The following is a 72,089-nucleotide window of genomic DNA, read 5'->3' as shown; positions in this document are numbered from 1 at the left end:
TAGCATTTTTCTATTAAATGATAAAGGTTCATATTTGCATTTTAAGCTTCTCGTTCTTCTTCAGTATCAATGTAGCTGCAATTCAAACATTCAAGCCTCGGTTTGTCTCAGATGCACGGCCGTTTGCTTGGAGGGAGGTGCAGGAGACATTTTAAGATATGTCAAGATAATAAAAGTGTTAGTTTGAAAAATATGCTTTTTTTTCACTGCAGAGATGCCATCTGTCATAAAAAATGATTCCAGTCCTTGAGGCATCAAATATCAAAGCTGAGATTTGAGCTTTGGGAGTCTCTGGTACTTCTCTTGCCAGGTGCTCTGAAACTGCATGTGCTATTTTTTAATGAAGATTCAACCGCAAGGACAAAGTATTTTTATTGGAAAGTACTGTCTCACACAGTATGCACAAAAGCGACGTTCAGATAAAAGTAACGGAGATGACAAACAGAGGCAAGTGTGTTGTATGTGTGTTGTGTTTGATGGATGGAGGGGTTTCTTATGTGACTATCATGAGGCACAGATCTCCAGCATGATAAAACCCTAAAAATAACCCTGAAGCCGGCTACAGTCAACGTCCACTGTGTCTCACATGAAAAAAAAACCTGCTTAGTAATTGACTTTGAATAATTGATGCTCTCCCCAGAATTCATTTTCATGAAGGACGAGGTGAATGTCCAGGGAGTGAAGAGATATAAGGAGGATAGTGTGGATTTTATCACTGTTCATTCGGAGGGAATAGCAAGACAGTGATTATGATGATTTAGCGACAGTGGCCTATAAAATGTCCCAGCGAATGGTGGGAAAAGGTTACAGAGAACATACCTTATCATTTATTTGAAAACTGGCAGTCATTGTTCTCTAGTTTCAAGGAGCAAATGTGGATTGTAAGTAGGAGTAGAGGACGTCATCAAAATAACCTTTTGTCATCTGTCACTGAGTCAACTGCGACAGAAAACATGTGACCAATCCAAAACACCTAACACCATCTGGTTACTGCCTCATGTGCTGCAGGACAAACTCATGAGATACAGATAGGAAGTAAAGGGTCAGGTGAAAAAAAGAATACAGTACTTCAGTAGACACAGTGTTCCACAGAAGATGATTTGGTCACATCATTCAAACTCTTAAAAAGAGAAATGTGTGAAAGAGCAGAGGCAGAGTGCTGTCTCTGGTGTCGCATTAGTTTGCTGGGTCTGTTGTAAGATGGTTCACAAGGTCTCGGTCTGCCTGGGTTATGAATCATGGACAAGTAGGCACAAGTAAACAAGTCAGCTTTCACAAATGGTGAAAGAGGTATTCAGAGCCTTTATTCAAGTCACAGGAGCAATACCACTGTTCTAAAATGCTGCACCAAGTACTTCCATCAAAATCTTGATTGAATGTAGGTATTATCTATAAGATGAGCGAAAGACGAGATGGTACCATCATTACAAATTAACTGTGACTCTATCAACACGCAGAATTGTTAACGGACAAAATCGCTCCACCTACTAAAGCTAATGGCAGTGGTGTACCATTAGCTATTAGCATCTCACATCAACAGGATATTGCTGCATTGCTTGCAAATGAAGATTTAGTGGCAGCTGCCCAGTCAGCTACGTTGTATGCCAAATATGCTTGAGACATTTCCCTTTTGGTTTTTTTCAGTGTATTAAATATGCTTTCATGTGAAAGCACACAAAACTGAAGTGCCACATGCATTTCACGTCATGAGAGTTTCGAATGGGATTTGATGATTTTTGTTACATCTGGTTGTTGTTACAAGTGGCTCTGCAGTATGGGACTCAAATGCAGCACTCAGGCAAAGGTATGCTCAGAGGTAAGGTCATTTACTAGAAAAAGGTAAGTACACAAAAAGGCAGTCAAAAACAGGCAATGGTATCAAAAAGGGTTAACACTAAGACTAGAACTGTTAGCAGATAAAGGTACGGTACAAGAAAGGCTAACACTTGGAAAATGATAGCTGAAAGTAGTAACGGAGTTGGCTACGTTCTGGTAACTGCACGAGGGAAAGAGGGAAACACAGAGACGAATTACACATGAAGACGGGGAAGGAGATGACACACAGGTGAAGAACATTAGGGCGGGGCAAGTAATCACACAGGAGGGAAACTTGACAGGACGTAGGGGCTGAAACAAGAAGAGACAGAGGTTACCAAAATAAAACAGGAAACAAGGAATTAAATGATAATAAGTAACTTAATAACTTAGGTAGACAGGCTAGGCATAACCACATAATACAATTATTTTCGGTTTCCAAATATTTTCGACACATTTCTTTAAATTGGTAGCGTACAACTTATTATAAACACTTTGTGTTACACAACATAAAATAACACCACAGTCCTGGAGAAGCTGAACATCATAAGAGGAGGACATTTTGCAGGGCTGTTTTACAGGGTTCCTTTTGATTGTAAAGGTTTTCCTTTTTTCTGGTTACCCTATATGGGCTTATATTGAAAGTCTTATGTTTTGTATCTTACCAGGAATAATTCTCAAAATCTCTTCGATGAAATATTCACTCATCATTGTTCGTCTGGCCTAGAACTAAACTGAAAACATTATTTTTTTTTTTTTTCCACTGGATGAATGTTCTATAAGTCCAATATTCATTCTTAATTAATTTTCATCTTTGATTTCTTCGATATAAGAATAGCTGAGGATTCATTAATATCCATTATTTGACTCAAGACACAATAATAGTAAGAGCTTATCAATTAGATGCGTCACCTGTTTTCAGCCAATGATTTATCAACAGATGGAACTTTAAGACAGTGATGTGCAAGGGAACGGCACCTCGAGGCCGAGGTCAAGGACCAAATGATGTTCAATGTGTCAAAGGAATCAAACAGCGGATGCACTCTCAGTCTGACAGGATTGACAGGGCATGTCAGAAGTTATAACTGAGCCAGATGTAGGCTGTCATCACTCCAACTCTACACATTTTACTGTCACAGTTCCTGCACAACTAAACAATCATACCAGGGCTTAAATTCACTGCCAAGTCTGCCTTTTCACAACAGAAATGTTAATTATTCTTCAAACACGATCAATAAGATTAATGAGTTACATAAGTGTTGGGTAGGTAATGTTGGTCTGCTAGTTCGTTCACCTCTTTGGTGACATTGAAATATCTGAGCAACGTTAGATGGACTTCCTTGTTCACAGGGGCCTCAGGGGATAAATCCTACTGACATTGGTGACGATCCCCTGACAATTCTCTTGGCACGATAACATTTTTAGTTTTTTTGTGAAATATCTTACAAACTATTTGTTGCATTTCCTTCATTTTCAGCACAGATAATAATAATACATATAAAGGCAATCCAAATTTGGATTGGTGATCTAATCATATTTTCTTTAGCATCACTATCAGGTTAAATATTACCTCTGCAATATCTACTCAACATGTCTCCACAAATATTGTGTGGGATTACATTCTTTTGTCTAATTTACTGTTTCATGACAATATCTGTAAAAAGATGAGCTATTCCCTCTAACATCAACTTACTTTGTGTTTCTCATCTGCACCACATGAGGAAAACACATTCAGGTAACTACACTGCTCAAAAAAACCTACGGAACACTAAATTGTCAACAACAAGTCAGTTAAACTTCAGGGATATAAATCCGTTCATTTGGCAAGCACAAGTGATTGTGAATCAGTGTCACCTGCTTTGGTGCAAATGAAAGTGAACACAGGTGTAATGGAGGAAAAAGCAAGACAACACCAAAAAGGGAATGGTTTTACATGTGGTGGACACAGACAGTTGTCCTCTCCTCATCCTTCCTGACTGATTCTTCTCTAGGTTTGTGTTCTGCTAGTGTCCTTGTCCCTACTGGTAGCATGAGGCGGTACCTGCAGCCCAATCAGGTTGCACAGGTAGTCCAGCTCCTCCAGGATGGCACATCCATAAATGCTTTCGCAAGAAGGTTTGCTGTGTCTCCCACCAAACTGTTTAGTTTGTCCAGTCTGGGCTACTGTAAAAAACATTGCAGCCCCCATAGAGGACCTGCTACTAATGTAAATATAAAATATTTATATATAAGGGGCCCATTCTAGGGTAAAGAAAACAACAATTCGTACAATTTAGATGAAACAAACTAGTACAATTATCACTAGGATTATTTTATATTCAGTTTCTGCGAATAGATTAATTTCACCTAAATCGTACACACTGAACCTTTAACCCGTAGCCTTCATTTGGTGAACATGGGCTATACAAATACAATTTATTTGATTGATTGATTGATAACACTGTTCCATGTTCCATTTTAACATGTGCAAGCTATAGAAGGTGTAATGTGTGGTTATTGAATAACTATTTATTGACTAAAAAACATGTCTTGCTGTGTTTTATCTAAACTTGAATTATTGTCATTCAAAAACAGAAGGTCAAAATACTAGGAACAGTGAGGGTTGTCGCTATATGCTGCCTGGGAGGAATGAATGGGAGGGAGGCAGGTGGCAATGTTGGTTCAGGCCGGTCGAGTGTGGCAGGTGCACACCTTACTCTATGCTGGCATGCAGGGAAGACAAGAGGACAGGAGACCTGGTTCACTTAAGGCTGTTTTCTGAGTTTTGTGCTGTTGACATATTGTTTTCATGTATTTCAGCCCCGCTTCCCTGCTGGGTTGAAAGTGGTTGGTAGGCGTTAAGACCTACCAGGTATTTTTAACTTTTGTCATGTAGTTTTTTAAGTGAACTAATATTTGTTTCCCTGCAGAGAATCAGTGGTTCATTGGCTGTGGGACTATTCCATTTGTTTTGTTTTTAAGGGGGTTATTGTTTTGTCTAGTCTGCCCTAGCAAGTGAGCCAGTAGGGGGCCAAAGGATCTGGGTATTGCCCTTAAGGCGGACTAGTTTTCTTTTTTTTATTTGTGTTTGTTTGCTTATCTCTTGTTTGCTTCAGCCACCACCAAATAACGTTACTCTTGTAAATCAGACAGTTGGGACAGACAGTGAAAGAATCATGCATGTAAACATTTGATGTGTGATAGTGGAACTTAACAACAGCATACTGGGGAGGTTAAAGTGTCTGAATATGAATTGCAACAATGAATTTCTGTAAATAAAATCATTACTTTTTCAGTTACCTCTTCCTTGTAATTCCTTAGGCTAGTGACTTGCAGTGGGTGTTACAAATCATTTAGCCCCTTTTAATGATTCTTTAACAGTGATTAGCATTGTGACCACTTTAGATTTGCAATTATAAATGCAGTGAAACATTTTAGCAGCATAACTTGAACATGAAACGAAACAGAATAGAATCAAATCTATTAATTTATCAGGTGAGAAAGAACAGATTGATCTACAACACAACTGATACATAGAAAAGTATTTCTGATACATACAGGAAACTCCACAACAAACACTTCTAATAAAAAACGGAACATTTAGTCTTGTGTGGTGGATCCATATATAATATTCTTATTTTGGTTAATAATTGATATCTTCAGGCAGTCAGAATATACAGTTAGACTGTGCAGGTCCCAAGTATGGATTTGGATTATCCAAATATAGACCTAAAATACGAAGTGTAGAAACATTGGGTCTCAACTGGCAGTTTGGAAGCCGGTACACTTCATTCCCTAAGTTAAATTGCAGATGACATTTCCATTCAGGAAATTTTCCCAAAACCATTATGTAAAACTGACTATGGACTATGACTTGCAAATTGGATTTGGCAGCAAACAGTGATTTATACTGTCAACCATCAATATGTTTAATTCCGGGAGTAGAGTAATGTACAAACTTACAAGATTAATAAGATTGAAATATGCACACAGAAGTGCATTTCCATTATGTTATTGAAAGGCCATGATTTTCCAAGCAGCGTATTGACTTGTAGAGGATAGAGAAAGGTCCTGTATATTAAATCTGAAACTTTCATACTGAATTTTTAACTTGAAATATTGGCTTTGGAGGTCAGTGCAATAGATTTGTAAAGTAAAGGAGTTAAACAGTAAATGGTTTGCATTTATATAGAGCTTTTCTAGTATTGATGACCACTCAGAGTTCTTTACTGTACAGTTTTACCAATTCACACACACACATTCATACACAGTGCATATGAGCAGCCCCTTCTCTATCTCACATCACTCATACACTGTCAGCACAGCCCTCAGAGGCAATATGGGGTCCAGTATCTTGTCCAAGGACACTCCGGGCCTTGCGGAATAGGGGAGACTGGAATAGCACCACTGGTAGATGGACGACCCACTTTTACTCTACTCTGTCTTAAGCTCCTGCCAGTAAACATGCCAGTATTATGGCAAAGGCAGTGCTGCACTTGGTTTAACAGCAAACTGTGGGTTCGTAGGGTTGTTGAGGGGGTGGTGACACACACACACACACACACACACACACACACACACACACACACACACACACACACACACACACACACACACACACACACACACACACACACACACACGGCTGTTGAACATTTTCTGAACAGGTAGGCAGAGTGAGTCACTGTTGACCATATGGACCTGTGATCCTTCAAGTCAACATGGTGTGCATCAAAACAGTATTGGTCTGTTCTACAGCAAAATTGACCAATTACTACTAATTGGAACACTCGATTTATTCAACGTTGGCTTAATAAAGTGATGTGAAGAGTCTTGAATCCACCATGCTCTAAGAGCAGGAAGCTCCCAGACCTCAGTGAAAACATTTGCATCACTCCACAGAATGCATTGCCTGTCAACACCTCCATTTTTATAATACTGCGCATTCTTATTCTAAAGTTTAGGTAAGTAAAACACGTATGATTTTCTTGCAGACATGTTTGTAAACTTCTTCATCTAATAAAAGCTAATTGCACTACATTGATATATATTATTTCATATTTGTAATAGAAATGTGAGCTTCTAATTAGTTTATCATTATGCCATATTGGCAATTTTGGAAATATTAATGTAGTTGATACTGAAGCCTACATCATGGTAAAAAATAGGACTGAAATTACATAGCCTTTTAGTGCCCCAGGGCAGACCTAATTTTATGATCCAATTACTTTGTCATATATTTGATAATGGCCCTGAAAATGTCAGATTGTCACACAGATTTCAGTGTTATGACTAATCCTGGTATCGGCCATATTCTAGGATTTTGGATGGAAATCATATGGACATAAGAAACCTGCTTATTTAGCTCTGCGTACGTTTTTTAGAATTAGAATTAGAATATATATTAAAACATGGTATTTTTTTAAATATTTAATTTAGGTAGTTTGATGTGATGATGGAACTGGATTAAAAGTCAGCAAAATGAACTCATCCTGAAAAAGGTTTGAATATGAGGAGAAAATGTCCTCACAGTCCGTCCAACCAGACCCGGGTGGTTGACTGACCAACAGGCCAACATTCTATCCTGAGAAGAGTGGAGAGAGAAATAATCTCTATAATGCAGCATTGATAACATGAGTGGTCACTTTTAATCAACATGTCCTTTATTTGGATTATTAACTGATGTTAGAAGTATAAGGCTGGTCAATATGATGAAACGTCCTCTTCTAAATTTAAACTTTTCAATCACACCACTATGATGACGCTTGTCCCTGTAACAATTTACTGCTTTTAAAAAGATGGAACTCACAACCAGCCATTTATTAACAGTATTTGACAGGCAATTACACTCGCAGACTTTTAACAGCTAACGGCATGAACCACATAAATTAAAGAGTATGTTTTGTCTAAGATATTAAGAACATTGAAATAAAAATTTGAATAGTGTGGACATTACAAATAATGTACCATGCATTTATCACCATTAAGTTTTCACAATAATGGAGCCTATTGTGGCCGGAAAGTGTTGAGTTGAAAATAAACAAATAAATAAATAAATGACTCAATAATAGATCAATAAAGATATAAATAAAACAAACAAATTATTATTTAATTCAGTTTACATTCATTTATTAATTCTCTATTTGTACATATATATTTATTTCTGTGTCTGTATGTCAATCTAACATCAATGGGACAAATGTGTTCAAAGACAGATAGACGGATCAACAAATCAACCAACTGTGTCCAACCACACACACACACTCTCACAGACACACAGACACGGACGCGCACACACACACACACACACACTCACTTTCTCAAGATGCACTCCATGAAGGATAGAAGCTTGATGCTTTGATTGCTGTTACACATAATTCAATGATTTCTCTTTGTACTATCACATTATTGTCTGTCCTCAGCAGTGTCTGTTCTCCACGACTCTTATTTCACACTTATAACACAGTGTTTGCAGTAATAATTGATTCATCAGTAGCTCCTGGCTGTGGATCTGGCCCTCTTAAGATTACCCTGCTGTTGAACTTCCACTATCTGTGTGACTCATACAGTATAATGGGCCATACACATGATCTTAAAACATCATTTCACAGTGTTTTATTAACATCTTTATTTCATTAGTCATTTCGGGATAAAAAAAGTTGCTTAATAAGCTAAAACTTTCCCATGTCTATTTTAAGAGAGCAGCAGTTCTTATGTTTTGGGAACACCATTGCTTGCAACTATAAAAACAAAGTAGATGCTGCTGATGGGGAAATTTCAACTGCAAAGATAACCACAACAATGGTGGGACAATTTCAATTGTTATCACTACACCTGGCATTCTATTGGTTGGGGGAATATTGACATACAAGCGCTTAAAGAAAAAATCGAAGATTGGAGGAGAAATCCGAAACCAGACATTTCACATGTGCACAGAAGCAACATGAGAAGAAGAGCTGAAGCTTGAACACATGCAAAAAAAATTTATGCAAGCGCACAGTTTGAGCACAAACGGGGGCTATTTGAGTGCGAGCGCAGGGTTTTGAGTGAAAACATTACAAAATATGATTGTAAAATCAGTCCTGCTCTCAAAGTGGAAGACTGCGCTCTTGAATAAAGATAGGACAACAAAGAAATGACTCCAGAGTTCCTGGAGACTCTCTGCTGCTGGCCCCCTGGTATAAAGTCCACAGGAAGTCCAGGGAACCGATGTGAGTGCACAGCAGGACATCCTCTGCAAGATTCACAGCGAGTGAGTGGGTGTGTTGATGAAGCTTCTGACGCGTGACAGACGCAAAAATGAAAAAATAACAGAAACAATACAAATATCTCAGGAGGAAAAAGGCGTGCCATACACGTAGAAGACACAGACAAAGATGATGAAGAGAGTTTGTGGTGATAGGAGCAGACACCGGTGTCCATGTGCTGTAAACAAAATCACGTTATCTCCGCAGCAGAATGAATATGTTTCATCCTGCCTCTGAGGGCTGAATCTTCCAGAGGATTCAGGTGAGGGGTGGGGAGGGGGGGTGCTGTTGTGAACATGTGTGAGTGGAGAATGTCCTGCTGTGAACAACACAGGAGGTCATGTCTGAAAGCGGCTATAGTGAATGCAGTTTAGCAGCTTAAGAGCCCGATTTCTTTTTCAGGGGTTGGTAAACCAAAACATAGCGAGAAGGAACTTCACTTACAAATACCGCACTCCATGTCAGGGATTCCATCTTTAAAACATTCTGGAGATTCTGCTCCATGTTCACATCACTGCATCAAATTATATCTGCAGATTTGTCAGCTGCAGATTCTCATTCATCTCCTGCTCTACCACATCTGAGAGGATCTGGTGACTGGGGGGGGTCACTGACAGACCTTAGTGATTTTATGCACTGCACTGCTGCCATAGGATTGGCTGATTGGAAAACTGAACAACAGAGATGGAGTACAGGTGTCCCTTGTTAGATACAGTTGTTTGACCGATGGCCAAAAGCATGAATCTAAATGAACACTGATTGTTCTGTGTCTGCTGTGCAAGTGAAGAGCCAACTGTCTGCAAGCACAGGCAATACACACATATAGCAAACTCAACATTTGTAGCAATACCAATGACTAAAACTTCAGCATTGAACATGGTCACTCAGACATGCTATCAGATCATTGACGTTGTCAAAATCTCAAGGTTTTTAAATTTACATTGAGAGCAGGTGCTATTGTACATTTATAAGAATATGGATAGTAAAGTCCAGGTAAGCCAATTTTGAAATATTTAAGGGGAGTTGTATGTTCCACATTGGTCGGCACAGTTACCATTTGACAAAATTGCCCAATTTAGCTAAAAAGGCAATGTTGATTGGAATAGATGCGAGATGTAAAAATATGTTCTTGTTACAAACCTGCAGGTTTTTTTTTGGGCTGATCTCACAATGAGCTGATTGTATGTGGTAGAAAAGTGATTATATGTACTGATACTGATTATATGTGGTAGAAAAACCAGTAAGTTCCTTGTCCGTCTTTCTGTTGTTCATGAGTAAGAAGCTGAGCCCACCTCAATCATGCTGCATTCAGCAAGTCTGACACAGAGTGGTTTGCATCCAACTTTAAAAATAAAAACAGCAGTGGGTTGCAGCAGCTAATCAAATCATTATTTTATACTGCTTCTTCTCTACTCTAAGTGCTAAAATAACATTTATGCTTGCATGTTATGACTGCTGGCAGTGTGGCTCTACGGCTATGGTTGGTCCATAATAAAACCAAACAACTAGTTGATACAGTGCCTTGAAATCCACTTTTAACATTTTCTACTCGTGATGTACACTGTTTATTTGTTGTAATTATAGGATAAAATACTTTGTCTTGGTACTTAAATAGTTACATAGGAAGAAAACAAGATGGTGGGAGTAACACCTTGGTTTTAGAGGAAAGGAGTAAAAAGCAGAGAGAATTCAGCAATTAATGTTACAGCAGTGAAGAATTTTAAATTACATAATCTTTAAAATGTAAGTAAAACAATCCAAATGATAATAACTGAGCCTATTCAAACACTATATTTGACCATGATCAACTCTACATAACAACTACATCTCTCAGCAGTTTTGATATAAGCAAAGGGCAGAAGCATTTGGTTTTATTTTGGTACTTCATTCATTACGGAAAGGCTGTGACTCAGCGGCAGATTGTCCACTACTCGGAAGGTCAGTGGTTTGATTCCTGGCTCCAGATCAGCAAAGCTCTATGTTAATGCAGTCCCCTTACAATCCCAAACACTGTAGTAAATCTAAAAATAAGCAGATTAGCTTCATATCCTTTGCAGTGGATGTTTAACCTTGTAAATCCACCACTAGTTATATTTTCCGAAATGTGTACCCCTCCAAGCTTCCTACCACATTTGTTCAATCCAACCAACTCCCCATTTCACTTTTGAGAGATTTACCCAATTATGCGTGATTGTAATCCTGTTTTTGAAGCCTATCATTTTGTAGCATATCTATCATCATCATCATCATCATCATCATCATCATCATCATCATCATCATCATCATCATCATCATCATCATCATCATCATCATCATTCTATGACAAGTTCAGTTTTGTTTCCCAGTGTGTAAGCCAATATTTAAAAAAACTACTGAGGGTCCTTCTTATAAAACACCCAACTCTGTTTCCTGAGGTCATGCTTTCATTCTACTCACTGCAGATACCAGTATCGGTAAGAAGTAAGTATTTTATTTGCATTGGTTCACACAACCACGCTGATTTTCCCCATCTGCATAGTATCAGTTTGAACAAACTCAATGTTACTTGTGTCTGAGAAGGTTCAAACAAAAGGCACCTCACCATATATGTGAGATATCTCCAGATATCTATATTAAAGCAGTCCCCTAACAATGCATAACATAACAATCCACAAGCCTTTGTGTACAATTTGTGGAAACTTCCATAACTTCCATATCCAGGTAGGGATATATGAATATATAATATGTATTAATTCCTGTTTTGCTAAAAGATATTAAACAATCAGCAGTCTGGTATACTGACTACGCAGTAAGATATCTTCTTCCCTTGGTGAACTGATTCGTTTTTTGGAATGCTACATTATTTAAAGACATGGATGATCGTCCAGGGGATAGTTTCCCTGTTTATTTGATTTGAAGGAAACTGCTCCTCTACTTTAAAGTTCCACTTCCTCCACCACATCCTTGCAGCCATGTTGAGTCATCCAACTCAATATGACCTGAAACAGCCCAGGTTCCCTGCATTTCTGCCTCAGCACTACCACTGTTTGTTCCCCACTGCTGTCAAGACCTATATTTCTCCAAATTGATTCCAATTGATTAGCAGGTTAACACTTAGGGAATTATTCCTCCATGTGTATTCAGCTCACATGATGCTGCAAATGAAGCTGTTGCGGGGTATTGATTTAGTTCCTCTCACACCACGCACATTGCCAGACACAACCCAGGTTTATGGTGAAGGAGTAGTATGGGTAATTGACCAGTCCGGAGAACAGAGACTCAGCATGTCCCAGTGGAAATCATTTGACACTCACTTGGGTGATAGCCTTTGTATGGATGTGTATCGACCCACTTGTGTGTTGTTACATCTCCTTTAAGAGCAATGCGCTCCCAAGCTGTGCTTTGACTCATGTGGAGGGGATCTGATCACAGGCTGTGACAGCTGTCACCTCTCAAGCACAGATGAGACCAATAGACAAGAATTGTGGTGTTTCATATTAAAAACTATTTCAATTGAATGCAACGAACGTTTTAATTTCGTTGTTTTTGGAATCATTCTAACGAGTACTAACACTGTACTCACCAATGTAAGCACACACTGACAAGGCTATAAAAACAAACCTTGCAATAAATTGAAATTTGAAGATTTTTCTATATTTGTAATAAAAAAAACAAGATTCATTTAGAATTTTTAGTTTAGATTTGTTTACAAATATTTTTCTGTAGTATCACAAGATAAGTGCCAGATACCTTTAGGGTTAGTTGTTGTTAATTAGTCAGACTGTACTCGTGTATTATCCACATGATTACACTGATTTAAAACAGAATAAAAGCAGGGGTTATGTGTGACTGCTTGAGTGACTGTGGACTTTATTAGAAAAAAGTTTTCTCCACAGAAGTTTATTTGCTGATAGTTTTTCAATACACTCTCCTGTTTCCATGATTCATTTCTACAGGTTGTATATGACAGAACCCTGCTTGGCTTTCTACACGACCTCATCACTAATGTGAAGGTTTGTAGATGAGCCTCTCTTGGCGACTGTACAACAGCACAATTGGCAGTTCAGCTGCTGTTCACCTACTAAAGATTTCAATAGGGCATCTGGCACTCTGTTGTATTTCCCCTCACGATATTCAGAGAATTCATGGTGACAATCATCCAAGCACAAGGCTTTTTGAGTTTTAAAAATCCAGACAAGAGATAAAGGATTGATTGTCACTTAAGTGTCTTTCCTCTAAGGAATTTACTCAGAAAAAATCTGTGAAAGGCAAAGGCAAAAGACAAGGAGCTATTCTGCACCTTGTGCCAAAACGTCCCGAAAGCCCCATCAGTGGCATCGGTATAGACAATGAATGGGAGGATGAGGTCAGGCGGACCTGGGATTGCTTGAGAGGGGTGTTTTGGTTCCCCCTGAGCTGCCTGACACTGGAGAGTCCACTGGAGTTTTCTTTTACCGACTGTTTTGTAGCTTTATGTCATGTCAGATGAGAGAAACTGGGACACAATTATGATTCCATCCAGCCAGTTCTGTGATGTTCTGATGGACGGGGAAATCTTTTGTTTTCTTAGCACCAAACCTAAACTGATGAAGTTGACCCCCAAAAAAACCCACCAATAAAATAAAAAAAGTCAGTCCGATCAGTCCAGTCCAGTCCAGTCAGTGAGTCCAGTCAGGGTTTTTCTGCTGCCAGGAGCTGACGAAAGATTTTGTCTCAGTGACGTGTATTTGTGCACTGATCTGGATAAATCAAAGGAGCTACCTCTTGCTGGGAGAAGGGATGCTGGTGGCAGATGAAAAGGTGATAACGAAAGGGATTCAGAAGCATCTCTTTTTAAAATCATTGTGCCAGTGAGAGTTGAGCTCTGCCTGAGGCCCGTCCTCTGCACTTCCTCTGACACAGTCTAATGACTGATCATCATATGAAGTGGTTTGAATGGTGGCACCTCATCGGGAACAAATGAGTCAGCTAAGTAAAGTACGGTTGTCACAAACTTAAGTGTGAGCATTTTTTATTTTGGTCCAGAAAAACAAACGTCAGCAATGAGTGTCCATATTGTACAAAAAAAGAAGAAAATTCAGTATGTCATGGTCATCATTGTCCTAAAATCACACTGATCCAACATATAACTTTGTCTAGTGCCACCTTCAGGCCAACCTAAATACACTTTGCTCCACTAGTCCGATGACTATGACACAAACAATAATTTGAAAAATCATCAGTGTGTTATCTATTCTTTGCAACTCTCTATACCGAGAGCTGCAATGAACACTGCAGCCCCAGGCAGGGGTTTCAGTGCCTTCCAATAGTCTTTTAATAAGCCCTTGTTAACTTTCTCCTTGAGGGAAATCCCGACCCCAGTATATGCACCGCTCAATTACCCCAGTGGATATTATGAGATTGATTCTTAAAGGGCCATGGGAGGCTGGTGAACAGCAATCAACAACCAGAAGTTTAAGCAACAAAGAGAAAAAGTTCACTTTGTTCTGCATTTTAGTCTCTGCCCTCTTTGTTGTTGCTTGAAAGTCAAGTTTTTGCTCCGCTGCCCCCTGCAGACGATGGCCCCACCCCCTTATCAGCAGCCACTGACAGTGACATACGGTGCTGCTCATTTCCAAGTGCGATAGGAAGTGATGGAGGCCATGTTAAACAATTACTGAAAGCATCATCTCGCTTATTATCCCTCCATCAATTACAGCCACAGCCTTTAATAGCTGATATTAATCACAGGTTTAATTAAGAGATTGGACTGGATGGACTGAACGGGATTTACACATCATACTATGGCATGCAGTATATCACAAACAGTAATTCAAATTGGCCCTTCTTTAACTTATGCACTTAAACGGAAACTTCATTTTTAGAAAATGTGTAGTTTTTATTTGCTATGTAAGACCTATTGATGCACGGTTCAATCTGTACAGAGTAGGAAGTAGAGTATATTTCTCCCGAAGCCCAAAGCCAAGCAGATTGAGTGTCTGTTTTCATCCTGTTGGATTAGCAGCCCTGACATCCAGAGCACAGGTGTCTGTTACTAAATCACTCATTCAGACATGAAGAGAGTCAAAGCTCTCAAACATATATATATAAAAATGTCTCCTCTTTCAAGTCACTGCTAAAAGTCCACTTTTAAAAATCGCTTTTTGGTTTGACTTGGCTTTTTGGTTTGTTTTACTCTATTTGTGTTTTATAATGTCATTAGCTTTTATTGCTCTTGTTTTTTTTTTATTTTCTTCTTTAATGAGTTCTTTTTTATTGTAAAGCACTTTGCAACTGTTTTAAAAAGTGCTCTATAAAGAGAACACACGTACATATTTATATATATATATACAGTATATACACTGAGCATAAAGCAATGGTATCAAGTATTTGCAGGCAGAGAGCAGAAAGAACAAAAACTGCGTACTTATCCAAATGTACACGGCTTTTCTTCAGTCAAAAGTAACTACGTTCATCTAATCAACTTCAGAAAGGTAAATGTCCGTATATGTGTGTGTTTGTTGTTGTGGAAACAAGGAACTGCAGTGTCAACTGAGGTTTTTATGAATGACTAATTCTTGAGACATTACATTTTGGTCATCTGGTGGTTGTTGTCATATTAGTTACATTTTTCAAAGTGGCCCACTGAAATTCACAATTCTTAGTGCGACCTGCTTACTTTAGTAGACAATTCATTTTCAAACCTTTTAACTACAACACAAATGTGTGTGAAAACTGTCCACTAAATTCTTAAAAGGGTCTGGACTTAAAGTATTTGGTCACATAACTTTATGTGGTACTTTTCCAAAAAAATGGCGTAGTTAAAAAAAGTGCTTTACAATAAAAACAAAACCCATTAAAAACGAAAAGAGAATAAAACAAACTAAGAGTGATAAAAACAAATGACATTATAAAACACAAATAGAGTAAAATAAAGTAAAACGCTATAAAATCAAATCACCGAAAAGGACAAAAAGTGGATTTATGCAAAAGATTTTGTTGCCCTGATCTCAGTGTGTGTGTAGTGGAATAGCAGACATGAGGTATTTGATAAAAAACATCTACAGAACAGAAACTGATCAGTAGTTAGTAGGAGGCAGGCGTACAGAGAAGCCGATTTATTTTGAACAGATGCAGGACTTCTGATTTGTACAGTGCATGACTGATTACTGTTCATTTCAGCAGAAGTCAATGTGATGTCTGAAGCCCGTGGGAGGGAAATGGCACATCGACAACCATGAGTTGACTTTCATAACCGCTCCAACACACCCGTCTCTCCCCCTCAACACACAGCTCATGGCTTTTGTGTCTGTGTGAATTCAACTTTACATATTTCCACATGGATAATGAGGGCTTCATCCCAACAATAGCAACATCCCCACTGAGGCTGAAAGAAGCATTACTGATGTGAGCATCTGCAGAGGAGACACATCTAAGAGCATTTCTTTCACAAACATGAGCTCACAATCGTATTCATAAGAAAAAAAGTTGACAAGAGAAACTAATTAGTACAACTTAATGCTCCTGCAGGGAGCACGAGTAACCTCTTTTTATTGTCACAGTAAAAGAGTCAAGTACAGGAACACAGAGATATTACACAGCACTTAAATATAATCAAATATTCCTAAAAGCCTCCACTCTGCCTTTGAGTACCACTCTTCATCTCAAGCACTCAGGGGGAATATTAGCGGTCTGAATCACAGCACCTTCTGCCCCTTCGCTTCACTTGCTGTCCTCCTGGATGTCAAACTGCCGGTTGGGTTTGGTGGACTCCAGCATGAGTTCGTACAGTTGGCCTATCTGCTCCCCCTGGAAGTCAATGAGTTTCCCCTCTGACAGGTTGGAGCCAAACTTGACTGAGCTGAGTTGCTCCCCCGCTGAATCCAGTACCTGAGTCTGCATGGTGTCCTTGTATTGCTGTGGGGATGTGGGGATTGGGGGTGGGGGGGACAAACAGACCACTTTTTAGCTCAGACAGAAAAAGCAATATATTGATCAGAAAAGTATCCCAAGCATATCTGCATCCTATATGCTGTAGACACGAACCAAAGCTAATACAGATGGGAAAATAGTTTGGGATTACATGGTAGGAATTATGTCAACATGACATCACTGTGAATTCAGGAAATTAAATCATATAGTGTAGTGATGCATTCACTTTCGAAACCAATAGGATTAAGGACACATCTTATTTATATTAACCAATCATCACAATTTGGTATTAATGACATCATGATGATGTCATAATGAAACAGTTTACAATTCAGTTTATTGTAAATTTGTATTCTATACAATTTGTACTGTTTTGTAAATAGTACACTTCAAAATGATTGGAATTCAGTTCTTATAAATCCAGTATTAAAATATGCTATTATTCAAGTTCTACAATACGAATTCAGTTCTCTAAATGATAAGGGGGTAGAGCGGTCGTCCTCCAACCAGAAGGTCGGCGGCTCGAATCCCAGCCGATGCCAAAGTGTCCTTGGGCAAGATGCTGAACCGAGTGGCCCCTCATAGAGGTTGAATGCACTAATTGGAAGTTGCTTTGGATAAAGGATCAGCTTAATGAAATGCAATGTAAAGTTGAGAAATTCAAATTTATATATGAATGATTCAAATTCTAATTACTAGCAACACATGTCTCGTTTTTTTTTAGCAAACAAATTCCATATCCAGGTCATTGCAACAGTTAATAATTGAATACAAACAAGTATTGTGTGTGTATCTGAACCCTGGTATACTGTGTGGTCTTTCTTTGTACCATAGAGCTGAATTACTTCCAAAAGTGACTAGAGATGAAGCTTAGCGTAAATTCAGTCAGGAAGACCTAACCTGCATACTGATCAGCTGATTGTGGGCGTTCCTAAATATCCAGGAACGCCCACAGGAGGACTTAACCTGCATAGTGATCAGCTGATTATGGGCGTTCCTATATATCCAATCAGGTCTGGCGCGGTCTCTTTCAGCCAGTCATTCAGCAGTTGTCAAACTTTTAAAATCCCTTCTCCTCTCTTCCGCAGTCAGCCGTCATTCAGTGACTTGCACAACCCCTCCTCCACCCCAATCTCCTCCAGTCTTGAGAAGAATACTCATCACCTCTTCCGGATCCCGACCTCAACTGATCGTATGTACTGTATAATGCCACATCGTGTTGGCAGCGATCATGGACCATGATGATGGATCCCAATAGTATCAGTGGATCATGACAATGGATCGTGGATTATGGCGGCACCCGATCATGGTGGCAGCTGATCGCGGACCCTCGCATGCGGCTCTTCCTGAGGTTTCTACATTTTTCCTTGTCAAAAGGTTTTCGTAGTTTTTCCTTACTCTTGTGAGGGTTGAGGGCAGAGGATGTCACACTTAGCGAAGTCCAATAGGACAATGCTCATAATATGGGCCATCCAAACAAACGATTGACTGATGAACCACCACCAGTGTCTAGACCCCGGGGGGGTATTCCTGTTCGATGCTCTGCTCCACCCCCTTCTAATCCTGATGACATCTCACAGGGGTCTAAAATGCCAAAGACTGTAAACATTCACAATACTTCTGTGCGTTTGCCAAAATAAACATTGTTAAATTGGGAATCAAGTCTCTCCTGATTGAAATACATTAGTGGGCCAGCATGTTGCACGAGATGAAATACTTCTTCATCACAATGAACACACAGTCCCTCACACACCCTCCTGCTTCTGAGCCATGCTAACTAAAGCACCAAATATAAATAAGTCTGCTACTGTAAACAATATTCAACAAGTGTATCCCTCCTATTTGAGAATCATGTGATAAAAACTAGTCTCCAGCTAAATTAGGGAACAACTAAGGCATTTCGTTGTGCCGAGTTGTGACAGAGGGAGGAATTACTGTTTTTGTGAGCCATGCATTTTGTGGCAACTGGAAAGTTTACTGTACAACACTGCTTTTCACTAAATGCTGCAAGAAGAAATGTCTGCTATGAAAGATGAATACGCCGGTAGAGTTGACTCAACTCTTCCAGGCATTTGTTGAGAAAACCTTCATTATCTTTTCATGTTCTTAGAATTCAGTAATTTACTTGGTGAGTTTACTGTTAATTTCATTGGGAAAACCAGCCAAAGCCACAAAGTCTAAAAATAACACAGATATTTAGGACCTATGACCTTTAGCTTTTTGTTACATTTTTGTCTTTGCCAAGGAGGTTATGACCCAAGGAAGAACCCTTTACATTTTGGAGGGAATCCTCATAAAAAGGGCAGATCCAGGGGTTTTGTTTCACTTTCTCTAACATGGCACACGAGTGTGTTAGTGGGGGTATGCACTCATTGAGCGGCCTCCTACTTCCTTGAAGATCAGACAGATGTTGTGAGTATAAAAGCAATGTGATAGTTGACGTTGACTGAGTTAAGTGGCCATGTGACTGATGTGGGAGAGTGCTGTTTGTGTCACAGATCCTCCTTCAGGAAATATCAGCACAAATCTCATCCTCACCCTATCTATTAGATAAATGAATAAGTGTAATGTTTACTGACAACACTGATGTCACTCCGGGTCGATCAGCCAATTTGTGATGAGTCAAAGCTGTCAGTGGTGCATTTGAATCATCCTGAGCAGCCGCCATATATTTAACATCTAAAAATCCCTCCAGAAAGCACACAGTCAAAGTCGTGTGCTTTCCCATTCACAAGGCATCTTGGGTTTTGGATCACTCCCACTGTAAGCAATAACAAGCCATTTATCTGAGAGGCTTTTTCCTCCACATAATGTAATTAAATTGAGCATTTGCCAATATCCTCCCTGAATAAGGAGGTTACAGATCAGAGGAGTACTCCAGTTTGGTACACACTCATATTTTACTTTTCATTCCAAGGACTTACTGGAAAATTCTAGGTGAATAAATGTGTGAAATGTTCTCTGTCCTATTGTCTCTGGATCCATAACATTAACAAAAGCCATGTTGAGGCCTCTGGTAACATCATCACTGTTATCAGAAGTGAAAAGGTGAAAAGGTTTGTGTCTTTCAAGGGAAAGTCAGAAAGTCATATTTTGTTTCCTTTGAGCCACAAGTTACCTAAATACATTGTTGCATTTGGTAATGTTGGATTACACTAGAGGCTAGAGTAAATGTTTTTAAATGTTTAATGTCCAGCTGCCCCCCACTCAACTCCTCTAACAGCCGTACAATGACAAAGCTAAAATAAAGTTCAGAGATTCCGCTGACAAAATCGAGTTGACTCCACTGTCTAAAATCATTGACTTTTAAGGGGCAGCTCAAATGATTAAGTTGATAACAGGCCAAAATTCTATCGTGGCTGTTGTCTGAGTGCGTGTCTAGAGAATTTCCATTCGACAACATCACTATACTAAAGAGAGCTTCCTGGTTCTATTCAAGACACACAAAAAAAACCTATTCAAAATAATGGCTCACCTCATATGTTTGTAGGATGGTAGGTTTCAATCAAATATTATTCATATTTCTTTTTAAAAGCCTTTAACAAAGACCACTTCAAATACACCCAAGATATTTGCAGGCTAAACGCCATGGCTCGACAGAGGTGTGTCCATGAGAAGGTGGATGGGACGCAGCTAGTGCAGACATAATAAAGACATAATAAAGACAGAGTGGACTAAAAGGCGTTAAAGGTGGGTCAAATAATTATTTGTTTTTAAAACAGGCAACCACACTGCAGCATTATTATTATTATTATTATTATTATTATTATTATTATTATTATTAGTAGTAGTAGTAATATTGACTGTGTTACCATATGGAATTCCACCAATTATGTGTTGTGGGTCAGAGCAACAAGCAGCAGTGATAGCAGTTACAGCTTTGAAAGAAATCTGTCTCTCTGGAACTTGGCACCTCTGAGCAGCGTCCGGTTGAGCAACAAAAAGACTCAATGACGTATTTCAACATGGCCACTAAGGCCCTTTTTACTAATCATTATAAACATGAAATATTAGCCTAAGCCATAAATTACAACAATACTTCTTTACCCCCCTAAAAAAAACAAGATTTGAGCTAATTTGAAATGTTATGGATTACCGCAGCTGTTAAAATAAGTTGACATCCAATATGTCGCTTTATTAATGAGTTGTGTTGAAATTAATTTGAACAAATTACCTACACTAAATACCAATAAGTTGAAACCTGACTTTCACAAAGTCCCCATTTAAACAGAGTGAAAAAGAACATGAGGAACACAAGGAGCGTTCAAAGCCAGTCAGGTCTTTTGGCTCATTTACGCTTCCTTTATGTACGAAACAGACACCTTTGTTCCAAACGATGTAACTGTCACTGAGTTTTAAACATCTGTTCTCAGTGCAAAGACACATGTTCCATCAAAGTAACAACTCACTTCCTGAACAAACATCCCTCTGATCCCTCTGTGCACCGTGCACTCTGCTTGGCACAAATACATGCACAGGCACATCGCTAATTTCAAGGAAATGACCAAACCATCAGAGCTTTGCCTTGTGCCACAAACTGGGCTTAAAATCTCCATAAGAAATGGTTTGAGTTTTGTTATGATCCTTATTGCAATAACTCAAAACAAACAAGATGAAGGCAACACACACACTAAATAATAATCAATGTTATTTTTATCATTATTTACAAAACAGTAATTCAATTTTATTAGGTATGCAATACTAGTAATTTTAATATGACACTCTGATCTGTTAAATTCCCAGTAAATGGGCTGTAAGCTAAAACATTTTTATCCCACTACTACTACCAGCTCTATGATCAATCCTTTAACTTAACAGGAATTGGATTTAAAATAGTAGCAGCTATCAGAATCCATCCCTGTCTTTAACATTGTTCTATCACATACAACATTTCTTCGTTTGACTTAATGTCATTTTCCTAATTCAAAAAGGAGACGTACTCATGAACCTGATAAGATATTGATGATAAGTTGTTCGTCCCTCTGCAGGATGTCATGCTTTGCATTCCTGGGGCTGTGAGTAAGATTGTCCTCTCCAAAGAAACCATTTATCCACAAATTGAAATAATTAAACACACAAGTTTTTTTTAATTAAAATGAAAGCCGGATTAATGCAAGAATGTTGTAACAATTTAGAAAAACAAAACAGTTTTTTTCTGTCCATTAAGAGTTAGGGTTTTTGAGGCACATGGTTTTCACTGCCTAAATTACAAATAAACTATTTCCTCATTTGATTTAAAGACAATTCTTCATATCATAATCTATGTATATTGTCACATGAATTAAATTTGTAAGCTTGGTTTGTGGTAACAGGAAAGATTCCAAATCCAATATGATAGAAACGATCGAAAGGAAATATATTAAAAAAAATTGTTTTAGCTGCAACAGGGTCTGTGGGACTCAAACTGAAAGGAAGTTATGTCAATGTCAACAAAACAGAACACTTTAGTTAATTTATCACAATGAACATTAGTCAGGGTTTAATTGCTGTCAAAGTCACATGATCAATTTGTGCTAATGTAGATGCAAACAGTATCTGTGCCTTGAGAGTCTGAGGAGGCAGAATCATTCTTTAAGTTCAAAGTTGATGTCTCGACTCAGATCTATAGCATAACAGCAGTTACAACATATACCCAACTCTAACCATGGAGTCTGTGGATATATCCACCTGCATAAGCCTCTCAACTTTACCTTACTCTTTACTAAAGCTGCTCTGCCACCATGTGGTGATGGACTGACATTACACTAACAATGTATAAACCCTGAAAAATGACAGAACATACTAAAGCATTTTTCTAATATAATAGTTTGCTCCTCGTTAAAATATGAGGCTTCACTGCGAGTTCACTTGTCCATGTCTGTGATTGGTCATACTCAATAAACACCGACCCCCTTTTATGTGCACGCGCTCATATCTATAGTAGAATAACCTGGGTTGACTTATCAAGTTGATAACCAGCCATGTGTGACCACTTGGCCTGACTGCGTTTGTTAGGTTAAGTTCAGCCGAATAACTGACAGATATCCTGGGTATGTTGAACTCGTTTCGTAGTACAGGTCCTGGGGCCTCATTTACAAAACAGTGCGAAGGATTCATACTCAAAGTTTACTTGCACACAAAAGCTGAAAATTACATACGCCATTTATAAATCCCAGTCCACCTGGAAACCTGCCTATGTGGATCTGCCCCATATCTCACCCTCTACACGCCCACATTCAACCATAAATGGTCATTGCAAAGAAAATAATGAATATTAAATATCCTGAGTGATTGGATACACTCAAATTGAGGTGATTGTGACTAAGTGAGGTGGAGGTGAAGAAAGACAGACAGCTGTGATATCACTGGTGAAAGAAAATTAGAGTACGTCAAAGACGACAGTGTCTGGAAATTTAAAGGTGAAGATAAAAAGAGGATGGCAATGCACCTTCAGGATGTGACAGAAATGTTTGTACACACACATTTTAATCATGCAAAACTGCACACAATATTCAATTCAGAGACTGCTGCGATTTCCCCATCTATCAAATTTAACACAATTATGTTTTTCCCCAATGGGCTTGGACAGAGAGGTAAATATTATATTGTTAATCATATCATACAGATACCTGTCGGCTGATTAACCTATTATGGTGAGTACTTGTGTTTGTACTGGTAAAGAGTACAAAACATTGCACTACTTAGATGCTAAATGTCCAGACAACACTACTATGGTTCAATAAATTGCCCTCGAATTTCCCCATCTCCACGTTATTCCTGTCGCCATGCAGAGCTTTATGTTCGAAAGACTTTATCTTACCCGTCATATAATTATTGCATAAGAAATTTAAATTTAATTAAAAACTAAGCTTTATGTCATTATTTTCTCTCTTATTCCTCGACCTTCTAAGTGCTCGGAGAGATTTTACAAATAAAACTGAATGGAATTCATCTTCACCAGAAAATGGTCTTTTCATCTGACACAGTATTCTTTCCAATCTCTGCATGACTCACTTGTGTAAGCACCAGCACTTCACTGCAAGGACAAGGACAAGGACAAGGACAAGGACAAGATAAGATGACCTGAAGTGCTTGCAACCACCAAAATGTTGTTTTGGTTCTCAAACTGTTGGCAAAGCATGACATTATATAATGTAAGAACTATAATAACAAGGAACAAATGTTCTTGTAAATCAATGAGATATTAACAATGGGAAATCCAGACTATATGACGCACTAGTGACAAAGTTATGTAAGTCAGATAGTTTAGTGAGTAGTGTTGACTTAAATACAGATGTTACACATTGATGAAGCCTCTGTTCTATTAACAGCACTTCAGTTAGTCCCAGTCCTCATCACTCTACATGTCCAGTGACCAGCATGAGTAGGCTCCAGGAAGAACTAATGAAGCTGTACTTTCAAATCAAAGTGTTTCTCCAGTTATTTCATTGTAAACCACAGGCAGACACACACAGACAGACAGACAGACACACAGACAACAGAGACACACACACACACACACACAAGAGACACACACACGCACACAACATTGAAACACAGACAGACACAACATTGAGACACACACACACACACACTCAGAGACACAGACAGACAGACAGACAGAGACACACAAACACACACACACACACACACACTCAGAGACAGACAGACAGACACAGACAGACAGAAGACACACACACACACACACAACATTGAAACACACACACTCAGAGACGAGACAGACAGACAGAGACACACAAACACAGACAGACTGACAGAAGACAGAAGACACACACACACACACACACACACACACACACACACACACACACACACACACACACACACACACACACCCTGCCTCGCTACGTATATTTCGTACTGGTTTAATTTGAGAGTTTTTTCAATGGGCTTCGTTACCTGCCACTCGACCATGAAGCCCTTCACCTCCTCGGGTGACGCCCCTTTATGTCTCCTGAACTCGTCCTTCACATACTGGTCCCCGAGGGCTCTCAGGTCAATGGGCAGGAAGCGGTGAAGGACCAGAATCCTCTTGTACAACGAGCGGACTTTAGAGACATGAGTAGAAGTCGCCATTAAGGAGCAGCACGGGTTAATAAACTCAGATATAAACCCAGAAGCAGCGCCAGACAGAGCTGAGTTAGCTGCTTCACACACAAGGAGAGTTATTTAACACATGTTCTTGTTTATCCCGGAAATTGTGCTTCTTCTACAGAATGGGAAAATAGAGGCATTACCGCCACCTGCTGCACCGGAGAGGTATCTCCGCATGAAAGATCGTCAAACTCTTCTTCTGCAAAAATCTTCTTTGTGCACAGTAAATTAAATACTTTAAAAATCTGCATTGTTAATATCCATGTTTACTGTCTGCTTTGTCTTGTAATATTTGGTGGCATATTACATTTGGCTTTCATTCAGTGACATAGTAAGAAAAATGTCCAACTGCCAAATACCACTAATCCAGCACAACTGGCTTCTGGACGTATGTGTGCTATCTAAACGTGATTCCTGGCATGAAGTTTGAAAATAAGAATCCTGGAAAAGCCTGGTGGCCATGTTTGATTTTGCATGTGATCTTTCTGTGTCAGAACAGAGCGTAGTGCAACGATTCACAGCTCATCCTCGCTTGCTGATTGGGCTTCAACTGATATTCTAAAAGACATTTAATCACATTCATGATAATGTATTTTTAATGTGTGAGTCTACCAAGAGAACCCCGAATAACAGACTCAGCCCTGAGTTAACATAATTTTAGCTCTGATTTACCACTATTAATGTCGGATATTAGTGTAACATCTTCTCTATTCATTTGATCATAATATTTATAGAAACTCTAAATTTACCACTGTTGTGAATGTGAGTGTGAATGGTTGTTGTCTCTGGGATGGGCTGGCGCCCTGTTGCCCAATGACAGCTGGGTTACCTTCCAGGCAGGACACCTGACCCATTTTCATTCCTATAGAACTGAGCACTGATTGGCTCCTAAAGTCTGGGATCACGTTAATGAGCTAAACACTGTAGATAATGAGTGAATTTAAATTTTTGGGTGAACTATCCCTTTAACACATATGCTGTGATCAGATAAGTTGGGTGTAACTGCAGCAGTAAAGTCAAGATGGTGAATGTGACCTGCTGCACAATGAAGTTCATCACAAACATCATCTCTAACCACCTTTGCTTTTTTCAACTGTTGCTTGACGGCTTCTCTGGAACATCTGCATCCTATTCTCTTCCCAGTATTAAAAAATGTTGCAGTTTATTATACAGGTCTCACAAAAGCATTTGGTAAAATATTGCATTCACCAGAAACATATCAAATTATAATCATAACTTTAAAGTTCTACTCACTTCCTCAATCCTTAAGTACACACACTCTAAAACACATTTTACTTTTAGCACTATTCTAAATCAATAAAGACTCATCCTCAACTCCCTCTTACTGTCCGACATGCCTTTCTGTTGATGGAATCCATTCCCTTGTTTAAAAAGGTTTTTTTATTGTGAAATATTTGCTGGAACAGAAGATGCACGGCTTCATACTCTGTAGTACTGGTATTTATTTGAGTACAAGGGACTTCTTTCATACAAGGACATAATCATATTTGTGGCCATATTCAAATCAAAGCCTATATTTAAAAACATTGTGCTGCAGTAGCAGCTCCTCTGCAGAACATGTTGTGGAACTGAGAAGCTACATATTTTGCATTGTAAATATGAATTTACATTAATTTGAATATTGTGCATTGAATAGAAAAATTTGCACAACTGCCTTTCTTTGTGTATATTTATTTCTTGTGCATTCAGCCTTTAACAGAAATTGCAAAAAATAATAAGTATGACCCTCCTAAGTGGCTTTTTTGGAAGATATCAACAAAATCACAACTGTTTGCTGTCCTGGCTCCTAAATGGTGGAATGAGCTCCACATTGACATCAGGACAGAAAGTCTATACATCTTCCGCCGCAAACTAAAAACACACCTCTTCCGACTATACCTTGAATAAAAGTTTAAACTAACAATTTAGTAGCACTTAAATGGCACTTACTTATAGCACTTTGTAGTTTGGCTTTTTTGAAGAAATTGTACTTTCTTGATTCTTGTTGTTCTGGTTTGTTCCTCATGGTTGATGCACTTATTGTAAGTCGCTTTGGATAAAAGTGTCACCTAAATGAAATGTAATGTAATGGTAGATCTCGGCTTAAGTTTGGAATTAAAAAGTGATCTTGGGCTCGAAAAGGCTGGTGACCACTGTTCTAATATCTGTAAGGCACTTTTTAGAGCTTGTTGGCTTTGGTATACAGCACAGTAAACAAAGTTCAATATGAAGCAACTTGAATCAAAGTACATCATCAATGTATCATCATCAATAATTCTATCTGTGACAGAAATCTGAAAATACAAGAGGCTGGATTACCAAATTGTCTTTGTGTATTTTATTAAGAGGATCAACACAGAGTCACAAGGATCTCAGAATGTCAATAGAGAACAGTCAAATGTAAACATCTTATAAAGCAGAACTAAGGCTGTTGTCTGAGCCCGTTCAGACTGGTTCTGTGTAGGCGCAATTTTGAGACCGGATCTGAAAACAGAATAAGTCATCAGACGTTTAAAAAGTCATCTAAAGGTGACAAAAGGTTCAGGTCATTTTCCACAACAAAAAGTACTTCTACCACATTTACTTAAAGATTAAAATGTGTTTTAGCGGTGGAGACTACACTGTGATGCTGCTGCACTTCACTTCTGCAGCAGAATCAGAATCAGAATCAGAATGTATTTATTGCCAAGTAGGTTTACACCTACCTGGAATTTGCCTTGGTATATAGGTGCATACAATGAACATAAAACATAAAAACACAATAAGTACTACACATAAGAAAAAAACAATATATAAAATAAAAAGATATAAAAGATATAAAAAGTAAAGTAAAAAGTAAAATGCAAAATGCAAAACAGGAGTGCAATGTGAATGTGCAATATGCAATGTGCAATGTGCAATGTAATGTAATGTGTGTTAATGTAACACAGACTTGAGGCGTGGGGGCGGAGTCCAAGTCAGGTGGGGGTCCCGGGCCTTGTTGATAAGGCCAACTGCAGCCGGGAAGAAGCTGGTCTTGTGGCGTGAGGTTTTGGTCCTGATGGACCGCAGCCTCCTGCCGGAGGGAAGTACCTTGAAGAGTTTGTGACCCGGGTGGGAAGGATCGGCCACAATCTTACCTGCACGCCTCAGGGTCCTAGAGGCAAACAGGTCCTGTAGAGATGGCAGATTGCAGCCAATCACCTTCTCAGCAGAACGGATGATACGCTGCAGTCTGCCTTTGTCATTGGCAGTGGCAGCAGCGTACCAGATGGTGATGGAGGAGGTGAGGATGGACTCGATGATGCAGGTGTAGAAGTGCACCATCATTGTCTTTGGCAGGTTGAACTTCTTCAGCTGCCGCAGGAAGTACATCCTCTGTTGAGCTCTTTTGGTGAGGGAGCTGATGTTCAGCTCCCACTTAAGGTCCTGGGAGATGATGGTGCCCAGGAAGCGGAAGGACTCCGCAGTGTCGACTGGGGAGTCTCTCAGGGTGATGGGGGTGGGTGGGGCTGGGTTCCTTCTAAAGTCTACAACCATCTCCACTGTTTTCAGAGCATTGAGCTCCAGGTTGTTCTGACCACACCAGGTCACCAGATGGTCAATCTCCCACCTGTAGGCGGACTCATCCCCACCAGAGATGAGCCCAATGAGGGTGGTGTCGTCCGCGAACTTAAGGAGTTTGACGGACTGGTGACTGGAGGTGCAGCTGTTGGTATACAGGGAGAAGAGTAGAGGGGAAAGAACACAGCCTTGAGGGGAACCGGTGCTTATGGTCCTGGAATCAGAGACATGCTTCCCCAGCCTCACGTGTTGCCTCCTGTCAGACAGGAAGTCTGTGATCCACCTGCAGGTGGAGTCAGGCACACTCAGCTGGGAGAGCTTGTCCTGTAGCAGAGCCGGAATGATGGTGTTGAAGGCAGAGCTGAAGTCCACAAACAGGATCCTCGCGTAGGTTCCTGAGGAGTCCAGTGTCGTGTTCTTTTATCCCGAGGTATGAGAAGAGTCGGTCTCTGTTTGGTTCAAAAAGTATTTATTCAGAAGCAATGAAAAGGTACAGCATAGCTATGTGCACATAGCTATGGGCACTCAATACACAGCCTCGGCTAAGTCAGTAGCACGGGGTAGTCAAGAGTCGCCCTGAACGGACGGCGGGTGCAATATTTATAAGTAGGTAGAACTTCATTGGTCCCATCCTCTTGGCCCTGGAGTCTGCGACTGATGAGGAGCCGCTCCCAGGTTCGCTCCTCCTCTGACCGTTGCTAGGCAAATCTTCACATTCCAAGCCTTGAATCGGCTGACGGCTTGTGAGTCTTCAGTATGGCATGCGCCTTTCCTATCTGTCCTTCAGAACCTAGTGGCAGCTGCTTGAATTCTTTCTAAGGGTAGGTCACAGTTTCTTAAGAAAACAGTGCATTCATGTATGTGTGATGTTTGAATAAAGCTAATGGAGTTTAGGCTGTAATATAGTAAGTTAGGTATGAGAACAAGTTAAAGTACAGTGTATTGTATGCCACAGATGTACAGTCTCCACAACAGGCATTATCAGACAGGTGCGAGACTGAACTGCGATGTGACGCGCACACACACACACACACACACACACACACTAACCAACTTCAAGATTAAAACCAGCCAGCAACGGCTACTAACAGTCACTATGTGAAGGCCACACATTCTCCCACATATTCAGCCCAAACTGCCCCTGCCCCCACCCCTGTCTAACATACTGCATTTGTTTAGAGTTCAGTTTCATTGCCATCTTCACAGACACACACACATTAATTCTTTCTGTTAAGGTACAAACATGGTGCGCATAAAATCCATCCTTTTCGGGGCTATAGTGTCTAATTATATTATTAAAATCCTAACACCAGGTGCTGGAGGATGAAGTGAAGGGCCATGTTTACTGCATCGTCTACAGACCTGTTGGCTCTGTAGGCAAACTGCAGGGGGTCCAGGAGAGGGTCAGTGATGGCTTTGAGGTGGAGCAGCACAAGGCGCTCAAATGCCTTCATCACCACAGAGGTCAGGGCGACGGGTCTGTAATCATTGAGTCCAGTGATCTTTGTTTTTTTGGGGACAGGGATGATGGTGGAGGTCTTGAAGCAGGCTGGTACGTGGCATGTCTCCAGTGAGGTGTTAAAAATGGCTGTGAACACCGGAGACAGCTGATCAGCACAGTGTTTCAGGATTGATGGAAAGACAGAGTCTGGCCCGGCTGCTTTGCGGGGGTTCTGTCTCCCGAAGAGTCTCTTGATAAACAGCGTGCATGCCCTTATTTGGTGATGTTTTTCTTCCAACTGCTACAGCGGACGGACAGACACAGATGATGATCTCATGTCTTTCATGTCTTTTTTCATATTATGTTTTATGAAACGCCTCTTTGTATAAGTTCTGGCTTTTGTGAACTTGCGGCCAGTTCCATTTTGAGCACCCGTGCTTGTTGTGTAACCTCTGCAGAGCTTACTATTATAAAGACTGAAAGGCAACTCCAGTCTGAGAATTTCATTATTTCAAATCTCAAGATGAATTTCCATCACAGCCCTTTCCAGACAGAGGCAGAGTCATTGGCTGAGAACTGGTGTTGGAGTTTCTCAGAGTACAGACGTTTAGCTTCTCTCACCTCCTTGCTAAGCCTGTATTTCGATTCTATAAACCTGTCTCTGTCCCCACTCCTGAAAGCCTCTTCCTTCTCCAACCTTAAACTTTTGAGTTTGGCTGTGAACCAGGGTTTATCATTGTTGTAACACACCCTGGTGACACATACCAGTGACCATGTTGCTTGACGGTTTATTTCCTGCTCCTTGTGCATATGTAATGTTTTTCCCTTCCACCTCCTCCTCCTCCCTCTGAGCTCCTCTGCAGAGGTCGGGGTGTGTTTCTTGTTGCTCCGCCTGGCCTGACTGTGAGGAGGTGTAATCACAGAAACACCTGTGTGGGAGAGGGAAGGTCTCACTCTTTGTTTGTCTGGAGAAAGGAGCAGAGAAGTGGCTCTGTCTCATGCCTGACCAGGTAACACAGCTTCACAGGATAACTATTCACTCAGCTGCTGCTATTTAAAGAGCTTACCTCATATTTGTAGGGCTGATAACCACATAAACCACCCAGCAGAGGGTGATTGAATGACCATGAGGATGAGGCACTACTTGTCTCATTTAACGTTCACCTCTGGACTGATGATTGGATTTGTCTTCCTTCACTTACTGTTGGACCTGAACATTTCACAAGAACAGGTCAAATATTTTGAGGGGGATGTGGAGCCTAATGTCAGGCAGGAAGCAGAAAGACAACAACATCATCAAACAGGTAGGATTTTTTTCATACTTTTTGAATAAATGTTTTAAAATGTTTTTTAAAAATTGCCTTACATGTTATTGTGTAATTTACATGTTGTGTTTATAATTCTATTCAAAACTGTCATATATAGGATTTGAAGTGACCCAGTAGCTGCAAAAGTGGGTTTGAATCATTTCTCAGTTATTTTTGATAGAGCCCCTTTATTTTGAAAACATCAAGGACAGTCGAGGAGCCTCATTTACAAAACAGAGGGTATAATCTATACTAAAAGTGAATGTATAAAGTGTGTATAAAGCTAATTAATATCACTTCTAAAGCTATGTTTGTGAGTGGGAAAGCAGGTAAAGGATTTGTTTGTTGTGGCACTATCCGCAACTATAGGGTTTGAGAAGGTATTCCGATCCTTTTGGCAAAGGCAACTCATTACAAGTAAAAGTTTGTCATTCAAATGTTTACTTGCAAAATAAGATCAGAAGTAATTTCTCAGCAAAATATTATATCAAAAGTTATTGTACTTCTAAAATCTAAAGATTACTTGTAACTACTTGTAAAAAATCTAGATGAATACAAAGTACAATATTTCCCTCCAAAGTATAACTACTGAGCAGAAGGATAAGGACCCTTATACTTTTCATCACTAATTGACGTTCCGTGTTGCATTCTCCTGATGATTTACAGTGGACGTGGCAAGTGATGCTATTTGTCATGTAGGCAGAATTTAACCTGCGGCAGCACAGCACAACAGGAAAAACATTGACAGACAGTGACATTTGCAATTGCTTGATTTACAACCAATTTATACATATTAGAGTTAGCGTTACCTGCGGAGTGTTAATAGTTAAAAGGCAGAAAGTTAGAACATAATTTTGATTTGGTCAAAGCACAGGTATGGCTGTATAGAGGCCACTAGCACCACCACCCTATACACTCGCTCTATACACCTGAGGATTACAAATACTTCAAATGAAGCTGAAACAAGCCCCTGAGAGAGTACTATTTGCAGTATTGGGACAGAGGATGCATTTTATATGATAAAGAGGAAACTTTGTGCACCATGTCTCACTAATATATTATTGGAGGTATTGTTACTATAAATAGAAAACTGTAATACATTAAGTGACTATGTAGAGATTTCATGCATTTTCAGTTAAACCTTTCATTTAAGAACCCAAGTGACATTTGTGTACTAGTAAGCTGAAGTGATGTCTAAAATTTCCATGCAGCACCCTTTCATATTTTGTGCTTGTTGTACCTCAGCGAATCACACAACACGCATCTTATGTTGGATCATGACGGGACCCAAGAACCTGGAATCCAAAACCAAGCACATCAAAGGCACGTGGGCAAAGCGCTGCAACAAAGTGCTGTACATGAGCTCCATCAAGACAGACTTCCCCACTGTGGGGCTAAATGTGAGTGAAGGAAGGGACAACTTGTACTGGAAGACCATTCGAGCTCTTCAGTACATCCATCAGCACCACCTGGAAGAAGCAGACTGGTTCCTGAAAGCAGATGATGACACATTTGTGGTAGTAGAGAACCTGCGCCACACGTTGAACAATTATGACACAGAGAAGCCGTTGTACTTTGGCAGAAGATTTGCCCCTTTCATTAGTCAAGGCTACATGAGTGGAGGAGCAGGTTATGCCCTTAGTAAGGAAGCACTGAGAAGATTTGTCAAAGGTTTCAGCTCTGGGAAGTGTACCCACTCCTCCAACATCGAGGACATGGCTTTGGGACGGTGTATGGAGACCATGAAGGTGGAGCCTGGAGACTCCAGAGATGTAAAGGGAAGACAAACATTTCATGCTTACCGACCAGAAATGCTCCTGGTCAGACAATTCCCGAGACCACGACCTTGGTATTTGCTTTATGAATACTACACTCCATCCGAGGTAAGCAACGCTGTGCACAAAAATCTAAGAATCTGGGTTTAGGCTGATCTCAATAAATTTCATGAAATTAACACAATTAATTAAGATACCCACTCTCCCTGCACACATTCCTTAAATACGTGTATTGGTCCATTCCACACCACACAACTTTTGTCTCGTGTCTTTGCAAGAGTTATAGAAAATGTAGACATAAGATTTTGTTGGTTAGAGGTCAAAGTCACTGACCTCATATTTTTGTGAGCGTGATATACCAGGAACACCCACAGTTCTTGATTAGAATTTGGAGGTCAAAGGTCATGGTTACTGTGACCTTACCCAATTTAATTTTTTTATTGCCTCGTGATTGTGATATTTGAAGGACACCTTGAGAAAATCCTTTTGAATTTGGCACACATCTTCACTTCGACTCATGGAATAACTAATCAGATTTGATTGGTCAAAGGTTAAGGCCTCACAGATATGTTTTTGCCTTTAGGGAATTTCTTTCAGGGTGAGAAAGGCTACTGTGTCTTCTTGTGTCTGGAAAAAAATTCTGAAGCCTGAAACTATAGTCGCGGGTGAATACAGCTTTGAAATTGCTTTCATAATTCAACTTTAACCGAAATAATCACTCATGATGGTATTATTTTTATATTTCCATTTTTTCTGTGACAAGTGCGAAAAAATTTGTCGCGGACCCATTGGTGCAGTGTGAGTTGAATGATGAGTTGAATTATTGTGCATCATACACTTAAAAAATATGTGGCACTGTGGGTCTTAAGAGACCCCAATGACCTGAGTGTGTACACAATCAAATTTTATGGGTTCAGCAAGAGCAAAAGACGTGCGTTCAGTTCACAATTATGTTTATTTACCGTTACAGAGGAATTGAGAAATAAAGAAAAAGATGATTGTAAATAATGATTTTAAGTAAAAGACAATAACTTTAATACCACATTTTTATAAAAAGCTGGAATTACTGAGATCACTGGGAAACAAAAAATATATTCAAGTAAATAGTGGGGGCTATTATGTAGGCAGGGTAATCACAATGGGGAGATTCTGTCGCAGAACCAAATAGAAAACCTTGCTAAATATGGGGCCCTACTTTAGATATACACCGATAGGGTGGCTAGCTCTGTGTTGTGGCTCAAACAGGGGAGAGGTGAAAGCTGAATCCTCTCCTCTTCAGCATGAGGCTACAGAGAATACCTCAATCTGGGTCAGGACACGACAACACTACAACTTTTCAAACGTTACAAACAGCAGTCACATCTACCGGACCTCAAAGGAAGAGGCAGTAATTGCCCACACCTGTCCTTAAAAAGGCAGGGAGCTCTCTAATCCCACCAGGGCAGTGCTCTAATTCTATATGTCAGCCAGGGTTGCCAGGTCTGTTTATACTCTGCAAATTTGGGCCACTTTTTTAAGGGAAGTCGCTTGGAAAAAACACGGGGTTATGCTTGTTATGAATATCTAACAAGCAAGTGGATTGTTTTTACATTTATGATCTCTTTTTTCCCCCCATGCATTGATTAACACTGTTTGCTTACAGCCTCACAAATAATATTAATGCTCTACTTCAGGGGTATTCAACTAAAATTTAAAGAGGTCCAGTTAGAGAAAATTTCTTGAAGCAAAAGTCCGGAAGATCTTAATGTCTAACTATTTAGTGTGATATATATTTAAGTAGCCTAGTAGTTGTATCAACATCTGCATGTACTAAATACCTGACTGTCAAATCAAATGAATTCAGTACGATTCAAAAACTTTGACAATATTTATTGTCACGTAACATAGAACTGAACATATATGTATGATTGCAGATATGTATAATGTTCTCTCATTAACTAAATAAAAGTAGGGCTGCATTTCAAAATAAGAGAAAATTTATAAAATGTGAAAATTGTGCATGTTCAAATAAAGGGGTTAACTTCAGAAAGATTAAATAAAGGGAGCAAAAGCTTGAATTTCCCTTTTTCTGTTTCACATCTTGACTCAAAAGTCTCAACCAATTTTACAGATAATAAATCTCAACACATCTTAACAATTGAACAGTTTTATAATCACTTTCTTCCCCTCTTATATCCCACTCCCCCACTTTGTTCGTCTGTTTCTCTCCCTTTCTCCGTCTCACTCCTGTTTCTCTTCCTTTCTCCGTCTCACTCCTCTGTTTCTCTCCCTTTCTCCGTCTCACTCCTCTGTTTCTCTCCCTTTCTCCGTCTCACTCCTGTTTCTCCACTTTCTCCGTCTCACTCCTGTTTCTCCACTTTCTCCGTCTCACGATGGCTTAACTCGCATGCAATTGGTCTGTGCGTTTCCTCATCCGCTAAACCACTACCGTAAAGACTACAAAAGCTGCGCCGGTTACAAATAGAAGCGCCCCGTCAGGTTTTAAATCATAACCTTCTGTTTTGGCTGTAGGTCCGGGTCCGTACGGGACGGCTTCTGGGTCCGGACCCGGACCGCGGTCCGCCTGTTAGTGACCTCTGCTGTAGGGTGATGACCTGCTATAAATCCCCACATAGGTCTATCCCACCCATTTATCGTCCTCATGGGAGAAAAATCAGTCTATCATGTATCATGTCTATCATGTCTATAGCAAATCGTCTTGCACAAACTAATCCTCACTTTTTGTTGTGCTATGCAAGGCTTGCAAAGACAATACTTAAACCCTATTATGAAAGTCGTCAGTGATTGCATACAAAAATTGCGTGTTGAGTGGTGTTTGGTGTCCTTCAGTGTTTCAATATCTTGTACCATTGTAACAATCAGCTTAAGTTTAAAGTCTAGTTACTCTAACAATTCAGGTGCTATTGTGACTATTTATCAAGGCCTGGTTAAGTGAGGACATTTTGGTGTCAGGGGCCTTTAAAGCCAGCTAACGTAAAGTATTAAACAGAAACTCAAATGTATTCCAACACCCCAATTTATTAAGAACCCTCCCCCAAACTTAAGGTGAAATAAATACATTTTCATTTAAATGTAAATAAGGTAAATCCAACAAGGGGAAAAAAAACTATTTAGGCAGCTCGCTCAGTCCATGGAAAATGTCCACAAAAAGAAAATCAGTGAAGGTCCTCCCTTCAAAATGCACAAATATAATTCAGGAAACACAATGCATTGCAAAATCAAAAAGCCAAAAAAAGAGTCCAACAAAAAGTTGCTAAAAAAACCCCTTCTGCTCAGTGGTTATGGTCCTTCACTCACACTCTGTAATTCCTCGTGGGTAAGGTATCACCATCCAAATGAAGCAAATGTCCTTTCTTTTCTCTATTCCTCCTCACTCAAAAACCTCCTGTCTCCACCAAACAATTCACCTCTCTCTGTTCTGTCAAGCCCCACCCCCTCACACCTGTAAACTGGCCGTAGAAATCCCCTGTGAGAGTGATTACAGCAGGAAACTGCACAGACCAGGCAAGTGATTGCTCATGTGATGAGGATAGATGTGTAGCCTTGCAAGGATTCAGTAGTAAACCACCAAAACACTTATAAACCTCCGGTCACACTTGTGGCGGTGTCACACCATACCAGTAATCAACTCTGCAATGGTTCTTCAAGATGAAGTAACATCTAAAAGACTCTATGATGAAGTGAACAAAGCTTTTAAGTACACTGTTGTTCTGTTGTTTGGTGAACATAGCTTGTATCCATGGTATTAGGGTAGGATGAATTTGGACCACTGACTGTGAATGGAAATACAACATTGCAGTCAAATATGTCTTAGTCTAGGAATGTAATCTTTATTTTCCATTATTTCTCACTTATTTAACACAAACAGGTGTTCACACACCACGTGAATGAGAATAAACAAAAAACGGTGGCATGAAAATTAGAAGCTCGACAAGCAGAGAAGCAGAGTATTGATATGTCTTCCATTAGTCATCTAGATCCAAACCTGTGCTCCATCTTCATGTCCTTCCAGTTTGATTTCATGGTTTTAATTGCTAATGTTTTTCCTCCTCGCTCTCTCTCCAGGGTCCAGGCTGCTGCTCAGATTTTGCTGTGTCCTTTCATTACATTTCTCCTGTCCAGCTGTATGTTTTGGACTACCTGACATACCATCTGCGGCCATATGGATACAAATACAGATTCAATCCTGATAAAAAAAACAGATCTCAACACAACAAAACCACGTGAAGTGTGGATGTGTGTATGATAACCTATGCACTAATCGGACAAGCGGTGGGAGATTTCAGAGCCAAGCTTAATTTATTTACCAAAAATGATCTATGACCATACTTTTATAGCTTTTTATGGTTAAAGACCTGTGGATACTCAACACGTCTTCCTACCAAGGTCTGATGTCAATTTTGAGTGGGTCTATTTTATTAACTTGAAATGAAGAAATATAATTAATAATCACATTTTAAGATGTTGCATATAAAGGTGTATTTCTCTTATTATCATCCATGTATATTAGAAAAGCTACTGGATTAGTACACAACCTGCCTAACTAGCTCTTACTGTTTACAACTGCTGCATTTCTTTACCTGATAACCTACACTTTGTCTTATCGTAACAGATATAGGATTTAGTACTCACTTCACACTTTCCTAATGAAAGTGTCTGCCTAATGAGTAAATGTAATGTATAGCTTGATAGCATGAGGGGTAAACCACAGTAATATTGGTAAATTAATGGAGTAAATGTGTCCATGTGCAGAAAGAACTAACTGATCTTGTGCAAAAATAAAAAATTATTGCAAAACGTATTTATAAAGAAAATATGGGATAAAGGCCACTGAACATGAATGTTTTGTCATAAGGAGGTGTGGTACCTGCTTCACCTGCAAAAAAGTTGCACACTCACCCCCTGCATGGTTTTTCCTGGAAAACTTAAAAAAGGATTTGGTGGCAGATTCCTCGTGTGAGTATCGTTTTGTATTCAGCTTGTCTCTAGTGGCAGACTCCGGGTTTGGATTGGAACTTCCCCCATGATTCCCTCTACAAAGACCTGGTACATGCATGTTTTATAGACTTGTCAAATCCCATGGTGGAGATGCATTACCTTTTGAGTTAGAGTCTGCCTGTAATGTAAGCGCTGTAGTTAAATGGATTTGAATGAGTTTTGTGCCTGCACTTGGCCGGAGACATTGGGCCTATATTTTATTTTTATCTTAAAAAAAGACCGACAAGTTTTAGTGAATATTTGAATTTATTTTAAAGGCATGATGTTGAAGAGAACACACACATATTTGGTCTATACTGAATACTTTTTAAACATTTTTAGATTTTTGTTTGTGCACCATAGACTGTATGGTGTGCACACGGCACTGCAGTCTTATGGCATTTTATGGGTATTGGTGGGGCGTTTAGCTATGCTAATTAGGAAAAAGTGGCACGCACTTTCAACTTACAAAGACATGGCATTCATCTGAATAAATTTAAGCAAATGTTGAAGAAGTTATAGATGAATGAGGCCCATTGTTTTCTGGTTTCCGTCCCATTTTTGTGAGTACGATATCTCAAGAATTGAGAAAAAGTCCAAATAACTTGACTACGATAGAAAACATCAAGGAAAGATGTGAAGGAGAAGCCGTAAGGACTTAGGAAAGGAGAACCATGGAGCAGAGAAAATACTGCTCCACTCACACTCAGTGGGCCTCATTCACCAATATCTTCTCTTGTGATATTATGAGAAACCTAAACTTCTATGGTGGATCATGGATTTTGACCATGATGGTGGATAGTGATCATGGATGGCAATCCTGGTGGTGAATCGTGGTGGCAGAGGATCGTCGATTATGAATACAACAAGATTGGTTCCTTTTCGCACATTTTTTTTATGTACAAATTTATGTTAGACACTGTCTTTTATCAACAATTATGTAAATATATTATTAGAGTTATTTTATTGATGTGCTCTGCTACCCTCTATTGCATTTCTATCGAACCTGGAAGAGGGATCCCTCAAATGTGTCTCTGAGTTTTCTATGTTTTTCTTCCCTCTGTTGAAGCTTTTATTTTTGTAGTTTTTCTTGTTGTGGGTTAAGGACAGAGGATGTCGCACCTTGTTAAGCCCTGAGACAAACTATAATTTGTGAATATGGATTATACGAATAAAATTTGATTGACAACCTGGGTGGAAGGATACGGTATGGGTCAGGAAAGAACCCATTAAAATTTGTTGCGGATTCGGATGAGGTGATTACTACCTTCATTTTTTGGTAGTATTTCCTTACTACTGTTTAGGTGAAGGACAGAGGATGCCGCACCTTGTTAAAGCCCTATCAGACAAATTGTGATCTGTGGATATTGGCTATAGCAATAAAATTTGATTGATTGAAAACCCATAATCACTAACCAGACCTTTTGTAGCATGGAATCTACCGTTATTTAGTCTTGTACAACTCTAAGTGAACATTTAGTAACATACATCTATCTCTACATGACCTTGCAGTGTGTATGAAAGAATTAAGACATAGCGAGAGGCTACAGATCAGTGGGATTGACAGCTACTAGCTGTTTGTACTGAAAGTCTAATTTGCCTCAATGTTGCACTTTGGAAACGGGTTTGTTGAAATGGACAAGCTTTAAGAAATCATATTGTATTTATTGAAAAAGTTTATTTTTATTAATATTTTCTGAGTTCACTATTCCTTCTGGTACGTTTACAATGTTAAAAAATAAAAGAATATATTTTACAATCAAGTGTGTCTCTTCATACAACATTCATCACATAATGGAGATTAAATGATTTTGTTAAGATTAACTAAACAGCTAAATAGCAATAAACATTGAAGTATAGTTACAACATAACAAAATACCATACACAGGTTAAGAAACAGGCTCTTAAATTAATCAAGAGGCCTAAAAGGCAACACTGCTTTGTGGACAGACCCACGATTACTGACCCACAAAAATAATAAGTAACAAAAGACATATCCCAGAATTTGATACCCTAAAATAAAATTACACCTGTAACCACAGTAAGAGAAGACTATATTCATATTGCTGGTAAAAGTGCCTCAATTCTGACTTTTTGGTTTGTTTTCACAGAGGTTTTGTCATGACACACAGTATTTGCAACACGATCTAGTGATAATAATGAGCTGGACTTGAACTCATATGTTGTTCTGAGACAGTAAAACCTTTTTGTCTACCCTTCCTTTTCTTCAGCTGTCTCTGCCCTGTGTTCGATTCCTACAGTGATGTAGAATCCTGTAGCATGACAAACACATGAGCTCTCCAACGGAGCCATATGTTTAGAGATGCTGCTTAAACCTCCTCCAAAAGTGATGTAAATGTTTTTCCTTGGTTGATTTAATTCAGTTTGTTTTTAATGTAAAAGATAAAGTTCACCATTTTAAGAAGTATAGTTATTTGTTGTCTGGCAGAGTGACATGTTCAGACTGATAATCTCTCTCATCAATCTCATATTTGTGCTGGAAATTTGGAGTAAGAGCCAGCAGCTGATTAGCCAATGGAGACAGAGGAAAGCACCCTGGCTCTGTCCATAGGAAATTAAACCCACTGTTTACAGAGTAAAGCCTAACCCTTACCCACTTGTTTAAGTGTGAACTCAACAATTCACTGTTTTATAAGAGGCAATGTTCTGGTCTGCTTCTTAGCTGGAACCACTTGCAAGGCAAGCAGTGGGCAAATCAGGAAGTCCCTGTGCCTGGCTAACACACATTCCAGCAAGGATACCTGTTTCACCACAATACCAGTCTTTGGTCTGAGATAACCAGCAGCAGGTGGTAGCGGCATATTTAATGTACAGAAATTAGATTGGTGTTGAATTCTTCACCCACTTTTTGGCAGGAAAGTAAATAAACACATTCAAAGTCAAACTATTCCATTAAATAGAAAATAAACACAGTGAGCGAAGTAGCATTTTTAGAGACACGGTGTGCTACAAAGGTGCTCTTGGTGATTGTGTTTCATCACGTTAGGGAAAAGTCAGACAACAGGTTTAGTAAAACAGGTTTTGTTAACCTGATACCACAAAATAATGTGGACAACAAAGGAAAACACAGAGGCTGGGAAAATGAGCTGCTAAATCTTTGCTGTTTATCTCAGTGATTCATTTTAGGCTCCTTTACCATTGTATTTATTTTCAAAGGTCTGTCTAAATAATGTGATATTGACACAATTCAAATTTTCATAATACAAATGAAAACAGTATGACCAAAAGTCAGAATTATGACTATAAGTCATGCATGTACATGACATAGTTGTAATACTATTAAAGTTGTGGCCGACTATTTTATTCTGTTTGTCAGATTGTATGTTTTTTTTATGGATGTGAATGATCAAGAGCCAAAAGAAAATATATTTTAGGACAGAGAAATTATAAAACTGTAACAACTTTTCCCCTGTAAAACTATGACTTTGTTTGATATATTTAGAAAATAAGGTCTTGATATCTAACTTTTTCCCCCCATAAAATAACAACTTAAATCCCCTGATATTGTGACTCGTATCTTAAATTACAAATAACATTGTGACATACAACTTCACTCACACATATTCTTAAAATGTGATGATATTATCCAGTGGCCCTAATATTTCATTGTTTCATAGCTTGAGCCTAAACTTACATAACATGATAACCCAAATGGTGTAGTAGTTTGGTTTCAGTGTAGTACAAATGTAGTTGTACGCATCACGCTTCACCTCTTTCGTCACCTCTCCCGTTTCTGCGTGATGTGTACATTTATCGGAGTTGTTCACACATTTGGCAGCATGAGCTCTATAGAGGACTCTGTAGGAATGAGACTATGATTACTTGGGCTCCTGCTGTGATCTGCATAAACTGCAGAGGTTGAAAGTGTATTTAGGTAAACCAGTGTAATCTCATAACGTTTCCTAGGGTCTGAATCACAAAGCAAGTTTAGTAGGTTATCTTTAAGTAAGGTTTTGGAGAATCATCAAGCTGGCTTGTTTTAAACCGGGTTAGTTCTACATGGTAGACTGTGCTGCAGAGCAGGTTAACTGTCCAACTACTGACCAATCACATTACTGGGAGTCATTATTCTGATATGGACATGTGCACTTACTATATTAGGGTGGTGCATAATAAAGAGCAAAAAAGTTGTTCTTAATAAAGAACAGGAACTCTAACAGACTAATAAATGGTGATCATACAGTCGCTGAATATTGATTGTGTACGCTGTTAATTAGCTTAAAGTTGAATGTAAATTTTATTCAGTCATTGATTACTTCAGTTAAGTTTTAAGTATATCACTTATTGATGATCGTTTATTATTATAATCAAGATAAAACTATAAAAAAAATAATTGAACAATGATTTGTTTATAATCTGTTTACTTTCCATACTAGTCAAGACTACTTAACTAGTTGAAAATGACAACCATATATTTTTTTTAATTCCTAAAATTATTTATATCTTAAGTTTTGCTTTTAATATTGTGATATTCCTAATTCTCCATCGCTATTTGGTTCAAGTGGCATTATCATATTGTGTAACTTTCCTTGCATCATATTAAAGTAACTATGTTGTGTGATTGGCTTGTCATTAAGAACTATTCTTATCTAACTACCCTTATCCAGGATCCGACATAGTTTTTCAGCCGCCGTTCAAAAAGCTGTTTACAGACCATGTTTTCAGTTGTGCTGTGTGAATGTAAACATGACTCAAAGCATATCTTTAAGCTCCAAGCCCATTTGCTTGTGTAATCCAGTCACAAGTTCAGTGATTGTGTTTTGGGCTCTAAAAGCTTCCACAACATGGTTAAACCTACAACTCAGTACTGTGTAGACACACAGAGAGGGGGAGCTGCTGCCGCTGTTCTGTTCTCATGCTGCTCAGGCTTCTCCCTCTGTGAATTGAAGTTGCTTTGTGATACAGACCTCAGGGTAATCATGTGTTTGCCTGGAGGAGAACTAGACAACGGTGGTAAAAAAGTGAAAGTGATTATCCATAGAATTGTGTTTGGGATGCCATGTTGACTTTTTGATGGGCCTTGTCAGCTTGTATTGGGTTTTGTTTTCTTGTTTTACATCCTCAACAGATATAACAACTCCAAAATGAATAGACAGCTAATGTTGTGTGCAGAAGTTCAGAACTAAACAGGAGCAGCTGCACTGCCAATGTAGCCCGAGAGACAACAAGGTGATCCAGCTCAGCTCCATCACTCTTCTCCTTCAACAGGATGTGAGCACAGCAGCAGCAGCTGATGGCCTGAGCCCTGTTCAAACAGTGAAGCCTGCGTCATCAGTCCATTGTGTTCCTCGGTGACGCTGATGGAGCACATTAGCTTCGCACACACCTTTTCCTGCAAACACAGTGTGTTACGTGTATATGCAGGAATCCCTGCACTTGGCCTCAGTCTCAAAGTTGTTTGCATTCCCCTCACAGCCTCCGTACCAGAACTGGGCACAGGCGTTGGCCTCAGGGTCATAGTACCACTTGACTCTGTACTGCCGACAGGGACCTGGGTCCAGAGGCTGACTGCATCCTCCAACTGAAATGACAGGAAGGGCACAATGTATGAATGGTTTTGCTTGGATTGCCATTGTAACCTGTGCAGTTTATTAATTATGAAAATACATTGATACCAGTAAAAGTCTAATATTAAATTAAAATTACAGGTGTATTTTAATTGAAATGTCATTCAAATTCATTAAAAAGATTTCCGAAGAGTATTTTATCACAGCCAAAGTCATATTATCACAAAGACGGTTTGATCAATATAGGCTTAGGTTATATCTATAGTCCTATGAGATGTAAAGATATCTGGGAAAATATATTGTTAAACTTTGCATGACATCATTTTGGCGTCTTCATTGTGTCACTTCATTAAGATCATTTGATGGGGAATCACTTTCTGATCAAATTAGCTTTAGATTGTTTCTGTATTATTTGTGGAAATAGCTTGGAAAATTTGTTTTTGAACCATATTTTTGTTGACCTTGACCTTTGAACTTTAACTGATCCAAAATTGATTATCTGAATAAACCCAAGTACTAATCCCACTAGGTTTGTTGTAAATGTGTTGTTTAGTTTGTGCACACACACACACACACACACACACACACCCTCATGTAGAAGGTCACTCGGAGAGCACGCACACACACAGACACATTACATGTTTGATGTATAACCAAAACAAACAATTTTCCATAATTGTTTGTCATGTGGGATAGCTGTCACTCAGCTCTATATAAATACTGACCAATTATGTGGCATGTTGCTACAGAAATGCAATACACTTAGAAGGAAGTTCAAGATGATCAAATATTGATGATCAAACAAGTATCAAAGGTATGTCCGTGGAACTGTCCCTGATATGTATCCGTTTGTGGTGTGTTCATTTACCTGGAACTGATGAGTCTGTCAGGTGTGGAGGAGAAGGGCTGGTTGGAGCCTGTGTGCTCAAGGCATCATGCAGCCATTGAGTCTGTGACTGAGGGCCCTCTATGGAGGTCACCCCAGCGCCAGCAGGAGAGCCAAACGTGAGGTCTGGAAGCCTGTTCCAGGGCTCCACCAACAGTTCGTTATCAAGCAGGTTCTCATCAGGCCACTCTGACTCAGGGGACTGCAGAGTCGGGGCTGTCACTGCTTCCACTGTGTGTTCCCGCTGAGAAGAAGAGGATGAGCTCAGATCAGACACAGTTAATCTTTATATTCTTAAAGTAATAAGTGGCATGACATTTTGTAACAACCATGGTACCCGGAGGATGGTTTGCAGACCCCTTCTTTTATTTCTGGAGTTAACATCCAGCCTAATTACTCTCCTTTATAAAAATAAGTGCTTTTTAATTTTACCTCTAAAAAAATTGCTAAGGTCCGTACTACTGGCATGTCATGATGACAATGTTAAAATGGTGTTTAGCATTACGATGTTCACCATGTTTTTTAGTGTTAGCATGTTAGCATTAGCTTATTAGCACTGAACACAAAGTACAGCTGGGGATGTAGGTTTGCAAGTGCTTAGTAATAAAAAGAAATATATGATAAATACTAATAATAATGAATCATGGTAGAGTTATCACATTTCACCCTGAGTGGAAAATCTGATTACTGAAAACATTGTGGCAGCCCTTTCAATCACTGCAGAGACATTTCACTCCAAACTAGAAATGTTAACCTCATGGCGGCACGAGAGAAAAAGTCATTAGGTTTAATGCTTTGAGGACCATGGGTGTCTTTAGTCTCAACAGTTGTGTAACAGTTTTAGTTTTTGAATACTATAATAATAATAATAAATCAGAAGATGATGGTTACAGCTATCGCAAGTTCTCAAGATACTCGTAAGTTCTCTTGAGACGAGATCAGCGAGTTGTCGCCGGTTGCAGCTGGACCAACATCTTCAGTGGAAGTCTTGCTGGTCATAGTGAGTCCCTGTGAAGCTGAGTCTGGTAAATGTGAGTTCATGTTTCCTGAAAGTGAGTCTGTGTTTTGCAACCAGCTCAAGACTTAGGTTAACAATTTTTTCCAGTATCTATGTGTCCAAAGCAACATTACTTGTATGTTTTCTTCCTCTGAGAACTCTTTGAAATGGGTAGCATCTGGAATGTCAGCGTCGATTTCCACGGCTGGAAAAATAGAGTTCGGTAGAAAGGCCATTGTGTCATCCTGCTCACAAACCCGACTTAGAATAACGCTTTCCAGAGCTGTGTAGAAACAAACAAAGATACAACAGCAGTATAAGAATACTGTTTGAATTTGTACTCACATAAGATGACAGGGACAAGAATTATTGGTGACTACATAAATAATATACCAACAAACCTCCACCTAAGCCAAGGCTGAACAGTCCCCTTGTGAAACCACATTTAAACTCACAAGATCTCGAATTTAATTTAGATCTGCACAGAATTTGCGCACACACATAAACATCGGTTTTCTAAACATGTTGAATATCTTTCATTAATGTCCATGAATTATTCTCTGAGAAATTAAGTAAAAACACCATATCTCAAAATGTTAAACAAAGTGGAAAGAAAACCTGACCTATACCTTCCACCAAGTTTCGTAGTCATACTTCTAGTCCAATCCTGCTACGTGACAACATAACCTCCTTGGCAGAGGCAACTTACGAAACATAAAAACACAAAAATCACGTGTTTTACTTGTTTCAAAAGTTTTCAGTAACAACATCTAATGTGATCAGCATCATAACATGTGGGTGTTTATGTCAAACTAGTGTGAAATATCAATGTCATCTGCAGGCAGGATTCAGCATAAACTAATTTCACTGTGCAAGCATTCGGTTCTCTACTGTTACTTTGCTCACACACACACACACACACACACACACACACACACACACACACACACACACACACACACACACACAAGCAAACATTCCCTGTCTACCTCACCTTCATTACTAGGGGTATTACAGTGTTATATTAGCATATAGGCTGAATATAATATTTCTACTTTCATTCATATTTTTAATCTCTATATTTTCCTCTTGCGCTGCTACTTTCGCTGCTGTGTCATTTTTGAATTTCCTCTACGGAGGATAAATAAAGGTACATCTTATCTTATCTATCTTATCTTATATACAGGTGAGCCACTTCTCTCCCCGCCAGTGTTTCAGGAGGTAGAGCGAGTTGTCCAATAACCAGAAGGTCAGTGGTTCAATCCCTGACTCCTCAACTCTGCATTCAGGAGTTTCCTTGAGCAAGACATTGAACCTTAAATTGCCCTTCAAGGCTGTTCCAAAAGAATGTGAATGATGTGTGACAGAAAAAGCGCAACATGTAGAATATATATGAATGTGTGAATGTGCTTTGAGTGGTCGTTAAGACTAGAAAAGCACAGGAACATATAGATTATTAGTCTCTACCTCAGTGGGGGACACATTAGCCATTAATGGTTAATTTTGAGGCACAAAAGGTGTCGAGTTTGAATCCCAGAATGCAGACTTATTTCTGGTGGAGTTGCTTATCTGATCTCCCACAATTTGTCTTATTGAGAAGATTTAGCACTTCATACTTACTTCAAGCACTCATATACTGTAGCTTTCGTGTTGTCCCCTAGCTGTGAGTAAATGCTTTAAATTGAGTCTGTTTTTTGTTTTTTTTACAAAAAAACAACAAAAACACACACCTAAAATATCATTCTGCATAGAAACATGAACCTGTCAGCCATCTCACATGGAAGAGATGATATTAATTAAGAAGTTGTGTCTTGATACTGAATTGTTTACTTACTGTGAAGACTCTTGAAGTCATCTATAAAGTAGACATGATTTGCATCAGGATCAGAGGCAATAACATTCATCTCAGCCTGGAAATCTTCATACAGAGGGTCAGTCTTGTTCATGACTCCCACAACAAACATCTCAATTCCCTCATAGTGGGCCTCTGCGGCTGTTTCCTCAAACTGCATGATGTCACGGGGGTCAGCCAACCCGTCAGTTATAACCACAGCCACTTTCCTCACACCAGGTCGCGAAGCCCGGAATAGCTGGATGGCTCGGTGGATGGCGCTGCCGGTAAAGGTGCCCTCGCCCAGGTAGGGCATCCTCCTGACAGCAGCCTTGATGTCTTCTTTACTGGTCTGCCGCTGCAGACTAGCCACCACCATTTCCACGTGGCTGTAGAGCACCACGCCTATGTGGCTAGCCTCAGTGCTCACCGACATCCGGTCAATAAGACCATTCATAAAGTCCTTCACCAACTCAAAGTTTTCTGGTCCCACGCTCTCCGAGCTGTCGATCACAAACACCAGCTCCAGAGGGCTCTCTCTGCACTTCAGACCACAGCCTAGGCAACAAACAGAACAAACACATTAAAAAGCCTTGCAATATGCATCACTCTATCTCTATACACTTTATAATAGTACCTATTGGATATAGATAGGGGAGAACAGGGTAAGATGAGCCACTTTTTACATTTGACTGCAAAACAGAAGTGTATGTGTTTCAAACAATAGTAACTATATACAGTATACCTCATGTTGTTTTGTACCCATGGAAATTAAAACAAGTTATCTAATTATTATGGTTTCAGAACAATGAACCAAGGTAGGGGTAACATTTTCATAGTGATGGGGTAAATTGAACCCTCTATGGGTAAATAATGGGTAAATAGTGCCACCATTAAAAACTGATCTAAAAATGATACAAAATCCATGCCATCAATTTAACAAAGACAAAAAAACTTATACTTAAAGTAAAACCATATATTTGTTTACTGATGTTCAGCATGTTACTTTAACTTTTTAGGGAAATAATAAACTCTGATCTTTGTGTGTTAGCTACAGAAATAATTTATGTGTACAATTTGTGAATGTAACAGTGACAACGAAAGAGTTTGTGTATGTGTATGTATGCATGTCTATGTATGTGTGTACATGATTAATTCACTTTGCATGACAAAAATCTTTTTGTTCTGGTTTGCTTACCACTCTCTCCATGTGTCAAAGTTGGAATGAGTAATGTCGAGTACACTTTCTTAATTGTGGTCACATGATTCCTTTTTTTTATGGTTACACAGATACAGGGGGTGGTCTTGTCCATTGGCTCCACTTACCCTGTTCTCCCCTACACTGCAACACATATTGCCAATAACCCATATTCAAAAGTCTTTTTTATTTGTGTTTATATTTATTTATATCATAACAGGATTCTAATCATAGAATATATATATATATATATATATATAAACTAAGCAAAACAAAAGCTTACTAATGATTAAGAAGTAAACTGCTGCAAACTTGATAAAATGTGTGATTTACCACAGATTTCTCTTATTATTCTGATGACCTCTTCTCTCTGTGTAGTTAAAAAAAAGGAGATGAAAAAATTGGCATTACATTTTAATGTTAAAATATAGAACTCAGAGTCATTTGTGTCAGTCGCTGTACTCACTGTCAGTCCTGGTCCCCCCTTTTCTCCAGGTCTCCCCTGTAATTAGACTCAGATTAGGAAGTATAGTGATGGCAATGTTTTTGGATCATCTCCACGGTGATCTGATGGATGGATACTCCAGATTGATTGAGATTGACTAAATTATGTCCAGAGGGTTTATACAGATCCTGGGCCTGTGTTAGCATCCTATGAGCTAGCAGCGCTGGCCTAGACTTTCAACACACATACTTGTAAAGTGTCTCAGAATTGAGAACGAACGGCACTAAAAGTGAATTCTAAATTCTATAAAAAGATTCTTACACTTACTCTCCCAGAGTGTCATGTCATGTCACTGTTTAATAATATATCATGTGCATGTGTGTGGTGCAATTTCAATTATTAAAAATAAAAACATTCAAAAAGAAACCTTGTTTTTGTGAATGTTTTATATGTACGAGTCATTACTTAGTAGCTGCGTTATCTAGCTGGGCAACATTAAAAAAGAGTTTTAGAACGCATAGTCTTATATTTACCAAAAGGCTATGTGCATCAGGCTGTAATTAAATCATAAAATTATTATCCTAAATCTATGCAACATGATTTGATCAGCTACGTGGTTCAGATTGAATCATATTGTCCTACACTAACTGTGTTACTCTGGCATTACATGTAATGTGCAATATTACACACAATTTAATTGTTCTCTATTAAATACATCAGACTTTTCTGCTCCTCCACTGTTAACTATACAACTTTACTTGTTAATTGTTTCTCTTGTTTTTGTTTCATTTGGAATATTTAGAAGATGGGACATGCTGTGTTACCTTTCGTCCAGCAGATCCGGGTTCTCCATAGTTTCCCTTGTCTCCTTTCTTTCCCCGGTATCCAGAAATGCCTCTATCACCCTGTGTGTGTGTGTGTGTGTGTGTGTGTGTGTGTGTGTGTGTGTGTGTGTGTGTGTGTGTGTGTGTGTGTGTGTGTGTGTGCGTGTGTGTGTGTGTGTGTGTTTGAGAGAGAATTCTTTATTACAACAAATGTTGAACACTGATAATCTAAGCCAATATGTTACAGGCCATATACCATTAGCACATGTACTGGCTGTATTGTTTGTACCTTTTCCCCTAGGAGGCCGTCCCCTGGTGCCCCGCGGGGGCCCACTGGCCCTTGAAACCCAGGCTCTCCCTAAGAATAAACAATGACAAATTGGTCATCATCAGAATATGAACATATACTAAAATCCTGTCCATAGAGTGAAATGACAAAGACTGATTGATTGATCAGGCAAACTTGCAAGACAAATGGATCAGCACGGTCAACTCCGCTGTAGTGAGGTGCCACTCATCAAAAACTCAGCATCATACAGCTGGAATAAATTTGGGATTGTCTTGACTGACACTATAGCCTACTAGTGCTGTCAAGTGTTTTCTCTCGCCAAACCTTTGGACCCTGGATGCCCTCTCCTGGAAGCCCATGGACGCCTGATGGACCAGGCTGCCCTGTAGAACCCTGGAAATCCAATGCATTACAGTAATTGTCAAGATGTGAGGTTAATAACATTATCATATGCAAAGGAATTGGTTTACAAAAAGAGAAACTATTCATCTTCCTCATACTGCATGTACACTCACTGACCTTCGGTCCATAAAGTCCAGTTCCTGGAGGACCTGATGGGCCTGTGACCCCAGGTAAGCCTCTGTCACCCTGACACACAAAATAAATAGAGCAAACTCAGACTATAATTTCTACTAGTTATCCATCTCTTGCAACCCAACCCATCTTTTATATCAATTATCTTGCTTTTGCCAAGTCAACATCCCTTTTTCTAGCAGCTGACATGACCTACACATCTCATGATTTTTGCTTTGTTGGGTGTGGAAGCTGATGTCCAAACCTATTCTGCAACTTTAGGGTTACATTAGGATATGGCCATTTCATTCAAATATTTCACAATTGTTGAATGTAGATCGGCACAACACTTATCATCAGTAAATATGCCTTTGAGATTTTGGGGGCACTCCTCTCTACACTTCATGAATTCAAGAATTTTGACTTTTGCCTCACCTTAGATCCAGGAAGTCCTCTCCCATCGACTCCTGTCTCTCCTTGCACTCCCGGTAAACCAGGCAGTCCCTGATGAGGACAAGATGTTCATTCAGAATCCTTTTTATTTTAAGCATTGAAGACAAATAAAATTAAATTGTCCCATTTTCCTCTTACCTGTGGTCCTGGGACTCCATCTCCCTTCATCCCTGGTGGCCCCACAGGCCCAGGATTTCCTTTATTACCCTAACATGAAGACAGCAGCAGTATTGTCAGACACGAGCACAACCACCTGAAGGTGTGTATAGTGCAAATTTACTTTAAGGTAACTGTCCGGAAAAAAATCCATGCACGATGGTATTAAAGTGAAAATCCTTCTTTTATATAAGATTTCATAGTGTATTGATGCATGATACAGCATATTGATAAAGTATAGTAAGTACATTGTTTTTGTGTTACCTTTGGGCCAATAATTCCCATTCCAGGTTCTCCCACAGGTCCAGTTGGTCCCACAGGCCCAGGATCTCCCTGTTATTTAGGAGAAGAAATAACAACAACACCAATTATTCCTGATAAAGGAAACTGAGCAAAAACTAATGCTCAAAATATTAGCAATAACAAGTTATTAATTTATTAACCACATTGAAAAAAAATCTTTAAATGTTTCATGCTACAGATCAGGACACAAGTATTTTACATAAATTGTTATGGCCGTATTGATTTAAAAATCAAATAATGCAGTGAGTCTACCAGACTCGCAACATTGTCTGAGTAACAAAATCTTGAACCTCACACAAGGGTTAAAAGATGTCTCTATAACACACATGAAAGTGAAGCTGAGCAGTCCTACGGTTTACTCTGATCCCTGGGTGCATAGAAAATGTGTGTGTGTGTGTGTGTGTGTGTGTGTGTGTGTGTGTGTGTGTGTGTGTGTGCACATGTACGAGCTCCTGTAATGGGTGTTGTCACCTTTGGTCCTGGAATGCCACGACCAGCAGGTCCAGGTTGGCCTGTCATTCCTGGGCTCCCAGGTTCCCCCTGAACAACAGCATCAGTAAAATGTAAAAACGTCAATCTGATGCGTCGTCTATTTTGTTCCACTTGATTCTGAACTTCAGAAGTATTATGGGAGCATGCTTTATTACATTGTGGATTTCCAACCACCAAGACCCTTCTACATACGACCTGATCTAACGCCTAGCTCTGTGTTACAGTGCCAGCTACTGTATCTGAAGCTAGTCTCAGCTGATTACAGTGGATTTACCCCAGCAAATACATTCAGGGACTGATCTACTAAGATCCCAAATAAAGAGTGCTAAATTGCGGGTGCATTAAAACAGATTGCACATTTGGATTGTGGGTGTTTTGCGGGTGATCTACTAAAAATAGAGATGCCTCTGACCAGGCAGCTGGTAAGCGTTGTATCTGGTGTGAAAATGGCCATGGATTATTTTTGCTTCTGTCAATCCAGCCATCTGTGCGTAACGCTTTGCCGATTAGCACCTACCTTTCAAACGTATTAAATATAGACGCAGTCACAACCACCGCAATTATTTTCAGGCTTTATAAATCACAATGTGTGTGCTAAATTCAAGTGTTTAAATCTACTCCTCAAAATATTCTGCACCCAATCCTCTGTGCGCACCGCTAGTAGATCAGCTTGCATGTTTTTTTGCGGGTGAAATCAAGTTTGCACACGTTTTTACATGCGCAAACCTCTAGTAGATCAGGCCCATAGAGTATGAACCTAACAGTGCTTAAGAGTAACATGTATTTAACAGACCTTAGCACCGGCAGGGCCACTAGGGCCTGGGCCCCCTGAAAGTCCCCTCTGTCCACGGTCACCTCTATCTCCCTGCGGAGGAACACACACACACAGTCACTTACTCACAGTGACTCTGAAAATACAACTAAGCGTAATAAATGACTTGTCAGTGAAACCAATGTCAGGTATGTAAATATGTACCTAAACATCGAACTGTTTTCTTATGTGCAAGACTGTGAAAGCTGCGGCTCATACAAAGCAACATCTGTTAATATTGCACATACACCAATCAGGATATCCTCTAGGATGCTGCGACGACATTCATTGGGCAGAAGCTGCGATGTGGGTCATTAAATATTACCTTTTCTCCAGAGATACCTTTCCCAGGTGCTCCTTCTGATCCTCGCAGACCTACCAAGCCCATCTCTCCCTAGATTAGACAACACAGCATCACAGCATTAAACAAAGACGTTTCGGGGTGAATCACAAGCTCTTTATTAAATATAGAAGTCCACTGATGGGGCATAATGCAAACAGGGAATGGAGTGGAAAGTGTTACGTAGCAGAATAACTGATCATATCTAATACATTAGTCTGCACTGCACTGACATACTCTTTCAATCACACTCACACACTCAACATGGGAAGCATGTTGCACCTTCTTATACTTTTTTCATCCAAATGGTTATTAGAATTTCTGAACACACACAAGTAATTTTGTCTTCAGTTTCAGTTTTTATATATTTAGCATTTTAGTTCTGCCTCTTAGACGTATCACATGAACTTTTTAGGGATGCGCATATTAAAGGTTCACTGTGTAGGATATAGTGACATCTAGTGGTGAAGTTGCATTTTGCAGCTGAATACCCCTCCCCTCACGCTCCCCTTCCAAACATGACAGAGAACCTGCTGTCATCTTCAGTTGTCATAAAAACTCAAAAGGTGTTTAGTTTGTCCAGTCTGGCCTAATATATAAAGTATTCAAATATAAAGTGCCCATTCTAGGGTAAAGAAAACAACAATTCATACAATTTAGTTGAGTGAAAACATCACTAGGATTATTTTGTATTAAATACCTGCAAATAGATCATTTTCACTGAAACCTTACACACTGGACCTTTAACTGTCTTCAGTGTCTTCAGTGTCTGAACTGCAAATTGAACCTTGTAATTTTGCAAAATGTGATCTTTGACCTCAAGTCACTTTCTCACCTTAGCCCCAGCAGCTCCATCCTCACCAGGAATACCAGGTATCCCGGCAGTCCCATTAGGTCCTGGCTTCCCCTGGAAAACCACACATACATAAACTCAAAACATTTAGTGTGTTCCATTTAATCTCACTTTGAACATTCAAGATGAGTTTGCTCATCTAACCTTTGGTCCTGGTTCACCATCACCCCTCTTTCCCTGAGGTCCAGGTTCTCCTGGGAAACCCTGGTCACCCTGGAAAACAACACAAAGCACTGACTGAACTTCATCACACAGAAAGATGCAAAGGGTTGCTTTTTGGTCAAGAAAGTGGCAGGTTAATCGTAAAATTTACAGGGAAAATTGCCTATTGTATTTAGAAAGAAAAATGAAGGCAAATTGTAAAACTATTACCAAATTATATTTGGTACACATCCACCATCATTTGCAGACAGACTGCTTTTTTCAACCTGAGCCTACTGTATCGTAGCTCGGTTAGTTGAGTACAGTGATGAAGTAGAGTAGTAGTAGTGAAGGTCCTGTTGGCTGAGGGTGGAGTTGCTCTTGAGCTGAAATCTTCTCGACATTACTGCATATTAAGGTTCTCTTATGAGAATGATACAAATTTTTACTGACAACATAACAAGGAGAGATCCTGGGACCCCCCCCCAAATTTACTATTTTTATTTTATGTATAAATATAAATATAATAATAATATAAATATCAACTTTTGAATCCTCTGAGTATCTTTAGTATTACTTCTTTTACTTTCAGTACACAAAGGAACTGAGTATTTCTTCCACCAATGGAATACATGCTTTAATTTAGTACTGAATCAGTGAACCCACTCTGTTACACAGAATAATCCATGCCAACATTAGCTAGCCTTAGCCACCGTTATCTGTTGGTCATATCAGATGATGTGAGGTTGTGGCAAGAAAAGTGGATTAATCTGTGTCTTTATTTCTTTTGCATTCAACTTTTCATTTGTAAGTAGAAATCTTTTACTTTACTCTTGTCTTTAGCATACTGCATTATGCTGTGTATGTACTGTATATTACACATGAAAGTCTATTATGGATTAAAAGCTTGTTTAACATTTCACTGCTTCTCATTGACTAACCTTTGGTCCAACTATACCAATTCCAGGAGGTCCCCTGGGTCCAGAAGGCCCTGTGAGCCCTTGGTCCCCCTAAAGCCACAGAAAAAAATCTGAGTTGAATAAAAACAGGACAAATAATAACTACAAATTCCTGTCATTTTCATTGGCCTTGCCTTGTCCCCTTGTGTGCCTGACCCTGGAAACCCCACCAAACCTGAAAGTCCAGGGGATCCTGGGTTTCCCTGAGGGTTAGACAAATGAGAAGTTAGACAGGTCATCCTTTACAGCTACACAGGATTGCAGTATACATGTGTCTGTGATCCCAACCTCATTAAACTCTGAACCATACCTTATCACCTTTGTACCCAAATCCTGGAGGTCCACGACTGCCCTTAGGACCCTCATACCCCCTGTCACCCTGTAAACACAGATGAGGAAGGCCTTGAAGGATCTGACGAGTCAACAACAGGTCTCCAGAGAAGTCTACAGTTTATTAGTGTATTTTATGCATGTCTTAGAACTTACATTGGAGCCTGGGAGACCCTCACCAGGGAATCCTGGAGATCCTTGCATCCCCGGTGGACCTGCTGGACCCTATAATCACATCAGCACGTAAATACTGAATTAACAGATATTACATTAGCTGTCAGTCTACTGAGTGTATAGTAGACTAACATTGTTAAAAATCCAAGGTGAATCGTTGTGATACGTTAGAGCAACAGTATTGTTAACTGCACACACTATTCCATTTTTCTGTTCCGCATTTAATCTGATAAGAAAATATAATCTTACACTTTGTGGTTTTAAGCCACATAGAGTAGTTTTCATATTTTCACATGAGGATTCTTCAATATATACACTGGGCTAATAAAAGAGTGATAAGTAAGTTTTCTTTGTCTGCATTCCAACACACTGGTTTGAAACAAAACAACAAATATGTTGGCAAAGCAGATTTTACTTCAGATTTATCTAACAGATAGCAATACTATTTTCCATAGATAATGTTTCTTTGGTTGTGATTAAAGTATATCAGCAATATGAACAGTCCCTGTAGTTTCACTCACTGTCATCCCTGGTTCACCTACACCCATTGGTCCGGGTGCACCTGGTCTTCCCTGGTTCCCCTTGTCACCCTGAAAAATAAAGTGTACAGATTAGAGTTAAAGTGAGGATTATACTGGACAGGCATTGGCTTTCCTGTGCATAAGTAAGAAGAAAACGTTCCTTATTTGATCAAATATCTAACATAAAATGTACCTTGGGACCAGGGAACCCAATGCCATTATCTCCTGGAGGTCCAGGTGCACCCCTTGGTCCTCGTTCACCCTATAAAGGAATGGGGAAACAAACTTGAGGAACATGCCCATAGCTTCAACCTGTGAATGCAGTGAATCACTTCATGCATTCTAAACATGGTGGCCAGCCTTCTTACTTTAGAGCCAAACGGCCCCTCTGGACCCTGGTCTCCATGTCCCCCCATGGCTCCCTGGCGGTTGCAAGAGACAAAAGAAATAATAAATGGTTTTGATTCAATAAATACCATAACAGGCTTTGACCTTCTATGTAAAGTGCCTTGAGATAATGTATATTATGATTTGGCGCTATAGAAAAAAAATTGAATTGAATTGAACATAAAATATTCAAAGATTTTAAAATGTGTATAAGTACATGATAATGTTGGAACAAAGATTAAGACATTAAACATAATTGGCAAACATTGTCTTTATTACAGAGTAAAGAAAAAAGGTGATATTGTTGCTTTTCCCTTTTCTTCAGGGAAGGTCAGTTCCTCATTCTTGTTGCTCTCTGGGAAGTGACCGTTTTCTCTATCACACTATGACCAACTAGCTGTTACCCGAAGGATCCTTCAGTGGCTTCCCACCGACTGACAGCAGAGAGGGAATGAACCCTGGTGCCTGAGGTGGGTTCTGAGAGTTTCTTCTACCAATGGTCGTACTCTGAGGATTTACTGGTTGTGGTTAGGCCGAGGCCTTCGTGGGAGGTGCTTATGGTTTGTCAAATGTGCAGCTAGTAGGCAAGTGACATTTTGAGGAGCCACTGTTGCTAAACTGATGCAGAAGTGGACACTTGGTGGATGGAAGCCTGAGCTTATTTAATGGAAATGACATATACTCTGCAATGCTGACATGAATCAGAGAATGCTGAAGTGTTATAATAGCGCTGCTCTTCCCTAACATTACACTCACAATGTGACAGACAAAAGCAGAACTAGAGATGGTATCTTCCCTACTCCAAACATGGTTGGTCCTTGATAAAACCTGGTCCCTACATTACCCATGATGCAACTTAAACACCATAGGTTTAGTCAGAGATTCATATGCATTATACAGGTGGCAGCTTCACGCAGCTCCCTCTGGAGACACTAGCAAAAGGTTTACAAACCAGAGAGACAATATTTACATTCAGTTCAAACTAGAAAGTGTTGAAAGTGGGGCTGAGCATGTTTTTATTTCAATGTTAAATCATTCACGAGATACTTCTTTGACATGTAGGTCACTGAGGTGAACACTGCCCTCTGCTGGAGTCTCAGAGGAGTTTATATGAACATCTAATTCACATGAAGATTTCACATAAAAATTGTAGTTTCAGATGTAAAAAATCCATAGAAATGCAACATTGTATTATGATAGAGAAGCAGATATGCTTAATTTCACTGTATTATTATTTTGTCCAAAATATCAAGGCTTTTATCAATGAGATGGCCAATTTTTTACCAGACAATGTGAATATTGTCATAATCATGATAATAATAATAATCCTAATAATAATAATAATCCTAATAATAATAATAATAATATAATATAACTATTTGTATAGCACTTTTCAATACAAGTAACTTTACAACAAAGAATATGAAACTCACAAACAATCAGTGTAAAAATAATAATAATAATAATAAAGACTCAGATAATAAAAGTCATAGACATCATACTATTAAAGCTTTTTGTTTTATAAAGATGTGTCTTAAGAAGAGAGATAAAACAGGTATCCGATTCTGCTAGTCTAATCTCTTCTGGCAGATTGTTCCAAAGGGGCCCTCACAGCAAAGGCTGTGTCCATGATGACATGTACTTTGATTTTTACCAATTTTCCAACATTGCTGATATTTCAAATCAGTCTGAGCTGACAAATGCCTGACTCAAGAAAACCCTAGGAAGTAGACAGTTCTACCCTGGTCGGTACAAGAGACTAAACTGGGCTCCTAGAAAGATTTTCGAAATCTGTAGAGAATACAGAAAATATGATTTAATGAAATGGGCCAAAACATGCAAAAACACCTGCTGGTCCTTTGAATTGAGATAATCTGAATTATAATTGACTTCTTCAAGCAGTTTAAAGATGTAGTGGATAGTGATACTTCGATGGTGTATGAATACATCTTTGACAGAGTTGGTACATTTCATGGGAACTGGAGAGCAATCAAATGGATGAAAAAACTGATGGGACAGTGACGATGGCTGCTGTTGTTCTACCGATGCTGCAGGGGGCAACAAGCATTTAAGGAGAGAGGGAATGGATAACATGTGCCCAAATCCTAATCCACTGGAACAACGTCTGCTCAAAGAACACAACCATTGCATTCCCCGCTATAGAAAGGCAACATTAGGAAGGGGATAAAACCTAATCCGCAGCTCACATTCCACAAGTGCAGAGCAGGAGATGGATTCGGAGTGTGTGGTTTTCACAGCAGCACTGATTGTTTCAGTGGGGATATGAAGGCGGGCACACAGGAATCTTATAATTCGACCACACACCCATTTAGATATGAACATTCATACACTTAATTATCTTACATTTTTACTTTAAAACATGGTTACTACATAGGTGTGCTGCACCATGGTAATATCTGGCTTTATACCAACACTGAAAGTTGTTGCCAACGGCCACACACACCTACTCCAAAAAGAAAAAACCCTAAAAGTCTGACTATGTCAGCCTACTGCTTTCAATGAATATTAACTACACACTTTCTGATGATAATTTCTCCAAGGATTAGTTCGATGTTTTGGTAAATGTGTTAATTCACTGATTAGAAGACTGTCAATGTCATGTCTGAGTGTTCAGTACAGAGCTAGAGTCAGGATGATGGAATCCTAGCGTCGCATAAAGAGACTGGAGGCAGGGTGGCACAGCTTTATAAAAGACCTAGGAACACCTCCATTGCTTACTAATTAACACAGACATCTTCAGAAATGCAACTACACTTGTTGATGGTTTGAAGGGACGTTACTTGCTGGAACAATTTTTCGATGATCACAGTTTATCCCTCTCAACATGTAAATGTTAGTTCAGCCAAGACTGTTGTCTCTTCCACTCAAAGGGCTTTACAGTACAGTTTTGTCATTCACTTATTCACACACACATTCATACAGTGCATCTATGTGCAGCACCTTCTCACGCATCACTTTACTGCCAGCACAGCCGTCAGGGGCAATTTGGGGTTCAGTATCTTGCAAAAGGACACTTCAGCACGAGGAATAGAATGGATGAGCCAGGGGTTGAACCATCAACCTTCTGGTTAGTGGAAAACCTGCTCTACCTCCTGAGCCACAGTCACCCACGATAAAGAATTATATGAATCTCAGTCATATACTCTGTGGACTGTATGTTAATGAGATCATCAGAATTGAAGTAATGTAATTCACAGTGTAATCAGTTCAGATATCTGCTTGATTAGTTGTGTGGAACTACCATTAACCATCGCTCTGTGTAAAATAGAACATCAAAATGAGGCCCAGCCATTCAATATGCACTAAATGTGCAGAACATGAAAAGTACCTGTTCTCCTCTGGGGCCTCTAGGGCCAGGAGGTCCATCTGCAGCCTGAGAAAAAATACACCATCACTACATTTAGTATCAGAACAGTCACCCAGACAATTAATTAAACATGGATAAATAAAGGAACTTACTTGATCTCCCTTTGTACCAGGGGCACCACATTCCCCTTGTTCTCCCTGAAAAATATGACCAGTAAGGTTACAGGTAAGTGAAGCTTAAAGCAACGTCTTAGCAATGTGGACACGGAACCAAATCAAGCTGCAGCTCGCTCTGTGCGCTGAACTGAAACTAGTACAGCTGCCACTGTGCATGTTCATGTCATTCCATATTTCCAAATCATACATAAAATCACAAAACAATTAATAGAAAAAGAAGTGATAAGAAATCACTTGTTTTTGTTAAGGAATTGTACTGTAAAATCTTTGTAGTGATGAGATTATTTCATGTTGTAATTATCATTAAAACTGTAACACCAATCCATACCTTTTCCCCTCTGCTGCCAGGTTGACCCTATTCAAATGGAAAGATTCAATTAAATTTTCCAAAAGTTTACATCAGACAGTTGAAACCCTTTTTAATGTCTTCTAATGCAAGTCTTTGTATAGAATCATCCAGACCCCGGAATACACCCATTCAGTTCATGGTCATTTTGGAGGCTGCGCTTGGTGGTGCTGTTGAATTGCACTGAGTTATATAAACCATATTTATGTCATGTATACCCACATATTCATATACATTCATATTAGTAAGGAACGGCTACATAACAGAAACGTACATCTCAGTTGGATCTGAAAAAATCCTTCATGGTCTTGGATGTAAGTTTATACCTTTGCCTCATCTAGTATTCAATGATCATTAAAATGCAAATTGCACCCCTGTTACTACCTCCACTCACTCCTGACCTGCTCAACAACACACAAAAACACACAATGCTTGATTTCTGTTTTGTTACTGTACTTCAAACTATGGCAAGTGGTAATATAGGAGTAATTCAGGCAGCCATGATGGAACCATAAAAACACCAGATATACCTTGGTCCCGATCAGCTTGTAAAATACTGATAATTAGCTACACCATTTATTAATATGGAAATATTGCAAATATGAATTTATGAATGCTTTTATGGCAATCTAGAGTGCAAGTTCTCTCTTAACATTAAAGCGATTCGTCAAAGAAAAACAAAGAGAAAACATTTCCCTGAAAAATAATGGTTAGTCATTTGATATGCATTTATTCAGCCCTGTTTAATCTATCCAAGCACAGGGGGCAAATGCATTTAGTTTGTGTCCAAATCCACTCCAGTCGCTACCTGGGGCACATGGTTCAAAAGGGTCTCACTTATATTCTTAAAGGGAAAGTTCACCCAAAAATGAAACTTTACTCATCATCTACTCACCACTCTGCCGATGGAGGGGTGGGTGGAGTGTGTGAGTCTACAAAACACTTTAGGAGTCTCGAAAGTAAACTTTGTAGCAGCTGAATGCGATACAACTGAACTGGTGACCGAGACTTCAGACGTAATAAAACAACAGGAAAATCACAACATGCCTCCATACTGCTCCTGTGGTGTCATCCAAGTGTCTGCATTCCCCGACATTAAAATTCAACTTGAAACGAGGTCATTTACAATTTTCATTTTCGGGTGAACTATCCCTTTAAAAGGTTCACTATAATCAGTTTGGAGCTCCCATTATACTTTATCAAAAGAGAATGTAGCTAAACTGATATGACAGCTTGAAAACCCTGTAACCCCAGCAGAAAAAAAACATTTGATGCTCACCCCAAGGCCCTCAATTCCTGGACGTCCATTAATTCCAGCTTCCCCCTGCAGTGACCGAGCCCAGACAAAACAATACGTCAAACAACACTTCGTGGATTCTTTCTATTACCAGCACTGGATTATGGAGACAATAGACACTTACACGAGATCCCTTTGAGGCAGGCACTCCATCTGAGCCCTGCTCCCCTGGTTTCCCCTAGATGAAAGTACAGGGAAAGATTGTGCAGGATGAGAATATTTGGGCCCCTTTTCAGTTTGGCGCCTGTGTGTGTATAGGCAAAGGTGAGGTAGGGTGTGCTCAGTGCGACCTGTCTGTAACCCCCGTCCAACATAAACCAGCCACCTCGGGTTCTCAGATCATCGCAGCCTGTGTGTTTGCTCAAGCTTAATCTTCCATCCTTGACCTTTGCTTTTTTTCCAAGGGCCTCTCTTCAGCAGCGCTAACAGTGAAAACAGCCCTTCAGCTGGCTCTCTCGACACCTGCTACACTTGCATTGTGGGAAACATTTCCTGCTCTTCCACATCTTTTCCCTTTAGTGCTTTGGATGCAGGCCAGACACACCTGCTGGCAGTGGCTGCCGGCCCAGGTCCTGAGGTCAGGAGAATGCCTGTCTGTGCAGGGATAACAGGCCACCATGTAAGACTTACAGGGCTTTGTGTGTGGCTGAGGAAGTGATCGGGTACAGATAGTTTCACTTTTTTACATAATGTGCATTAATATCACGGCAGACTCCAAAGTCTGCACGTTATTGGTCCAAATCAACACTTTAACACACACTTTAATGAGAAAGGCCCGTTGCAGACCTGGTATTAACATCTATGAATTGGATCTGAATATTATAATTTAATGGGAATGCTATTCATGAACCACCAAAAGGACAAACATTAAACTTTTTTCAGTAGTGTTACTGTCCAAACATCAACCATATTATCTGTAACTCCTTCCTATCCCACACATTCCCATTGCATGATGCCATGAAAAATCCCATCCTCTAGGGGGAAGTAGAGGGCCTGAAGACATCAGTCTTGTTAGCAAAGAAGATGATTAGCAAACACGATCAGGTTTATGCACCATTCACTGTAAAGTGATGTTGTTCCATGCATATCATTTCATAAAAATGTGAGAAACACAATACAAGACATGCAATAATACACGTGCATTACATGACTAGTGAGCAACTTTAAATCATCATAAGAATGTAGTGTGAGACGTCACCAGAGGTCTGACACTCTATTCTTATAAAACAGTGTAGTGTATATAAACAGTATAGAATTATTCAACACTATATGACTCACTGGAGATCCAGGGTGACCCCTTTCCCCCCTTTCACAGAGGCAGGTCTTTGGATGTGGGCACTGAAATAAAAATATAACAAAAAAACTGAAGCAAAGTCAACAGTGTGCATTATTCCACATAAAGATAAAACAAACTAAACCAAAAAAACAGACATGATGAATTAGCACTAACATCTAGGCCCTAGAATCAAGTAAATAAATAATCACAGGGAGGGTATTTTTGAATGAAAGTCATATTACTTACCCCAGTTTTCACAACTGTGCTCTAAAAGAAACAAAGGAAAACAGAATTAATTAGCAGTTACAACTTTTGAGTTCTGACTCTGACATGGATGCAAAGCACAAACTATTGTAGTAGTGAACTTTAATATTTTGCTATTTATTTTACCCTTTGGAGTTTACACAAATACAGTTTAATGTTAGGCTCTTTCACAGCATTTTGTCATTGCAGAAAATCACAGGTCTTACAAATAACATTAACAGTGGCTCTATTGCTTTGAGATGTCCCAGTAAGACATGAAAGTGTGACAGTGAGCCAGCATTAATAACACCAGGACCCTATATGAGGAGTCTGAAACTTTATGATATTGAATAAAGGGTCTCCTCCAGGAGCCTATTAGCTTCGCACATAAAGACTGAGGACATGGGGAATCAGCCTAGTCCACCAACAAGCAACTAAACTCATTATCTTTACTCATTATAATTAAATTAGAGTTTAACTGATACAAAAACTGACACGCATGATGTTTATGGACAAAGCCAAGAGTCTGTCCAATAATCACTTGAAACATCACAGTGCGTCATTTTTACACCTCCATTTTTTTAGGTTTCAACAAATAAGATACAGCTGCTTCAGCAAGTATTCAGACCCCACCACATTCTGCACACATTATTGTGCTTTAGATTCATTTTAAAGGGATACAACTGCTGTTTAGTTTGATAAAGCTACACTGAACACACTTATACTGACAAAGTAGAAACATGTTTTTTAAACTGAATTGATTGGACATATTCCAAAAAGGCTGTATATATATATATATATATATATATATATATATATATATATTATAGGACAAGATGGTGAATATCCCTTGTACTTTTAAAGGTCTTCTGCACAATTTAAGTTACCAAATACCATTAGATGTTAGCAGGTGTTAATATGTTTTTTTGGGTAACTTTTCCTCACTCTTGTTGAGGGTTAAGGGCAGAGGATGTCACACCTTGTTAAGCCCTATGTGACAAATTGTGATTCGTGAATATGGGCTATAAAAATACAATTTGATTGATTGATTGATATTATTCAGGTTTTGCGAAAGTGTCCTTTTCACACAGGATTTGTTTGTTCACATTATTGTCAGTGTGTCACATGAGGAGACACATAAACACACGACTGACCAGTTCCCTGAAGAGTCTGTCATCCAGCTGGTTGTCGGTGAGGCTGAGAACATGTTGCTGTGGGGGAGCACTGGCAATGGAGCGGAGCTTTGTAACCATGGGCCCATCATTGGTCAGGCCCGACATCCTGATGACGAACACCCTGATGCTGTGCTGTTTGGCCTCAGCAGCAGCTGCCACTGCGCTGGGGCTGCGAGGATGGTCCGTGCCATCCGTCATCAACAGCGCCACCCTCAGGCTGCTGGGTGAGGTCTCGCGGCTGAAAACCTGGGTGGCGTTGGTGATGCCATACGCGGAGTAGGTGCCATGGCCGATGAAGGTCATGGCGGCCACCCGACTCTGGAACACATCCACATCCTGCCAGTCTCTGAAGTTGTGCTCCACTGAAACAGTGCTGCTGTACTGCAGAGCAGCCAGCCGCAGCCGCAGCCGCCAGCCGTCAGAGTGGAGCTGCACAAGCTTGGTGCTGAAACGCAGGATGAACTCCTTCTGTCGCTCGAACAGCAGAGCTCTGGCTTTCTCTGAACTGTCCACAATGAACATAATCTCCACTGGGCAGATCAGGCCTGGACAGCAAATAAAACACAGCAGAAAACGTTAGGCTACATTGTTCCAGAATCCAGATGGCCAGCTATTAAATTCCGTATGAATTATAAAGGCAAATATACCATTGGGTTCATTTTGAATTGGAATATTACGGTTCTGTTGGCATCGGCACATATTGTATGTAAGAGTCACTAAGCAACCTGCATTTGTGTGTTACTAAATATGAATGTCAGTTTGACATGTCACTTGTGCTCTTAAGTTATTCAAGTCTATAGTTTTATTTTTACACAAGTATATTTTGTATTGTGTATTTGCTAGTATTTAATTATATTCTACTTAAGGTGCTAACTTACAGCTTATTGTTTACGACAGTTGAAGTTGCAGTTTAGTGCACATGTGTAGTTATATATTATTGACCGCATGGATATCATATAGTTTGTGAAGTCTGTGGAGCAGTGGTTCGAAGCAGTTTTGACCGTGACACACATGGAAGGTGCATCCTGCAACGGGCAGTGTGACGATGGACATGTAACGGATATTTGGACTGTATGTATCACCAAGTCGGTTCTGGACCGAGCTAAGGTGTGTTTATAACCCGTTTGCTGGAACCGTGCATATTATCCCTTTCAAGTGTTCGCTGCCTCCAGTTTAAATGTGTTTACATTGGGTTTTCACAACAAGGCCAGAATTATTTCTGTTGGACGTGAGTCAAACTGAATGATCACTCTGCAGGCCAACATTAAGTTGCCTATTGGAACGTGGAACAAGGTAAAACGGTCACTACATTGTATATTTAAGATAAGTAACATCTCACTTGAAATGTTTGTTATCTAATTAAAAAAATATATCTATATGTGTCATCATCAGATTTTAGTATTGTTACATATGAAAATTGGCAAAATTACATATGAAAATTGGCTCTACAGTTCAGCATTGGAGATTTTGTATATTATGTTTTATGCAGATAACAGTATTTAATATGCAACTGGCTATAATTTTATATATTTGCAATCACACATGCTTTTCTTGAATGGGAAAATGCACAATGTATTTGTGTGAAGTGTGTCGGTATGTGTATTAAATATATATATATATATTTTTTTACTGTCTTGAAAAAGGAGATCCAGATCTCAATGTATAAACCTATTTAAGCAAAGGTTTAAAAAAACAGAAGAGTTCTTACTACTTTAAGTTGTATCTTAATAAAGTAAAATTATTATGAAAGTGTAAATATTTGCCTCAGTTTATGAAACAATATGTGTTCCAACCTCACACAGTTTATTACATAGTGTTGCACTATATACTTTTTTAAAGACCTTTGAATTTCAACATTTCTATGGGACTGAACTAATGGGACTGGGACTACAATAACTGCTAAATCATTTAACAGACACTTAATACTTACCACAAGCCATAAGGTTTATTATATATATATATATATATATATATATTATAATATTATTAAGTTGAGATGATCAGACTTCCTTAGTGATTAACCTATTCAATCAATTCAATTCAGTTCTATTCATGAACACTACATCTTTGAATTTAGAACAATGATGTATTCCACTTACTTTTGGCCTCGTGAATGATGATCTGGTTGCCGTCTCTCTGTCCTTTCCTCCTTTTACTTTGACATAAGGTTGAGTGTGAGAGGGTCAAAATGACAATGAAAAGCTTCAGCCCTAACTGTAACCACGGCATGGTCATTCTTCAGTCCAGCGGCTCACACTGTCAGAAGGAGGATAACAGGAGAATCAGTAGTAAATTATGCTTCTGTGAGACTTAATAACGAATAACATCTGTCTTTTCACATCTGCCACACAGCAGCACTTCAATCCACACTCAGTCAGGAGAGGCAGAGGCTGCAGTGATTTCACGTCGGCACAAGAGGGTGACGACTGCAGCAACAGCTCAGAGAAGCAGCACTTCAATTCCTACAGCATCTTGAGACACACCATACTGAACAGTCTGTGGGTCACACATCTCTGTTATAGCTGAGGTCACACTTTCACAATCACAGCTTCTGCATCATCTGTACCGCTACGGTTACATCGTCTGTCACCTGCTAGTGCTGGTTTTATAATGGCTTCTGATATACCTATAGATGTAAATACAAAGAATACTGTAGTTCCATAAATGTGACTACCCGTGTTATAGCTTAAATGATCTCCCAATGCTGCATCATATGATACTATTACAGCTATCATACATTATGACTGGACAATATGATAACATGACCTATAACATACACCTCTACCTTTGCTTTTTAGAATTTTAATCTTTAGATCACTTTTGCATGTGTTTAATATTTTACTTTATTTAACAAACACTCCTGTCTAGTTGTTTTATTTATTAGCAACTTTTCAATATATTTTCAAGAAGAAAACAAATATTCTTTATCATAATACACTGAATGTGATAATTGTATCCATAACTAAGTACCACTGTTACTACTTCAATTACTAGTGCTACTACAAATAATAACATAATAATGTACAAAGAAAATACATTGACTCTATATCAACTGGTGATAATTACTTTTCTTAATAGATGTGACTGATCTCTGGAAGTGGACCTAATGGAGAAAACCCAGTGGGCTTATTTTGAAGCCTCTACCTAAATAAAGACAGTACAAAGTTGACATGCAGAAAATGATATGATGATTACCCAGAAGAGTCAACAAGTTGACGATATATATATATATATTGGATATATAGCAATACTGTTTAGAATAATAATCATCATCATTATAATAATAACAAACAGCAACATTATTTTCAATATAAAAGCAAAAGATCAATCATTAGTTAAAAACAAATCATATCTACATACATAAGGAAGAAACAGCCACAGAGCAGCAGTCACTAACAGTTTGACAAGTAATAATACCTCATGTAAAGCAGTCACGTACCTGTGTGTCAATAGAATAAGAGCTCCAGGTTAATGCATCAGTGAGATGAATCGCTGCAGTGGTCAGTTCCTGCTGCTTCCACTGTCTCACCAGAAACTCTAATGATATCAGACCACCGGAGAAAAGAGCACCACATTACAACAAATACAGATACCTGTTAGCCCCTTCACAATAAAAGCTTACCTCAGAGGGGAAACCATTTTTGTGTTTTATTTCCCGGTTAGAGTTTACATTCATTGTTCAAGTGATCGCTTTGTCATTCAATCAAGAGCACACTTTTAAGTTCCATCTGTATTTTTGCATTGCTCATTTTCATCAATTACAAAATTCTGGCTTTTATTTTGAAAAGAAATCGGTTGATCCAGTAATCTGGCGCATCTACGGCCATTTCTCACTGTTTCTGATAAAGTGACAATACGACCAATAGTCCACCAGACACACATTTACTACATTTCAACTACAATATACATTTTTATAAACATTCAAATCAATACAGATAAAATCAAAAAAGTCAAGAATGATCAAAAAACAATAATTTGTTTAATAATTTCTCATCCCATTTTAATTCAGGTTAATTTAAAATAAACTAAATTAACATAAATGTACTCGAATTTTATTCTGCTTGCTATGATTTTTATCCAGGTCAGAAAATAAGAATCATTATTAATGTGAATTCAAGTAAAACAAAAAACAGCATTAAAAAAAGTGGTTTTAGCAGCCACAGAGCAACACTAGCATTCCTCTTGTTTCTGCTACCTCTCTTGAGTATAGCTGCTTTCAGACATGCACTGAACTCTGGAGAATCTCTGGACATTCTCCGGAGGTGTTGTATGTAAGAATGCAAATGTCTGAGAGAGAGGCGCCAGACATTGTGTGAAGTTTCTCCAGCCATCCCCCTGGTAAAACTCAGGAGATTGTCTGATTGAGCCGATGTGAGAACACAGCAGTAGATCCTCTGCAGCATTCACAGCAGGCTAGTGGGCGTGTTGATGATGTTTCAAAACACGGAACAGATGCAAAAATGAAAAAAAAACAAAAAAAACATAAAGGATACAAACATCTCAGGATGAAAAGCTGTGCCACACACAAAAAAGACATTAACGAAGATGTCAAGAAAGCTTTTGGTGATAAGGGCAGACATTGATGTGCTGTACACAAAAACACGTGATCTCCGTAGTGGAATTAATATGTTCCATCTTGCCTCTGCATGTTGCACCACTCCTCACCTGAATGCTCCAGAGATTTCATGCTGTTGTGAACACATCTGAGTTAAAAAAAAATCCTTGTTGCATTGTTCTTGAAAGGCAAACTCCAGAGAAAGTGCAGAAGCATTGTGAGGACATTCTCAGAGTTTGTGTCTAAAAACAGCTTCTGTAGTCACACTCCGTGTAGCTCTGGTTTGGTCTCCACCATCTCCCGAGCAAAATATCTGCTAAATGCTGAACAGGTTCTCCATCTGGCAAAGGGACTCCGGGGAAGAAGTCAAGTCATGACTGTGCAGACCCTGACCCCAAATGACATCACCAGTGCAAGATGGCAGCACCTGAATAAGGTACATTTTGGCGTCTCTTCCCGTCCACACAGTAAAATTGAGGGTACTGGTGTTAATCAGAAAACGTTATTGCAACTATCTTCTAGTGAGAAGAAGAAAAAACAGGAGCATTAGTCTGTTCATTTGCCACTGGGTCATATACAAAACCCATTTTCACCCAAAATTATTCACACGGTGAGGAAGACAGAATGTGGATTTAGAAGAAGTCTTGGACTGAAATATGATCGCAGGGGGGGGGGAGAAAAGGCAAAACCCACAGTGTTGGGATGAGAAACTTCAATTAGCTGCTGCCATAATTCATACAGACAGCCTCTGATAAGGTCTCATGCCCGCTTTCGTACATAAATCATGAATATGTCGGAGACCTGTTGCTGCAGTGCAGTCATTTCATGAATATTACGTGGAACCTTGAAGAAAGCATCCTTTCAAAGATCCTCTCTTTACATTAATTATCCAATTACCAATGCTTAAAAAAAACTCTGCAGGCCTCATAAACACTCACAAACTATCAACATATTAAGTCATATCTGTCTATGTCATATATTCTGGCAAATTAGGCCAAAGTGTGTTTAAATCCAGGACTGCGAATCATCCTTCAAAATAAAATCCTGGCATATTTTGCACAAGAGAACCAGAAACTAAAAGTAACCACGATGCAAGATCTATTTTTTAAAATGGCTTAGCAACTTGGAGAAACACCTTTCTCCTAACACTCAGGGGTCTGCGAGTGTTCTGCATTTGGAGACACAGTGGACAGGATGTGTGTGGAGGAGCCAACCTGGGTGCCTAATGCCGCTGGGTGTATGGGAAGAGACTGGTGCCAATGCTGGTTCTGGCACACTGTGTGCAGACAGCGCTGTGTTAAGACAACACAGCCAGACAGCAGCAACACCAATAACAGGCTGGGAGTTTAGAGAGCGCTTCCTGCCGCAGTTCAACATATTTTGATAGGGCCAACGGGCTTTTTTTTCCAGCACACGGCTGCAAACTCCGACACTTTCTGGACACAAGCATGGGAAGCTACTGACGGTGGCCGGGAAATATGCCTGAGCCTCAAAGCTCCTGCATGAGCACGAGTTATTCAATAAAGTGAATGAATGGGGGGAAACTGAGAAAGCTTCACATTCAAATTTCTGTTTGTGCTGCAATAGTCTGCCAAGGTTGTCAGAAGGAGATGGCAGGTAAGTGGACCTTGATTAAGTTTAGATTTTGGGAAATATAGAATTATTTGTCATTTTACATTCCCCAAACAAATGATAAGAAGCAAAATTCCAATGTAAAACTGCAAAATAAATGATGTTCACCGTTTTCAATTCAAATCAATTCAATTTTATTTGTATAGCGCCAAATCATAATATGCATATCTCAAGGCACTTCACATATTAGAGCCGGACTAAAGGAATGCACACTGAGTCCAAGATGAAACCATGCACATCCTCAGGACATTTATTCCATTATCAGAAAGAATAAAGAAAGAGAAAACCTAACTTCTAAAGTCTTTTGCCCCTGCACAAAATGTGTCTTCGATGTGCAAAATGCCACAGAAAGGATCTTAATTAAATGTTGGGTTGTGTGAGGTGCTGTAGAAACTGAAGGCCATGTTCAAACATTATTAGCACTGAGTCAAAAAGCGTTAGGCTCCAGCAGAAACACAAAACCAAAAAAGAACCAGAGTTCTATGGGGAAAAAACGGAACTTTTCCCAGTTGAAAAACCTATGAACGTGTCCAGAAACTCCTCAATCCACCCCTGTAGCTTAACTGGCTCCTCGTTACGTTGCAGGTCATTTCCTGTGGACAGTATATTTCCTGTACTGCTCTGTATGGCCCTTATCAGCAAAGTGTTGCTGGCGAGTCATATTTCATACAGTATTTTTCCCAACCGAGTTTCTCTACTGGAATCATCATTGAGCAGCAGTGGTGCGTTCGCCTACCGATGCACTTACTGAAGTGCAAATATGTTGTGATGCGTTCACTTACTGAAGTGCATCTGAGTAGTGCGTGAATCTAAATTTGCGGGTGTTGTTTACTAGGAGCAGTTCTGGTTGTAAAGTCTTACTGCTGCAGGAAGGAACAGCCTGCGACACCTCTCCTTCAGACACACACAAGTGTAACTTGTTCCACTACCAGAGACAGTATCAGGCCAGGTGAGTGCTTACATGGGACGCTTTCAGGTATGAAAGTCTTGTTGAACTTGGCATGCACGGACCATTTGTTGAAGCTCCCTGTGGCACTTCAGTCTTTGGCAGGCCTGACAGCTTCATAAAGCCGGTCCAATAGCCCAACTCTGGGGCCCTGATAGGCATGTGATAGATATGCAGAGGTTGTTTTAGACATGCTGGGTCACATTGCATCAAGAGGAGCTGCTCCATTCATGGCCTGCTTTGATGAAAAAAAGTCAGTGTCCAGTTTGGTATGTGGTGTATGAACTAATAACCTTTTGAGGTATGATAATGGAGCATGGAGAACTTTACAAGATCCACAGCTCAGTTATTGTGGTCATTGAAAGGTTAACAGGCTGAACAGAAGGGCATCACAAACATCCAGCCTTTAAAAAAAGCCTAAGAGGGATTAACCTAAAGATGGAAATTTACATTTTTTATGACTGATGATGACCTGACAAAAGCAAACAGATAAACAGAGGGAGGGTCTGACTGATTGGGAGTGAAGATTCATTGACTGGATAATAGCTTTTTAAGGCATTTGTCGTTGAGGACCCACCAACAGGACCGAGAGGATAATATTATGTGACAGTTTCAG

General features: G+C 39.4%; 3 protein-coding genes across 4 annotated transcripts; 1 reads left to right on the top strand and 2 right to left on the bottom strand.

The window, feature by feature from the left end:
* Window positions 1–16,102: 16,102 nt before the first annotated feature.
* Window positions 16,103–25,149, bottom strand: sdhaf3 (succinate dehydrogenase complex assembly factor 3). The gene is made up of 2 exons (XM_035183581.2): window positions 24,831–25,149; window positions 16,103–16,916 (listed from the first exon to the last, which is right to left on the bottom strand). Exons 1-2 carry the CDS (start codon window positions 25,005–25,007, stop codon window positions 16,722–16,724), a joined length of 372 nt encoding a protein of 123 aa, XP_035039472.1. The 5' UTR covers window positions 25,008–25,149; the 3' UTR covers window positions 16,103–16,721.
* A 5,719-nt stretch (window positions 25,150–30,868) lies between these two features.
* si:dkey-202e17.1 (uncharacterized protein LOC555344 homolog) lies at window positions 30,869–39,831 on the top strand. 2 transcript variants are annotated; one of them, XM_035183711.2, is made up of 4 exons: window positions 30,869–31,019; window positions 31,241–31,313; window positions 32,562–33,199; window positions 37,157–39,831. In XM_035183711.2, exons 1-4 carry the CDS (start codon window positions 31,008–31,010, stop codon window positions 37,316–37,318), a joined length of 885 nt encoding a protein of 294 aa, XP_035039602.2. In that variant the 5' UTR covers window positions 30,869–31,007; the 3' UTR covers window positions 37,319–39,831. The 2 variants fall into 2 exon arrangements, with proteins under 2 accessions (XP_035039602.2, XP_035039601.2); XM_035183710.2 differs by having other exon boundaries at window positions 30,869–31,313.
* Window positions 39,832–42,609: 2,778 nt separating this feature from the next.
* Window positions 42,610–66,575, bottom strand: col28a1a (collagen, type XXVIII, alpha 1a). The gene is made up of 34 exons (XM_047344166.1): window positions 66,440–66,575; window positions 64,320–64,885; window positions 63,169–63,189; window positions 62,925–62,984; window positions 61,771–61,824; window positions 61,629–61,673; window positions 60,332–60,358; window positions 59,980–60,024; window positions 59,849–59,893; window positions 56,481–56,534; window positions 56,306–56,374; window positions 56,113–56,181; window positions 55,574–55,642; window positions 55,398–55,466; window positions 55,222–55,290; window positions 55,070–55,138; window positions 54,132–54,200; window positions 53,970–54,041; window positions 53,120–53,188; window positions 52,777–52,848; window positions 51,963–52,031; window positions 51,453–51,521; window positions 51,171–51,239; window positions 51,015–51,083; window positions 50,586–50,654; window positions 50,391–50,459; window positions 50,067–50,135; window positions 49,778–49,858; window positions 48,975–49,010; window positions 48,842–48,878; window positions 47,314–47,868; window positions 45,614–45,762; window positions 44,465–44,726; window positions 42,610–43,610 (listed from the first exon to the last, which is right to left on the bottom strand). Exons 1-34 carry the CDS (start codon window positions 66,573–66,575, stop codon window positions 43,438–43,440), a joined length of 3,525 nt encoding a protein of 1,174 aa, XP_047200122.1. The 3' UTR covers window positions 42,610–43,437.
* Between the last annotated feature and the right edge of the window lie 5,514 nt (window positions 66,576–72,089).

This window comes from Hippoglossus stenolepis, chromosome 17, assembly GCF_022539355.2.
Source record: "Hippoglossus stenolepis isolate QCI-W04-F060 chromosome 17, HSTE1.2, whole genome shotgun sequence".
Lineage (NCBI taxonomy): Eukaryota > Metazoa > Chordata > Actinopteri > Pleuronectiformes > Pleuronectidae > Hippoglossus > Hippoglossus stenolepis.
This window is presented reverse-complemented; position numbering and strand designations above follow the sequence as displayed.

What these genes read in the sequence shown, in the direction of transcription:
- sdhaf3 (XM_035183581.2), bottom strand. Translation starts at nt 25,007, where the DNA reads ATGGCGACTTCTACTCATGTCTCTAAAGTCCGCTCGTTGTACAAGAGG. An exon ending in GCTTCATGGTCGAGTGGCAG is followed by an intron (nt 16,917 to 24,830) that starts GTAACGAAGCCC and finishes ACATCCCCACAG; the next exon opens with CAATACAAGGACACCATGCA.
- col28a1a (XM_047344166.1), bottom strand. Translation starts at nt 66,575, where the DNA reads ATGACCATGCCGTGGTTACAGTTAGGGCTGAAGCTTTTCATTGTCATT. An exon ending in GGGGTCACCCTGGATCTCCA is followed by an intron (nt 61,825 to 62,924) that starts GTGAGTCATATA and finishes ACTTTCATCTAG; the next exon opens with GGGAAACCAGGGGAGCAGGG. An exon ending in GAGGACTTCCTGGATCTAAG is followed by an intron (nt 50,655 to 51,014) that starts GTGAGGCAAAAG and finishes TTTGTGTGTCAG; the next exon opens with GGTGACAGAGGCTTACCTGG.
- si:dkey-202e17.1 (XM_035183710.2), top strand. Translation starts at nt 31,130, where the DNA reads ATGACCATGAGGATGAGGCACTACTTGTCTCATTTAACGTTCACCTCT. An exon ending in ACAACAACATCATCAAACAG is followed by an intron (nt 31,314 to 32,561) that starts GTAGGATTTTTT and finishes GTTGTACCTCAG; the next exon opens with CGAATCACACAACACGCATC. An exon ending in AATACTACACTCCATCCGAG is followed by an intron (nt 33,200 to 37,156) that starts GTAAGCAACGCT and finishes CTCTCTCTCCAG; the next exon opens with GGTCCAGGCTGCTGCTCAGA.